The 72,089-nt window shown below is 40.8% G+C and overlaps 3 protein-coding genes across 7 annotated transcripts in view; 2 read left to right on the top strand and 1 right to left on the bottom strand.

The window, feature by feature from the left end:
- iqck (IQ motif containing K) overlaps positions 1-5,922 on the top strand; it is a 12,271-nt gene extending 6,349 nt beyond the window's left edge. For all 4 annotated transcript variants that reach the window (XM_055183133.2, XM_055183135.2, XM_055183134.2 and 1 more), the window contains 2 exons: positions 3,348-3,462; positions 5,245-5,922. In XM_055183133.2, coding sequence (XP_055039108.1) covers positions 3,348-3,462; positions 5,245-5,450 — 321 coding nt within the window. In that variant the 3' untranslated portion in view covers positions 5,451-5,922. The remainder of the gene's footprint in view (positions 1-3,347; positions 3,463-5,244) is intronic.
- A 5,071-nt stretch (positions 5,923-10,993) lies between these two features.
- Positions 10,994-58,527, bottom strand: gprc5ba (G protein-coupled receptor, class C, group 5, member Ba). Of its 2 annotated transcripts, XM_055183061.2 has the most exons (4): positions 58,085-58,526; positions 47,549-47,611; positions 27,933-29,066; positions 10,994-13,136 (listed from the first exon to the last, which is right to left on the bottom strand). In XM_055183061.2, the coding sequence occupies exons 3-4, from the start codon at positions 29,064-29,066 to the stop codon at positions 13,092-13,094; spliced, it is 1,179 nt and encodes a 392-aa protein (XP_055039036.1). In that variant the 5' UTR covers positions 47,549-47,611; positions 58,085-58,526; the 3' UTR covers positions 10,994-13,091. The 2 variants fall into 2 exon arrangements, with proteins under 2 accessions (XP_055039036.1, XP_055039040.1); XM_055183065.2 differs by lacking the exon at positions 47,549-47,611 and having other exon boundaries at positions 58,085-58,527.
- LOC141350948 (zinc finger BED domain-containing protein 4-like) lies at positions 18,608-24,209 on the top strand. The gene is made up of 3 exons (XM_073856784.1): positions 18,608-21,630; positions 22,080-22,396; positions 22,610-24,209. The coding sequence occupies exons 1-3, from the start codon at positions 20,612-20,614 to the stop codon at positions 22,975-22,977; spliced, it is 1,704 nt and encodes a 567-aa protein (XP_073712885.1). The 5' UTR covers positions 18,608-20,611; the 3' UTR covers positions 22,978-24,209.
- Positions 58,528-72,089: the final 13,562 nt, after the last annotated feature.

The following is a 72,089-nucleotide window of genomic DNA, read 5'->3' on the forward strand; positions in this document are numbered from 1 at the left end:
TGTATAGTTTCCTTTCTGACATCACAAGGGGAGCCAAATTTCAATGAGCTATTTTTTTACATGCTTGCTGAGAACGGTTTACCAAAACTAAGTTACTGGCTTGATCTTTTTCACATTTTTTAGGATGATAGAACCACTGGGGACACGATTATAGCACTTAAGTTTATAGTACACTGTGCGATTTTTATATAGTCCTTTAGGATTGTTGCTTGCCACACTGTGCGATCAAGATTGTAGTTTTGTCCATGTCACACTGTATGATCTCAGTTTCAATGAATGTCAGACAGCACGGGTTTAAAGACTTTTAAAAATAGGAGGCACGCAAACAAATGCGTTCGTAGTTTTACGTCAGCGATCGGCAATGGCTGGGTGAACACACGCCGAACCAAGGCTAGCTAAATGAAATGTCATCTAGCGTTCATTTTTATCATGACTTGTCTCAGAATGAGTACCTGGCATTTGTATTTCCAGCGCGTATGTCCACCTGGCTGTTTTCGATATTTGTCTGCGTTGGTTTGTTGTAGTCGCACTATTTGCGTCATCGGGTTTTATGCTTCTATTTGCGCTTGATCTGCTTGTTGTCGTAGGAAGATGTCACACAGCAGCATTGTGTCTCTAAATTCTGACATTTTGTTGGAGTATAATTTTGATCGCAACGGTCATTAATCGGCTGTCTGTGAACATGTCAAACTAGCGATCAAAGACGGCAGATTTTAGCCTAGGATTCCAGGAATTTTTCAAAATTTAGTTCAAAATTTGTCCCAAACAGCTAAATCGTGGCTGAATCTCACAGTGTGCACCGGGCTTTGAACTAGAGGTCTACACAGAAGACCCGAGACCTGAAGACCGTACGGGTTCGGGTCCATATTTTAAATGATCAGCCGGGTCGGGTCTCAATCTATTACTTCGGGTCCCGGGTCTGTTTAACATTGTGGGTAATACCCGAGGTCGATCGGACTCGGAGAAAACACACTCACATTTAAATAAAATATTTCAAAAACAGCAACAAAAACTTAGATAAAATGGCGCAAAAAATTTTCTATGACGCTAAAATTGCGTTAAAAAGTTTATATTTGGTTGCTCCAACCAGGCAGCTAACGCGCATGTACTCTTGTAATGTTTCTCTGGCTACCAGTCAGGAGCTTCTGCAGTGAGACGCAATGGCTTTACCTTTGACAATTGGCTCCTTTATTTAGATGGCGGGACCTATTCCGCCGTACCGCGCATTTTGCACTGACTTCTCTCATTTTTATAATAATATTATAAATTGACCATCTTGCTGTTATATCTAAAGTTTTCGCGATCTGCTCAAAGAGCACAGAGATGATAGCAAAGAAGTAAAGCTAATGAAAGCAGCCATGGCACTGAACGAGCAATCGTTATTATAATCCAAATGGGCAAACATGATTAAGCAAGTTGACCCGATACACAACAAATGACTGTAAAGTGGACTTTTAAAGCTGGAATAAGCATTTCAATCGTCAAGAGAGGAATAACATGGATGGAACTTTCTTGGAAATAAGGATTGTGCATCACGCAGTCAGGTACAAGGAGGGAGAAGACTAACATCTATGGGTAAGACAAAAAGTTAAATTTTCGCTACTTGTTTATTGACTTATTAATAACATTTAGCTAAAGAATATTTGCCGGTCGGGTCTGTGTCTTCCCGGACAGGTTCGGGTCCAGATTTTAAATAATAGACGGGTCCGCGTCGGATCCGGGTCCAGCTTTTAAATAATAGACGGGTCCGGGTCGGTTCCAGGTCCAGCTTTCAAAACAACGGACGGGTCCGGGTCGGTTCAGTGTAGCACATTTACGGGTCTGATCGGGCTTGGGTAGGAATTTTTGAACCCGTGTAGACCTCTACTTTGAACATGGAAAAGTCATGTTATGTCCCCTTTAAGTCACAACCCCCTAACTGCTTTTTTGAATGTTCAAACCCCCATTCTAGAAGGTTCAAGGTTCAGATCTCGCAGCTTAGCAAGTTGTGCCATTCAGTTTAGTTGAAACAAAGTGACATCGGTAAGGTTAACACTCACTTCCCTGGATAAGCTATACACTAGTCAGGTGGATCAAAGTTCAGCCAAGACAAGAACGAATAGTGTTCCAAATTACAAGACAACTTTTATGATCCACTTTAAATGTTGACTAGTGTACATTTGTATGAATTGATCAAACATTTTGGGGTGGGCTGCAATATGAAGTAAATTAAACTAAATGTCAACCAAACTTTAAACCTTTTTTTTAATAATTAAGGTTACAATGAAACTATTATCCTTGGTTTGAAATAATAAAAAGGTTTAAATATTAAAACTGTAACCATCCAACCACCAGAGGGAGCCATCTCACAAACATAACCTTCATGTGGATGTCTTCTCTGCTTGTTTTCTGGTTTACAGAGGGGGCAAACTGGCCCACAAGGCATTTTTTTTTCAAATACTTTAAATGTCATGGCATTCCAGTTGGCTTATTTAATTAATTACAAATACAAATGATGGTATGAGTCTCTATTGCACATTCAATTTCATGCTGCATTACACAAAGCCAAACTTGATTGGTTGCTGTATGTGTCAGTCATATGGTCTCTTGGGTGGTCATGGTCAATTTAAAAAGACCATGGTTGCAAGACCTTCAACATGAAGTTTGTTTTAAAGTGTATTACAGTTTTTCTCAGTCGCTTTGGTACATTTCTCGAATCATACTCGACGTTTGCAAAACAGTAAGTGCATTTCTCAAAACAATTCGTACAAATAGCAAAACAACATGGATAACCTGCAAAAGCCAATCTCTTACTCAAAATTCTTAGTTCATCTCTCAAAAGTAAATATCTGTGTCAATGAAGATGTCAGTGCCATCAGAATGACAAGTCCTTGTGTCGTTGTGTACTGATAAGACAGTCAAATTGCTTAGTCATGTTGTCAATATAACAGTTTACTATGGAGGGATGTTCTGATGTAAACTATGGCTAAAGTTTTCATGACAATTATTGTAAATTATAGGTTACATCTTAGGTTAAGTTATGTGGGAGTTTGATTCCAAGAGATTGGACAATGTTTACATTTACGCTTTTACTGTTTGTACTGTAATTTGTTGACAGACCATGTCATTGCCATACAGAAAGGAAAAGACAGCACTGCATAGCACAAAGAAAGAAAACAAAAGTAGAAATGTGAACATAGGACAAGGACTAAGGGAAACTGTACATGGAGTGCTTTGGGCTGCCAGTGAAGACGTCTAGCTCAAAAATAGATGATGCATATAGTTTTAGAACATATAAAAGAAATGAAAGCAAACACCTTAAACACCTGTTGGAATATCAGTCATTGTGGTACTGTATTTATGTTCAGGTGCGTATACGTCCAGATGTTCAAGAGTTGAGGCAGTGGCAGAGAGAACTGCGGGAGGAGAACTCCAACATCAACAAAACAGTTCAGGAGTTTTGGGCACGTCAGGAAAACCGAGGTCAGAAGCACACACAGTATTATTTCCTTTAAGACAAACTCTAGTGTTTATAAAGACCATCATAACGGCCCAGTCACTTCATCCGATGGAGTGCCAGAAACTTTACTCTTTTCTTGTACTATTAGTACACTGTAAAAACAATTGCCTCCCTAACTCAAAATTTTCTAGTGACTGGTCACATTGACATTTTTCACTTGGGCTAATAGATTTTCTATGAATTGAATTTTATCAATTGTGGCAACAATCTGTAAACATTACCTCAATTGAAAATAACAGGTTGAGCCAATTGAAAATAAGAAACCATGTTTTTTTGCCCAATTAACTTTTTAAAATTGTGGAAGCATTCAGCTTTTTTATTTACCCAATCTGAAAATGTATATTGGTAAAACTATATTGGTAAAGAACCATACTGAAAAGTTTATTTCCCATTGTCCTAATAGAAAAAGAAACACTCAAAGTATTTTGTAACATCTTATTCATTTGTAAACATACAGAAATTGTCTGCATAAAAATATACAGCAGACATTAGAAAAAAATATATTTTTATTAGAAAGTTTTTAACAATAACACAGTCGCAAATATTTTGTGAAAATTTAAATTAAATGTAAGTAATGGAGTGTACCTCTCCTCCAAGGGGTGATTTCCTGGACAGGGTTTATCATAGTTCCAGACTAAAAAGCATGTTTAAGCTGTCTTCATTTAAAATCATATTGCACCTACATATCTTAACCAATATCAGTGCCATTGTTTTGTCTCAAGATGCACAGTAATAATGTTTGAAAAATCTACTTAAATGTCTTAATATAACAAAGGCCTAGTCCTGGATTAAGCTAAACCCTGTCTGGGAAAACGCCCCCAAGTGTTCAGTAAAGCTTCACATAGATTTTAGTACTCAAAGCTCATGGAACTGCCACTTAACAATTCAAACGTTAAACATGTGAAACATTTTATCTTCAAAAACACCAATATAAAAGTGTGTGTGTGTGTGTGGGGGGGGGGTCCTCACCCAATGTTAATCACAATTTCAATTGAATTTGACATTCTTACACTAAGTAAGAGCTTATGAAACTACTTCTTTAAACATCTTACAAATATTTTCAAAATTGTCAAAACACTTTAAAATGTAAGTAACTGACGGAAGGGTTCCTCAATCAGTGTTCAGCAAAATCTCATTTGAATTTTACAATTCTGTAAAACCTCTGGGGTTCGAACGTTTTGACACGCAAAGCGAAGCGCGCACGTGACTGAGCAGAAAGTGAAGCTCCGCTTGTCATTGGTCACGTGATTTCAACGTTAACAATACAGGCTTCGAATCGAGGCTTCATCTGGCACGACCACTTTTGCTCGACACAAGCTCCGGAACTTTGCTTCAAATGTAACATCAATATTGTATATACACACTGGAGAACACTTTGCACATTTGGACTTTGAACACGGTTGGACTTGTTTGAGTTTGGTTTTTTGTATTCCTTTCTTTTAACAGTCTTAAGATTTAATGTGTTGTCTTAAGTTTCATGTGATTTCTTCTAAATACACTTCTTTAATTGATTTAACTTGTTTGTCATCATTTAACATTGTTTTAATTTCACACAATAAATCTGACCTCATTTTTAAACATTTGTAACTCGGATGATAAGGCCAACCGTTACAACATTATTGATCAAATGTTGCCTTGTGGGTTTTTTAAAAGTTTCATTATGATTTCATAGAGTACATCTGTTTTTATCTTTCTGCTGATCTTCAACAGCTTCCTTAAAATGATTTTTTGTTTGTTTGTTTTAGTTTGGTCCGAGCTGGTTGAACTTGGTGATGTTGCTGAGCATCATCCGGAGTCTGCTGTGTCGATCGAGGTGGTTCCCCCCACACCACAGAGCAGAGTGTTGTATACACCTGCTTTACAGAGCACCCTCGAGAGACAAGATCTTCTCACCGCCTCACAGCTCCAGCATCATATTCATGACAGTCCTGTGCATCACACCAGTCTGTAAAGACATCTCTTTATATCAGTTCATGCTCAATTACATTGTGTTTTCTTGAATTCATTCATATTAAGACCATTTTGTTTTCTTCATATTGCACTTTTCCCAATGCACATTATTTGTTTGTCTCCATATACTGTGCACAACAATCGACATAAAACAACACGCTTACTTGAAGAAAGCTGGAAACTTTTTGCACTCGGATGCAAAGCATTAATTAGAAATTCTCACATAAAGTTGACTTTGAAGAGCGAGTGAAATCAAATGTATTTAAATTTCCATTTGTAACCCATAGATAGCAAGCAGCCATTCAGTCAATGCATCGATGTTAATTTCATTTTGGACAAATTATTAATACACAGAATATCAGCTTAGCTTGTTGTAAGATTGTGATAAAATAAATAAATTGTCAAACTTCAAAAATGTATGTCTTGATGAAGCAAGTGTATGTACTTAAATAAATTGAAATATTTGAAATCATTTTTTGAGCTGAAATATTAAAATATTATATAACTGAAAAACGCCCGTTCCTAATGCTTATTGTGGGTTTATATATAGGCAGACACGTGCATGTGTCAGTATATTATTAACATTTTTGCAGAAATCAAACTCTGAGGGAGACTGCTTGAGATTCGTGTTCATCATTAGAGCGAGCGCATCAGAAGGTGCAGAGCTCCAGTCGTCTCTGATCTTAATTTCAAAAAGGCCAATAAGAGTTGGTGAGTGGAATCATCATACTGTACATCAAGTTTTTTTTGTGAGCTTCGGCGGGTATTTCCATAGTTGACCAGCCCTATTTGAAGGCTAAGGAAAGGGATGATTCTCCTTTGATTAGTCAGAGACAAAATAACATCACCTATTTCTCTACACTTTAGGTACATTCCAGAAGGTGAGGTCCTCTGGGATGTAATGTCCAATAAGAATCCTAAAGAGGCGTCAAATTTGAGCAGCAGACTCGGGCAGTGTGTTTTGCTTTAGCACACTATATTGAAGTCTTCCCTATCCTAAATACTGTGCCCAGCATAAATGAGTACACAGATTTTTCTCCATTTGTTAGTAAATATGAGACCAATTTGCTTTCTTTTTTACACACCAGTTTTATTAAACATTTATTTTTATTAACAAAAGAGTTAAAGTCACTGACCATCTTTAGGACACAAAAATTAACTCATTTAAATCAATAAAGTGTATTAAATAAAGTGTAATTAACAGGAATTCACTAGGAAATGATGAATATAATTAATCATCACACAGGTAGCAACAGGATAACTGGCAATTGAGAGTGGTAGTTAAGAGAGAAAATCCACTTTAATGTAATGGTGACAGAATAGCACCACATGGTAAAGAAATATCTCAAGACATGAGAAATAAAATAATTTATTTGCACAAAATGGTCAAGGTTTCAAGATAATTAGTGAACATTGCTAATAAGTTTGAATACTGTCACGACAGGGACTCCAAAAAAGATGGACTTGTGAGAAGCTCTCTGCGATCTCCAGGGGTCTCATTTATAAAGCGTGCGTACGCCCAAACGGGGCTCGAAACGTGCGTATGCCAGTTCCCATGCAAAGGTTGTGATCTATAAAAAAAAAACTTGATGGGAAAATGAGCTTGCAGGGTGGGATCTGAGGATGATTCATGTATGCACACTTGCAGGTGATCTGTGATTTATAAAGGGAACATTTTTTGGTTTATAAGTCTTAATATTTTTGCTGTACGCCCTTTTTGGCTTTTGTGCGTACGTAGACTTTTAATAAGCATCCGACGCACAGTTTTATAAATGAGACCCCAGGACGTTTACTGAAGTTAACACCTCGTCAAGAGCGTTTTGTGATGAGAGATGTTGAAAAAGAATCATCATGCAAGTACAGCACAGTTGGCTTAATCATTAGAAAATCAATCTGGAGTGTTTCCTGTGACAGCACACGATAGACGTACAGTGCAAAGGAGAGGCATGCATGGCTGTCATCCACAGAGAAAGCCACTGGTAAAGCCAATGCACAAAAAGCCTTTTACTAGAGCTCATATTGAGAAAGGTAAAGACTATTGGGTCTCTAACTCTCCATACTTTGAGTAATGAGATGAAGATGAATCTTTGTGGCTCTGAGGTGTTCCAAACTGTATGGCTAAGGTGATGAGTACAATGAAACAGTAAAGCATGGTGGTGGTGTCAGTGTTCTTCTGTGGACTCTCATGAGTGCTGCAGGTGTCGGAGAGTTGAATTTATAGACAGCATCATGAATACACAGATGTACTGTGAAATACAGAGAAGATAATACTATCAATCTTTTAACATGACTGTGACCCAAAACACACATCTAAGATCACTAATTCATTTTAGAAGAAGCACAGGGTCAAAGTGATTCAGACCTCAATCCCAGGTTGAGGTATATGGGGAGTTCTGAAAAGACAAGCAGAACGTCATTTTCCATCTAGGATCTGAAAGAGGTCATTATTCAAGAATGGAGAATTCTTAAGGTGGTCAGTGACTTTTATGTTAAGAAACATAAATGATTTTATAAAACTGATGTATTATAAAATCAGTGTTATATCAGGTCAGTATTTAAAAGTAAATTCTTAATTTTACGCAAAATCCGCCGTGTTATTCCGTCATCTTTTCTCACTTTTTTCCAAAATGCAATAAACGCCACTCCACCTTTTCTACAGAATGCAATAAATCCGCTTAACCAACCACAACGCACCATTCCACACATTGTAAACAATATTGCTGGCGCTATGAATTCACAAAGAATCCTAGTTTTCCTCATCTACTTTGTACCTCGTGATCAACAAACAAACAAAAAGAAAATAATACTTTAATGGCATTGATAAACCTGTGATGGTTTTCTGTGACGGGAAAGAAATGTAAGCCATCAACATCTAATAATTTACGCGAGAGGCACTCAGGACAGCATCAAGCTTATCATGCTAACACATTGACCCCAGGGGATCTTATGAAAAACTTTCCAAAATTTGTTAAAATGGATTTATTGCGTTTGGAACCAAACTCTTCATTTATACCTGGATAGCTTCGGTTAACTGCCTTCCAGAAATGTTGTTACATCAAAGCAGAGGCGCGGGAAGATATTTTTGGTAGGGGGTGCGTTAAAGAATTATAAAGTTGTTCACAAGCTCTGTATTCTGCAGACCACTTATGTCTTCTTTTAAAAACTCACTCGCTTCTCCTATCCATAAAGTACAGCTGAGCTGACGGTGCATACAAACTATAAAGCCTATTGCAACATTCTCTGCCTTGGGCCGGCCGGGCCTGCCCATTGATTAAGCATATTTTTTAATCATTACTTTATTAGCTTTCTCCCCATCCAATAAGGCTATGCCTTTATATATAGACTATATTTAGACCAAAGTAACAAATGTGTCCAAAAAATTACAAAATGATTTGTAAAAGTTACAAAATGCAACGCGAGTCACGTGCAGAGTCTCCTCTGGCACGCATCACACACCAGGCCTGTTGCGCTGTATGTTGTAACTTAAGTGCAACATGGAGATTGAAAATGTAAAGAATTAAAAAAACAGGAGAATTAACTTTAAGCAAGTTTGGAGGAAAGTCAGAGGTATGGAACCAGTTTATGTACACTTATACCATGGTCTGTTTAAATACTCGATTCTGATTGGCTGGAAGGTGTGCATTAAAACCGTTTAATGCACAGGTAGTTCCAGTCAGTTTGATTACAGTTAGAAATTAATCCGCTACTATAAACATTGGTAAACATAGTAACACAGTTACACTTGCGAACTAAGTGAGAGACACATATGAAAACGTTTATTTAGTTAGACTAAATGGATGATTTTTGCATATCGTTTAATTTGTATGGTGAATATGGGAATTTTGAGAATTGGGCCTAGGCACGAGATGAAATAAAGACTTGGAGAGAGAGAGAGAGAGAGAGAGAGAGAGAGAGAGAGAGAGAGAGAGAGAGAGAGAGAGAGAGATGCGTGCTCGATGTGCAGATCTCTCTCTCTCTCTCTCTCTCTCTCTCTCTCTCGCGGGTCCTTCTCTTTCAGTTCTCTGTCTCTCTCTTTTAATAATGAATTTAAATAGATGTGACAAGACATGCATAACAGTGCATGAACTCTTACATGAAAGCTGCTTTCTAACAATTAACTGTAACACTTAGTTTCAACAAGGTTGTATTTGGTAACAAATAGTTAATGCATTAGCTAACATGAACTAACAATAAACAATACGTCTACACTGCATTTAATCTTTGTTCATGTTAACTTTTACTAATACAGTTTATAAAATCAAGCATTGTAACTGTTAACATTAATGCACCATGGACTAACATGAATAACTGTATTGACACTAACTAACATGAACAGTATAGTTTCTCAACATGTATTATTTGAAGAGTTTGGTTCCAAAACTCAACAAATTTTTGAAAAAAGGTGTTTTCTATACCAAGAAAGTGACAAGATGAAAACAACTATTTTCTGTTACAAACTTTCACATAGCATCTTTAGGTTATAAAAACATAAAAAATTCAAATCCATAATTTGATTTTCAAAGATTTATTATAAAAACGGATAATTTTTTCCACAAAATGCAATAAATCCATGAAAAGTTTTTATTCAAAATGCTATAAATCTATTGAATCAATAGCCTATATAAATGTGCATTCATCTTTGCCATGTTACATTCATTTAGTTGACTAGTTGTACAAACTAATAAAAAAAATAAACATTAATGTCATTAATCAAAACACTTACTTTGTCATATTAAGATCACTGTCATTGCTGCGGTTATACTTGACGTTGTCGCTTAACGTCTTTCACAGCGATCAGCTGTAAAATGTTTTTGGTCCTGCTTGATTTTCGTTGACTTTGAGTAAAATAATGTAAAGTTTTTCATAAGATCCGCTGGGGTCACTGTGTTAGCATGAGAAACTTGATGCTGTCGGGAGAACAAGCACCCGTCTCCCGAGTGCCTCTTGCATAAATTATTAAATGTTGATGGCTTACGTTTCTTTCCCGTCACAGAAAACAATCACAGGTTTATTAATGCCATCAAGCTATTATTTTGTTTGTGTTTGTTTGGTGATCACGAAGTACAAAGTAGATGATGAAAACTAGGATTCCGTGTATTTAACGCGCCGCCATGTTTGTTTACATTGCGTGGAATGGTGCGCTGTGATTTGTGGAGCGGATTTATGGCATTCTGTAAAAAAGGAGGAGTGGCGTTTATTGCATTTTGGGAAAAAAGGGAGAAAAGATGACAGAATAACGTGGCGGATATTGGATTTTGCGTAAAATTAAGAATTTACATTTTAATACTGACCTGATATAATACTGATTCTGGCAGTAACTCATTTTTTTCAAAAATGGCGTTTATTGCGCTTTGGAACCAAACTCTTCATTTCTTGTTAATGTATTTACTAATTTATTGTTAAATATACCCAATGAACAAATGTGAAAAGCGTTGTATAAATCAAACTGAATTAAAGTCAGAAATATTTGACCACCATCCACCACTTGGCGATTGGTAAGCAGCTAAATCAGGGATGTTAGAAAAGAATCAGACAATCAGACAATTTTCTAGAATTTCAAGTAGTTTACTATAGAAATACAGCATTTTTAACTTTTAATAGCACCACCTCCATAAAATGATGCATGCAGTGTTTGTGAATTATTGATGAAGTAAGTTCAGATAATAGTACTACACTGGTTAAGTTAAGGTCAATAACCTAGTACAAAAGTGCAGTGTTAATCTTAAATACTCAACAAAGTTTAGCACAGACTTCTGGGGTCAACTGTCGGCTCCAGAGAAATGATTGGATGATAACGACTATGCTGTTTTAAGATTCACTCATTCATGCTTGGACAAAGACACTTTGTGCAGACTAGACTTCCATATTCTCTATATATATTTATTTATATATACTTTCCCAAAGTCAGGTGTACACCAGCCAACTACTTCTGCTTCTTGTATAAGAAATTAAAATGAGGTCTGGCCCAAAAGCAGGTTTAAAAGGAATCCATTGTAACTCCCAGAATCAAAGCTATTAATTATGTATCTGCAATAATGTGTCTTTGTACAGCAGCACGCACAATACAGCCGTGTGTATGGTAAATCTTAAAAGGCATCTTCACTGCTGGATAAATGTATACCATAGATGGACCTTTTAACTTTGTCCTGGACACCATGAATTCTAGCGGTGGCCCTGTTCAACGTATATACGCTTAAAACACAGTGACTCGAACTCCTCTCCTGACCAGTGGTAAGCAGGTGCTATCAGTGAGGACACAAACATATTGTACAATGATTCAGAGTCAATAATACATGATAAAACAGACCAACGTGCAGAAATCAAACTTTGACTCGGATTTTGGGCTGATGTAAGTAATGAAAAAGTTTGGTGGTGTGAAAACTACCATTAAACTGTTTAATACAGTAAGCAGGACACAAGGTCTCTTTCAGAAAGATACAGTGTTAGGAGCAAACAGCAACCACACACATTTTCACTTTATATTTAAAGCTGCAATCTTAACTTCTAGCCTCTCTATCGCCATCTCTGTTTGAAACATAAAATTGCAGATTACTTATGTTTACATGTACGGAAAACAACCGACATTTCCCTCGAAACTTGACCACGCAGCTCAACGTATAAATCATGAACGTGAAAACACATCGTTATCATATTTTATACGTTTTGAACGACGTATAAAAACTCTTTTTATTTTTAACCAAAAAGTTATGGATTGCAGCTTTAAAGAAATCAACTGACTAACAACATCACCACTGTTGAAGAAAACTGTCAGAATTATGAAAACAAAATGACCAGATCACAACAGTAAAGATCTCTGATAATGCAGTGACAGCAGTTAAATACACTTCAGAAAACCATCCGGACACACAGAGATCAGTTATATACAGAGGTGCCTGTCGCATTATATCACCCATTTTCTTTAAATCCATGTATGTTTACAAACATTACTTTCTTTTCAACACAAACAGCTGATCTGAGAACCTAAAGCGGTTTACTACTAAATGGCACAATTCTGGTTAATATTTCTGTTTACCACCAGGGTTCACTTTATTTGATTTTATTTTTGCTGGCGAAAGTGAGTGAATTTAGAAAATTAAATTGCTGGCATATGATTTGAATTATTTCTTTTTTTTAACATGATTTGGTTAATTATTTTAGATGATTAGTTGTTATAAAGCTGTTTTTCTTATATTTGTGCAGGTTATTCAGTGATGTAACAACTGTTAGAAAACACATCTGATAGGTAGTTTGATAGTCAGACTATCAGTCTTTTCTATTCATACCATGTATTATATAACAGTTCCTTATTAAGTTACCATCATGTGATTCAATAAAACTGTGTTTCTTTTAATAGAAAAACACTTGAAACATTTTACCAGTTTACTAACTCACAATCAGTTGAGTTATTGACTGGATCAGGGATTTGTACTGCTATAGCATCCTCCTGTCACACATGTCAAATCACTCAGACACACACACGCACGCACACACACACACGCACACACACACACGCACACACAGCAGTGCTGGTAGCCAGTGGACATTGTGCCAAACTAAACGTCCTTCACTTTAGGGATTTTTTACTGTAGTTCATGATCGTACGTCGTGTTTCCGTTTCCAGTCTTCCTCCAATACTTCTCCTCTACCAGAGTTGTCTTCCTGTGTATGTGGGAGGGGCAGATGGAACCTGTAACAATTTGAAGCATACATTTTACGAAGACATTTAGACAAAAAATAAGTCAACAAAATCATTTTTGTTTTTAGATCAGCTTTTACAAAAAAATCTGTGTTTTTAAGCCCACAGTGAGCAAGTAGAAGGACAAAACAGCAGTCCAGTGTAAATGAATGTGGTGATAAAGAAAAGACAGACTGAGAAAGTTATCAACATATTTCCAGCTCTCACGCCACACATCTTTCTCACACAGGGCTGTGGCCACTATTGAGATCCTTGTGGTGTGTAATGAAAGTCAGGAAAAATGGCCTAATATGCAGTAAACATTGTACAATGGCTATCTCTATCTGGTCTGCCTCAATCAAAGAAGGTGGGGTATTTGTTTACAGATACAGCAGGCAAGCTATAGCGTTTGATGGTAAAAGTGAAGTGAAACTGTTTTCCGTTTCAGGGTACCTTCCCTTCACCTCTTGTGTACCACCACTTTTCATGTTGCTGGTACCTTGCCACACAGTCAAAGGGTGTTTTAGCGGCACTGCTCAGACCCCAGTCACGTATGACAGATGTGTCTGAGACCGGACGACTGCTTTTAGGCACGTGAGGGAAGGGTTGGCCGGTCCCTCCAGGAGGAAGCGATGGCCAGGCACGGCTGCATCAAGACCGCACGCTCCACTGTCGGGATCCCGGTGTAGCCCTTAGTGGCCCCGTTGGTGAGAGAGGTGAGGGTTGAAACGGTCACAGTCAGTTGGAAAACTGAGCTTTCCATGACCAAGTCAACTCCTCATGGACCTCTGGAATGAAAGGTACCGGAGGTGTGGGTTGAGACGCCCAAGCAACTCCCAAGTACCAATCATCCAGGCGTGAAGGTTTGGGAGGAAGGGCTTGAGTCCACTCCAGCCCTATTGTCTCCGCCACCCAAGCAAGCATGGCCACTATCTCCGGATCAAACTCAGACTGCGCTACCCGGCCTGAAGGTAGGAGCAGATCCGAATCAGGATCGGAGACAGACGGCCCCCCTCAGATGCATCGACAGACACTGAAGAGTCCAAAGGAGGACCAACAGATACCAGGGGCACCGTAGAACACGAGCTCACCATCTTCATCGGCACCTTTGCCTGCTGTGGATGCCGTAATGCGGAGTTTGTCCTTCCGGAGCTTAACAGCCGCACCCTGGCGGTGCTCCATGCCAAAAGAAAGGGGGGAGACGTTCCAGAAGAAACGAAACCCGCCTCCGCAGATCTAAGAGGGTCGTACTCTCGCAGTGAGAGCACAAGCCCCCCACGAACGCCACCTCAGCATGCTCAAGGCCCATGCACGAGAGGCAGAGATCGTGACCTTCTTTAGGTCCCATGAAGTTGCCGCATCCAGACCCGCATGGTCGAAATGTCATCTTGAAAAAGATGGTACTCCGTGACATAAGTAAACGGCTGTCTTGTAAATACAAGAAATAATACAAACAAATACAATTTAAGAGAAGGAGAGAGAAAGAGATTAATTTAATAATCTATGAATATAAATATAAGCAAAAAAACTAAATATATATATATATATATATATATATGTTTGTATATTTGTATTTTTAAAGTGCATGTTCTTTGTGATGTATACATGTAAGAAGAATAGACACTTTACAAAGTATTAAGAGCTCTGATAGCCTGCAGGTAAAAGCTGTTCTTCAATCTGTTGGTCCTAGATTGAATGCTCCTATACCGCCTGGCTGATGGCAATTTGTTAAACAGGTTGTGTGCAGGGTGACTGGGGTCAGCAATGATGTTACGGGCCTTCCACAGACACCGTTTATGAAAGATGTCCTGTAAGGTGAGTAGTTTTGGTGCATATACCGATTTCAGCGGTTTTCACAACTCTTTGAAAAGCCTTGCGATCCCCAGGGGCGGATCTACCGGGGTGGCACGGGGTGGCATTTTGCCACCCTAAATAAAAGCATTGCCACCCCAGCGCTGGTATCCTAATATAAATAATATATACCCGAGTAGGCTCTTTTAACCAGAAAGGCAATGTAGTTTTTCTCTGCGTGTGTGGTGGGAAACACATATCTGACGATGATTGGTGTGTGTGTCTTACAGGGGGTGGGACAACTACATAGCTGATGATGATTGGCTTAATTTCCATCGTTAGCCAACCAGAGGCAGCAGAGTTCATACACAAGTACGAACAGTCAGTCCGAGCAGAAAGTCAGCGCAGTCTTGCCAAATTGGTGCCAAACTTTGTCACTAGATTAAGAAACTTTTAGACCCCTTTAGCGACTTTATTAAAAAAGCGACTAGGACAAATCTAGCGATCTTTCCTGGCGTGGTTGGAGACTTTTGGAAACTGCCGTAAAAGGATGCATCACCCCATCCAAGGCACTCACATGCAGCCCGGTTCTCGCGCTGCAGTCCATCCCTTCCGAGTCGCACAAACCCGCAACAACAGAGTGATGGCAAGTACAACGAGCTCAAAACAAAGGTAGTGGACGCAAGCACAAAGTATAAAAAGCACAAACGTTACTTTTCCATCGTAGAGGTGAAAGGCAAGAATGTTTAGGTCAACAGGACAGCCAGCATCTCTAGGCAGTTAACATGCCAATGTAGCCAGAGACCCATCCATTGACCCGACACTGGATGCGTTTTGCAAACTGCACTTCAGGATAAAGTATAGGCTGTAAAACCTGCTGGACTTTTTCCCCACAGGGTTTTTCTCCAAGGAGTTTTTTAATCCCTTGGGAGTCAGCTGACATTAGGTAAACTTAGACCTTTCTTCTATACATAGCTTATGGGTGGCATAAAAAAGTCTCCAGCATTGAATGAATGAGACAGTGGTCAAAAACTCTGCATAGAATCGGAAGAACAACAGATGACAAAAAGGAGGCAAATTATTATTTAAGTGCCACATTAGGATGAACTTAAAGTAATACTCCAGCCAAACATCAAAATTACCCCATGATTACTCCCCCTCGAGCAAACCAAGATGTCCATCATCTTTTAGACCAACACAACCAAAAGTTATTATAAAAAATGTCTTTCCTCTTCTGACCTTACTCTCTTGAACAACTTCTGACTTTAAAGCCCGATAAAGTGCATCCATCTTTCACAGAAGTAATCCACACAGCAGGCTTGTGCACAATTCAGAATTTCAGAATTGGCCTCCATTCAATTCATGAATTGGAATTTGAATTGAATTGACTCCACCCTACATGAAGTTGAATTAGAATTGGAATTGGAATGACAGGAAGTGGAATTAAATTCATGGCAATTCAAAGAAATTCCACAAACAAAACAGAAAGAATCTCTCATACATTCAGTGTTAGGAAAGTTACTTTGGAAAATTGTTTGGAAACCATTTTAAATACTTGGTTAAAGTAAAACATTCTGGGAAATGAAGTCATGTTCCACAAAATTACAATTACAAAAAAATCTAACTTAATTATTTGTTATGTGACTAGAGTTTTGAACATTAATTGCTGGGGGTAAACATTTTCTGTTAATGTAATCTGTACAAGTAGTTCAAACTAATTTAATTTATAAATTATGTAATGCAATCATATCTGACATATACTGAAAGCTTCATTTTTAACACTTTACTTACTGTATAATATGTATATGAATTTTGTTGAATTTCTATTGAATTGCAATTCTGCTTCCTTTAATTCAAATTCGAATTGTAATTCAAGATCCTGTTTTTGACATCAATTCAAATTCAATTCAAATTCAAGAATTGAATTGGAATTTAGAAATCATTCTCAGTTCAATTCTGAATTGTGCACAAGCCTGCCACACAGTGCCAATGGCTTAATAAAGGTCTTCTGAGGGTAATCTATATGATATTGTAAGACAAATATCCGTATTTAAAACTTTATAAACTATAAGAACTAGCTTCCGGTAGAGGCCAATGCGAATTATGCATACCATAAGATCCACTAAATCTCGTGAGAGTCCTTCATTGAGTTGTTTTAACTACAGATAGGGATCACTCAATATCATCTTGTATTAAATCAAAATCCTCTGACATTTTCTTTAAAATCCTCATTTTAACTTTTCACAATATTCTAATTTTCTGAGATACTGAATTTGGGATTTTCCTTAGTTGTCAGTTATAATCATCAAAATTAAAAGAAATAAACATTTGAAATATATCAGTCTGTCATTCTCTCTTTCAGATGGAGTTGCTTGCTTATTAGCAGATGTATTATCAGCGCTAGTCAGTGTTGGGTGTAACTAGTTACTAAGTAATTAGTTACTGTAATTTAATTACTTTTCCCTTGAAAAAGTAAAGTAAGGGATTACTCTTACTTTTCTTGTAATCTAATTACAGTTACTTCTGATGTAACTAAATACTGTGTATGGACTCTAAAACAATTATGTGTATACTATAATACAATAGTGGATTTAACATGGTTTAAGTTAACAATTCTCACTATTAACTGGTTGATTATTAGCATTAATATTAATGAGATGCTGGCTGTTTATTAACACTTAATAGCACATATTAATGCCAGATTCTGCAAAACCTTATTATACGTCCTTAAACCTCCCCATTTCTACCAATACTTACAATTAACAACTTCTTTAGTATTAATAAGCAGTAGTTGGAATATATTGAGGCAAATGTAGTTAATAGTTAATAGAGAGAATTGGACCCTAAAGTGGGACCAGAATAATTGATGTATATTATATATTATTTCTTCGAGCTATTTCAAGCCTATTCTTGTATCATGTACTAAATAGGATTTAGAAAGTAATTAATTAAAGTAATTAAATACTTTTTGGAGAGAGTAATTTGTAAAGTAATCTTATTACATGATTGAAGATGTAATTAGTAACTAGTAATTTATTACTTTTTTTGAGTAACTTACCCAACACTGGCGCTAGTGCATGACGAAAATGATGATCGTTTAAAAAAGTGTGATATTTTCTGGCTTGTATAGTGATTTTCGCTTTACACCTCCATATTTTAGCGCTCTAACTCTGTAAAACTTGCATGTGCAGCTTCTCATTTTATTACATCAACACAACAAATGATGTCATAGGCTACTGCTGCATGCAAAACACACACATTAAGAGTTATAGCATGCAAATTTTAAAGTTGTAATGTGTAAATTGCCATTGTCACCAGTGGTGAAAAAGATCACTATTTTTTGTCGCAAATGCAACCATTTTAGGTGCAGTCTGGAGCCCTGAGATGAAAAATTTGTAAAGTTATGGCCTAGTTATTTTTTAGACTGACCTTATTCCATATGCATTTCTAGGAGTTTCTCATTCAGACGTAAAATTTATGGGAGGATTATATAAATGATTCACGCTCTTTACTAATGTTTGTCCGTGTGATATTACTGGTATTTGCACCATTATTTAACGTTGAGAAGCATGTCTTAAATTACTTTGCGCTTGAAAAGGCTGCAATTGTTGCTGATAGTTGGAGGCATCACAGAGATCAGAGAGTGTGTGATACAAGGGAGAGGATTTTTTAACAGGTAACAGTTTATTTGGAATACAAGAGAAGCATATTATTCAAAATAAATTTGTCAAGCCATGTTAATTTTTATTTGCTAAAGTAAATAAAAGAGGAATCGCTAGAAGTCAGACAATACCAGACATTTCAAAACTTCTTGAAAACTTTTGGTCCTCCAGTTCTTTTCAGTGTACTATGGTTTGGTTAGCTGGAATTAAACATCCTGAATTTTCATTGTGATGAAGATCATCTGCACCTCATTTGCTCTGCTTTTTTGCAACCCTTAATTAATTTGCGCTGCTCCTACTAGATTGTGTTGGTCATTATGAAAATCAGCTGTTGCGCCCGTTTAATTTAACTTTTTAGTAAATAACTTGCAGATATTACCACTCCCATCTGCGTTTTGTTGGAATTGCGCTCTCACCCTAATTTGCCCGTTTAGTAAATCTGGCCCTAGGTTCCCAAGGGCAAACCCTCACCATGGGTTCACACCAGCCACGTTTGAGGCGTCAAATTCACGTTTACTGTGTCTAGTTTGCCGCTTGATCATTTTAAGTTTAATCGCTTCATTTGTGCTGGAAATTCTAGTCATCGAGAAATTTAGTGACTCTGCTTGCTTCCTGTAATCACGTCACTACTACAGCAAGCTCCTGATTGGTTAACGCAGTGCGTTTTTCTGCCAAAGTTGAAAATTTTCAACTTGTGCGTTTCTACACTACACGCCTCATTCGCGTCGCGAGACCTCCACACGCATGTCCACGCTTCTTTACCTTGACTTAACATTGAAATCACTCGTGCTTGACGCTTCTACTGCGGCTGGTCTGAACGCAGCATTACTGTCACATCATAAACACATCATTGAGTGTCTTTCATGTATTCACCTTATAGCACACCATTCACAGTTAGAATAGAGATCTAGGTGTCACGTACGGGCAGTGGTGGACAGTAACGAAGTAAATGTAATTCGTTACTGTACTTAAGTAGTTTTTTCGCGTATCTGTACTTTACTCAAGTACTTTTATTTTGGGAGACTTTTACTTTCACTTTACTACATTTTAAAGTCAAATATCTTACTTTTTACTCTACTACATTTTGAAAATTCGGTCGTTCCTTTTTATTTATCAGTGGATTAAAAACTTTACTGAGCAAAATAAGATGCATGCGTAACGCATCAAGCCACCAATCAGGGTACAGCGCAGCGTTTTGTTTTGAACCTGTTGGTTGCCCCGTTTGGCGGTATACTGTCTTTAGCGTAAATAAGCGTCACACATCAGTGCAGCAGCCAGACGGAGTATAGTTTTGAGTTTTACTGCATTCGTGAACGATGGAAGACACAACTGACTTGCCACAACACCCATGGCCTTATTTACGAGAGTTTTTTGAAGTTGTTAAAAAGAACGAGTCCTTCATTTTTAAGTATCTCCTGTGCCTGCCCCGAGACTGTCTCATTTCTTCTTATAAGAATTCACCTTCTAACCTAAGAAAACACGTAGAGGTAAGCAATTTTCATTCTGTTTTCTTAACCGTAGCTTGCAAAAAACTGTTTCATGTTGTTGTTAAAAATATAAACAACGTTAATGTTACCACGATTGAACTTTTATGCGTGGCGCTAGCTCGTTAAGTTGACTAGGTTGCCTGGTAACACTGTTGAACAAAGCGACAGTAGCTATGCATGCTGGAGCTATTTTTTTAATATGTCAGTTAAGTTAGCTTTTTCACCGAAGTTTATTGTATTTTAAGCTGAAATGACAATCGATTGCTGTTAACACAGTTTTTTGCAGTGATGCTAAAACAGGTGGATTGTAGTGCTCCTTATAAACTGAAATCGCTATTTTAAAAACTTTTGTTCCAAACAACTTGTGATCTAAGCTAATGCTAAAGTAAATATATACACGCTAAAGCACATTAATTGTTTATTAAATTTTGAAATGCTTATTTTATTTGTCAAAGAGGGAGAGACTGATTTTTAGATATACAGTTAATGTTTTAAATGTTTATTTTTGCAGAGAAAGCATGGTAGCCACATTAACAGGTATAATGCCATGACAACAGCAAGAAAAAGAAAACTTGAGACTGAGGAGGCTCCTTCAACCTCCAGACAGTTGAAGTTGGGAGAAACTAGGCTAGTCACACAGAAAAATGTTGATAATGCAGTGTTGAATTTTGTGACCCAGTCTCTCCAACCCTTCAGTGTGGTTGAACAGCCATCATTTAAAGCTTTCCTAAATGAGCTTCAGCCTAATGCCTCTCTCATGTCAAGGACCACTTTGCGACGTAAGATGGATGATGCAGTGCTTGAAATGAAGGCAAAAATAAAAAAAGAAATGTTGCAGATAGATTTCATATCAACAACAACAGATTGCTGGAGTTCAAGGAGAAGAGGTTTCATAGGTGTCACTGCCCACTGGCTTGATCCTACAAATCTGGAGAGATGCTCAGTAGCACTAGCATGCAGGCAGCTTAAAGGCCCACACACATTTGATGTTCTGGCTTGCACACTAAATGACATACATTCTAAATTTGGCATACAGAACAAGGTTGTTCGAACTACCACGGACAACGGGTCAAATTTCTTAAAGGCATTTCGTGTATATGGTGAGCAAGATGAGAACAACAACTCTGCTGAAGATGAGGCTGAAGATGTCACTGATGAGATTTTGGATGAGAAGGATGTGAATGGAGTGGATGTGGACTTTGTAGAGGTATCTACTGTTTTAGATGAGGATGATGGCTTACAATTCCAACTTTCGAAACATCATCGATGTGCCTGCCACCTATTAAACTTGGTTTCGACAGTGGACGCAGCCAAAGCCTGTTCTAATAAAGCCTACAAGAAGCTTTCCCGATCAGCATTCTCAAAGTGCCATGCACTATGGAACAAGAGTGGCGGATCTACTGCTGCTGCAGAGGTGATAGAAGATGTGTGCAAAATTCAGCTCATCCGCCCAAACATAACACGGTGGAATTCCTTATTTCTCGCTGTTGAGAGAATTCTTCGAATCATCAAAGATCAGGGAGAGGGGGCTATCAGAACTGTCTGCACTTCACTCAAGGTGCCAATGTAAGTACAGTTTTTGTATATAAATCTTTTAACATTCAAGTTCCAGTAATATAATGCTAATGATTAAACTTTTTTTTCTAATTAAAAAGAGAGTTCACCCAAAAATGACAATTCTGTCATTTATTTCTGTATACATTTCTTTGTTCTGAAGATATTAGGAAGGAAGATATTTTGATGAATGTTTGTATTCTTTTGTCCTACTATGGAAGTGAACGGGTTTTATGATCGGTTTGGTTAAAAACCATTCCTCAAAATATCTTCCTTTGTGGCCATCAGAACAAAGAAATTTATACAGGTTTGTAACAGCATAAGAGCGAATAAATAATGACAGAATTGCAATTTTTGGGTGAATTATCCCTTAAAAATTATACTCCCCCTCGCACACACAACCACACTTAAAAGGATAATGACATGAAATAATTAATTGTTGTTGTTTGAATGTGTTGTAGGCTGAGTTCAGTTGAAATTGCCTTTCTAGAGGAGTACGCTAGAACAATGAGCCCCATTGCCAAAGCCCTCAACATTCTTCAGGCTGAAGTCAATGTTCAGATGGGATGGCTTCTGCCAACTCTGACCCTCCTCATCTCAAAACTTGACCGACTTCGCATTGCCTCCAGGTACTGCAAACCTCTAGTGGATGCCCTACAAAAAGGCATGCAGCAGCGTTTTGCAAACATGCTGGTAGAGCCAGAGTTTATTGCAGCTGCAATCCTTGTACCCAAATTTAAAACATCCTGGACATCAGATGAAAACATTGTCAAGCTAGGTAAGATTGTGCTAAAGATTTAAAGGAACTGAGAATAAAATTTTAGCTATCTAACTCATATTTTATCTTTACATTCTCAATTTGTTTTGGTTAGTTTCAAATAAACCTTGGTAATAAATGAGATGGTACAGTTCTGTTGATAATGTAATTTAATTGGAAAACTGATCACAGTTAACTTTTTATGCTTAGCATCTGTGTAAATGTACATTTCAGGCCTGGACTATATCAAGGACCATCTAGAGGACAATATTTCAATTCAGTCACCAACCGATGGTTCCAGTGCCTCTGAGGAAGATGATTTCTTTGCGAGCATGAAGCTTCATGGTGGTCAGGAAAGTATCAAGCAGTTAGAAAGCTACCTTGCCTGCAAAGCTGATGACAAAGAAATGATCAAGTCCTTTCCAGCAGTCTGTAAGTTGTCTTTAAAGATCAATACTGCTTTACCCGCTTCTGCAGCCTGTGAACGTCTTTTCAGCACGGCAGGGCTTATTTTCAGTCCGAGGAGGGCAAGAATGGACTCAAACAACTTTGAGAATCAGCTCCTTCTCAAGCTGAATAATAGATATTGCCACTTCAGTTAGATCACCAGTGCCATACAATACTAGCCTGTTAACCAAAAGCATAATGAAAGGCATGCTGTTTAATGTTTACTGCCAAGGCTATTGTTCACTGCAATTTGAGGCTTGTTATGTATGTCACTTATGACACGTTATAATTAATTTTTGAGATTTACATTTTAAGTGAGGTTTTAAGTGAAGCAGTATAGGGTTAATTCACAAACACAAAGCTTGACTAAATTGATGTAACATTGTTTCTGACTTTGTGGGTAACTGAAAGACTTCAAAACTGAATGTACACATACTGAATGCAGTTGTGACAAGTGTATTTTTTACTAACCATAGTTCCTATTACAGTGAATCTGATACAGCCAGTTATATATATATGCACAGAGCATTCAGGGGCAAAATAGTAAAAGAAAGGTCCTGTAAACCTGTTGTGCTTATTAATTCAAGTTTATTTTACATTTAAACTGTTGCAAATAAATACTGAAATGAGACTTACTACTGTCAAATCCTGTTATTTTATTTGGTTCTAAAGGAAAAATTTTTGCTTTAAGGTTTTAGGCTTATGATAATTTTAATAGACATCAGTGTCTGATTAATGTCATTCTATTAATAGATTGGTGAGCCAAGAGAGTCTTTTCACATACAGTAATTAGGATCAGCAAGAGTTCCATGACAAAAATAATTCAGCCATAATAAATCAGTACTTTTTACTTAAGTACATTTTGAGGCAAATACTTTTGTACTTTTACTCAAGTAAAAATTTAAAGCAAGTACTTCTACTTTAACTTGAGTAATATTTTACCCTGGGTAACTCTACTTTTACTCAAGTACATGGTTTGTGTAATTCGTCCACCACTGCGTACGGGTGGATTAGTATTATAACAAATATACAGTATATGATACATAACTGCTTTTCAAGGTGGTATCTATATGGCGTTACTCTACACTATTCTTAACTTTCATATAACTACGATGAGCATTGACTTCCCCCTGAAATAGTGCCCTAAAAGTTCTTGGATACCCTTCACCTGTTTTTGTCAGTTGGTTATTATCCTGTGTGTATATATAGTCTTTCTTTTCCAGTAGTGTTTGTCAGTTGATGTCAACACATGGCATGTTAAGCTGCTATTTTGGTAGTTTACTTTTTGGATTTCTCTTCTGTCCTCTCCATTAAAAGCCTGCAATAAGCTCCTGCTATTTCACATCGTTATTTCTGCAACTCCACCATGTAACTGAAATTGGTTGGACTGGATCTAACCGGAGAAAAATTTAATTGTCCGAACATATTTATTTCATTGCAAAAAAATTTATTTTTGAAGGGACCTCAAACATTTGGACAGTGGTGAATTTTATATAAATTTGTTAACTCCAACAACATCCAACCATATCACATAAGATGCAGAGAAGAACGATGGTTTTAGACGTCACGACCCACAGGCGTCACTTTTAAATTGAATTATCTCGTTTAGTGCCACTTTTTAACGTGCATTCCACTATCAATTTGTTTTTTCTGTTCAGCACCATAAGTGCAGGCAGGGTACTTTCAGTTGTTTGGCTTTTGTTTCAAATAAAGACACCTTTAATTTTTAGCATGTGGACAAGTACAAATCATTTGTAATATATTCTTACTTTAAAATTCAAACTTCTTAAATATTGAATTTTAAATGTTTTTCCCGCTGGAAATGAGGCCTGTGGTTTCCCATTGGCATTCTTAGACATTTAGCATCTTCATAGTGACACTCAAGGCATGTAAAAATGCTTCGTTTTTTGATGCCTTTTCACTTTTTTGTTATTCTGTGTTGTTCATACTATCATATTTGGAAAGGTGGTCTTTGTAATGCGTTTGAACAATCATTGGTGGGCCATTAGTTGCATAAGGTTGGGAACCCGTGCTTTAGAGAAAAAAAATCAAAGATCACATTGTTGATTACCTTACTTTAAAAAACTGCCCTTTCATTTTGACCCAGCATCTTACATTCTTTAGAAAAGGGCTCTAATGATGAGTGTATCGCTCACTTCAGTATCACACCGAGTCCCTCGCTAATGGGAGAGCAAGGATTTAGGGACATGTATCTGCAAAACAGCTTTTACTCAACATCTATCATTTCAAACCGAATGACATCTCAAGCAACACAGAGACAAGCAAACATGAATCATTTTATATTGTTCATGTGAGTAATTACTTATTGAATAGGTTACAGTAGTTTTGTGGATGAAAGAACGTGTCTGTCCTTAAATGAATAAGCCATTATAACCTAAAGTGTTTAGGATGAATATGTACTGATCTGAGAGTTTCTGTTCTCTGTGACTCATCCTCGATGGGCTGAAATATGGGCTTTTATCAGCATTAATGTTAGCTCTGCTTTTAAAGAGGCTCTGGCTGCACAGCTGCATTGTTGACACGGTTTCCTCTATTTATAGTTGTGGTCAAGGCAAAGGAGACCCCCCCCCCCCCTCCAATGTCCTCTGTGTATTACATCACCCATCATCCAAGAAACAAATCACAACATCAAGAATACTCCAGAGATGCACAATAATATTCAACTTCATTTAAGTATCACATTTATAACAACAATCTTTGTTCCGGAACCGTTATGATCCAAACTGAAAATCCACAGCACAGTAAATGTCATCATGGCATAATCTTGTCTTGAGCACTGGCAAATTGTTATTTCCTTTACTTAACCAGAAAAATCCCATTGAGACATTGCAGTTTTTTTCTTCCAGGAAGACAAGGGGCCTGTTTCAGTAAGGAGGTTCAACCACCTATGAGTCAAAACTTGAACTTTTACTCTGAGATGGGAAACTCTGAGTTTTCGGTTTCAGAACAGCTGATCTGAGAGTCAGTTTACTTAGAGTTGATTGAGTTAATCAGGTGCACAACTGCTATTAAAAGCCATCATCAGTGGAGCTCCAATATAACAACTCACCATGGCAAGAGCACGTGACAAAGAGGTCTGGATACTTTTCACTAGTAAAACTGAAAGTGCTGCTGCTGAAGTTTACAGCAACTACGAACATATATTAACAAAAAAATTTGTTGTGTTAAAAATTTCTGCTCGAGTCAATGTGTACATTTAATTTCTCATCGCAGTTAACATATCAGATGCAAATCGTGCTGTATCGTGAATAAGTAACGGCTGAAGGGCGTTGTTAGGCACGACGCGAAGCGGACCTTATTGCTTTTATAAAACGGTTACTACACAATATTAAAGTAAAAAAAAATATTAGTGGAACTTTCATGAAGTTAAATCAATAAAAGCATTCCTTCTGCTAGAAAAAATAGTCCCTGGCTGCGAACAATAACATGAAAATTCAAATAAAAACAACAAACTGTGCTCAGACTTTGTCTCATTATATGTTTATGTGTTGCTAAGGGCGCAGTGATATTACATAGAACCGTTGGGTGAAGCGGTCATAGCAGTGTTTTATTGTGAATAAAGCACACCTATTGACCAATCAGAATCAAGGATTGGAACTAACCGTTTTATAATAGACCTTATATTCATTATATTCATGCAAAAGAGACATGATATTAGGCATAAGACTTGGGCAAAAAATGTTTAACATTAATAAAACCAAAGTACGCCAAGCCGGTATTTGAACTCAGGTCTTCGAAAGTACATCTGCGCTGCCCACTGTGCACAGCACTACCCGCTACACCAGCGGCTCTGATGAATGAACTCGTAGAAACATAAAGGCAACTGTTCGGGTATTGAAATGTATCAAAAAGAAAAGTCACTTAAATAAATGACATAAATGTAACTTCCAACAAATGAATGCAAAATCATCATCTACAGGATCCTCTATAAAAGGACATGACATTTTAGTCACTTAGATTGTCCCTGCAACTAAGTATAGAGGGTATGCACGCACCTTGGACGAAAGTGACTGCGTTTATGCCCACTGAGTGGCAAAAGACAGAGCGGCAGCATTTGTGTACAGTGTGAAGTCAACGAAAATACAGGGAAAACGTGTTGTGTGATAGACTGTACTAACAGATTAACAAGAATTCGGAGCTGTCGTTTTACAGACTGCCAAAAAACACCGAAAGGAGAAGTAAATAGATCGTTCATACCAACGTCCACAGAGCACAGGTGGGTTGATAAGTTGCTAGGGTCACTATCAAGCAGAGGTTTTACTTTCTACTTAAAAGTATTTTCAAGTATTTGTATTTTATCCGTGTTTTTCTTTGGAAAACCAAAGCATATTATCATAATTTTTTACTCTATTTCATTTCATAAATACAAGTTTTTGTTTTACATTTAATATTTAAGTACATTAACATACTTTTACTCAAGTAAAATTACACAATTTTAATGTTATTAGGTATTAAATAAATTTTAATATGCAATATTAAAGAATAAACAGTATGATTCTATGCTTTAGAATGTAGTGAAGTAAAAATTTTCCCAATACAAACATCCTAATAGAGCACAGATGCTTGGAAAATTTAACTAATGTAATGAAGTATTGTCCACCTCTGCTATCAAGACAACTAAATTCAATTTAAGCTGATAATAGTCAGTTTTACTGGCATTGTCGCAGCACCCACTATGAAAACCAGCCATTTAGTTGAACATTTGCCACTCGACAGGGCGTGCTCCGGCGTGGTCACGTGTAAAAGTGACGTCAATGCATACCCTCTATATAAGTATACAATTTTAGTTGAGAGTTTTGTGACTTACACTAATTTGATTAAACTTAGAGACAGCTAACTTTTTTTACAGTGTACATAATAAAAGTGTGGCCAATGAATGAATGTACTGAATCAACTAACAATACATTTAAACACATAAAGGTGGTAAGGACTCCAGTTTAAGTTCACTTTGTAAATGATTTCATGCCCAAGGAGAAATGAATGAAAAGGCACACAAAGAAAAAGCAAATAAATTAAGGAAGTTATGAGGAAATACTTTTTCCATGCATTTCGTTATTTAGGGCAATTAATAAAACATTTATATACTCACTGCTCCTCCATTCAGTATCATGGTCATCTCAGTAGGTTGGTAGACATTACTTCTGAACGGTGCGCTGGGTCTGGCCCCTGTACTGCCATTATGATGGCTGCCGCTCCTTAACCCTACTGCAGTGTTTTCATCAAAAGCATATCCCTGGTTCTCCACAAACTGCCTGTGTGAAAGTGGGATGTCTTCTTCAAGACTGGCCTCCCTCATGCGTGAAGAATTTTGGGATGTGTCAAAATAGTCTGGAGCCAAAGGCTGAGGTGGTGCTTGCAGACAGGCATGAGCTTCAGGAGCAGCGTGGCAGAGCAACAACAGCCAGCCCTGTGCCACCAGCGCCACGGCCAACGACGGGTCGTCCCACTCCGGAGACTTGCCGAGCGTTTCGTTTCCGTAGATGTAGAAGCCGACCCAAGCCACCCACAGGAGAACGGACGACGAGCAGGAGACCAGAAGCCATACGGCATTACACCGCCACTTTCGTGTCTTCCCACACAGTGCCAGCCCAGCGGTTACCAGAGCGGCTAGCAGGAGCGCCAGCACGTAGGAACAGGCAAGGGTAAAGTCCAGGGGCTGGTACTGGCAAGCTGGGTGACCCTCCCTGAGCACTGTTAGGAGAAGCCACTCTGCAGCGATGATACCCTGTACTGCCGTCAGCCCTAGCGCTAATCCGACGAGAGTACAACCACCTGGGGTACGAGACTCACGGGCGAGCCTGCGCAGCCTCACACCCTGTGCTAACATGCAGGAAAAGCATAGGGCGAAAAACATCCCCCACAGGGCACGGCGCACCACACAAAGGCTCTCGTTGGCCTCAATCAGATATCCAAAGCTGAGCCCATACAGACCGATAATGCCAAACAATAGCAGGAGAATCAATCCAATGCCACTCCGCTTCTGTGCCTCGGTGACTGAGCGCAGGCGACACAGCAACACCAGGGCCAGCAAGATAGCAGCTAATACACCAGACGCTGCTACAGCCTCCACCACCACACCCCACATGGCATCCAGGTCACATAAAAGAGTGAAGGGTCGGCTCGGACCAAAAGCGCAGCCCCGTGGGACAGTCGGCTTCTCTTCTTGGGACAAACTCACATCCAGCCCAGTGAGGAGTATAATCATCACAAGAAATAATGCCATCTAAAAAAGAGAGAGAAAAAACCCAAACAAATGAGAATGATGTATACAACGCTCCCAAAAAAATATATGGACCACACAAACAGTGACAATTACAGTCACAGGGTTTATTGTATTTTTTAAGGCGCCATGTTCACCCTGACCTCTAGGACAGTGATTCTCAACCGGTGTGCCATGGCCCAACAGTGGTCCCCACAGTGCCATCTGGTGGGCCGCATAGGAAGTGCTAGACTACTGACAAATGATTTCTAAAAATCTTTATAAAAGTTATATTCGCATCAGATTTTTCTTATGAATTTATATGATTTAAAAACACTCATTCAAGATCAGGGCTCGCAAAATTTCAAAATCCCTGGTAGACCTTTTGGGCAGGAACTCTTTAATTTTGGTAGCCCAAAATGAATATAAGTAGCCCAAATAAAAAATACATAATGTTTAATGTAGAATATTGATAAATCCTCGATTTCCATGCAAGCCAACTGTTCCTGCCCATCCCCAGCTAACAATTTTTGGTTCCCAAAACATTCCACTAACGTTAGTTTTTAGTTTCCAGAACGTTAGTTTACGAGATTTGTTTTTGGTTAGCCAGGAAAGTTTGCTTTAAGAAAATAGAACGTATTTTAGGTCAGTTTAACGTTCTCCTAAAGTTGGAATAATTAAATTATTCTATTACTGAAATATTATATAAATGTATTATAACACATCAACACATCACATTATAACACATCAACAACACATTAAACATTGTATTTAGATAACATTGTATTTTATCAAATATATAAATAACCAGTGACTCCAACACAATATAGATGACTCAAAACATATATCACTAAATATATTTTCGTTCTCACATATTTAAGACTTGAGAATGCGCTTTTTGCTGAGCACAAGAGCAAGCGGGTACTCGTGAAGAGCGGAGCCGGGAGAAGCGCGTGCAGAGGAGCGCACATATCAGACGTGAACACTGAAGGAATAATTAGCAATGCTGACATCACGGGCACGCGCATCAAACTTCTGTGTCGAAAAATCTGTTTCCGCCTGTGTTGGACTGTTACAATAGGCTTGTTTGAGATGAGCAAATTCTGCACAGAATCGATCACCGGTGATCGCCGCAAGATGCATGCCGGCTAAAAAAGTGTCTGAGTTACGTCCGACATGCTCTGATGTCCTGCTGACGTGTGTCAAAAAACTCTCGCGATTGCGAGGTGGGCTCGTTGGATTCTGCAGGCGGGCGCAGTTGCTCTTCACCGACTGCATTGCCGAAAAGTACAATGGGAAAAGACTTGGTGACGACGCAACATAATGCTCATTGGCCCAGGAATGTCAGCTAATGACTTTTTAATTGTAAAAACGCCACTTCCTGTAGTAGTTTTTATATTTTTTCAACTTGTTTTTGACATTTATATTTTATTGAATTCCTTTAAACTTTTGTATTGGTGTTGAATTATTTGTACTGTGAGCTGTTTATATTTAACACAGAAACAAATTTGTATTACCACTAGACTAAGATTACATCCCAGCTTACTATTTACTAAGTAGCCTTTTCCAGTAATAAACAGTTCACCTTTATTGATTCTCCTTATAAAAATCTTAGTTTAAATGCATTTGTTGGTATTTCAGTTACATCTATTTAATCCGCGATAAAATATGCAAACGCAATCTCTTCCATTGCTGAAGTTTGCAGTGCACAACACAGCAAGATTCAGGAAGTGTCCAGCTTGCCTGCAGTTTTTTTACTCCTCCCCGCACTCTGCAGCCGTCTGCTCTCGTCTAAATTCCAGGCAAGGCAAGCTGCATTTCAAACAAACCTAACGTGTGTCATGCAATAACCACTTCTCACCGCATGGTTGTAGTATGTTTTTACTCAATAAGTCTATAAATACGTCAAGAAGAACCACTGGAAGCGTTTGATATTTTGAGCTTTCAGCCCTGAGGTGTTTTAGTTTACAGCAACTGTTTGAAAATTTGTGTCACTTTCAACCCGTCGGTGTGCTTGCGCTAGACTCTGGGCACTAATGAAAGGTAGGTGGACCAAAATATATATTTTTTATCTTGGTACTGACAAAATCTATGGAGGAGAAGCTATTTAAATAAATTGTGAAAATTTGGTAGTCAGTCAGATATTAAAGACTGACAAGACGATTACATACAATATAATTACCTAACTAAATCTAAGAGAAATATTTTTCCTCCCTAAGATAGCCCCACGGGCAGGGCAGATACACATTTTGGTAGCCCGACAGGAATTCGCAATAGCCCCAGGACATCGGGCTAGCGATTTTGCGAGCCCTGAAAAGGCATGATCTAAAAGCCAATTTATGTTTGAATATCGCAACAGCAATCACATCACATCAGATAGAACCCAGAATGTGTTCATTCAGATGCATTAACACTACTGTATGCGAAGGGGGTCGCAAACACCACGTCCACGTTGTGCCACATTTAAAAGTTGAACATGCTGGCGGCATCTACAATTGCTGTCTGGGGTGCTCTGCTGTGACTCCGGTGTGCGCTATATTTTTACGTAAACACATACCTATAAATAGTATATTTATGTAAACTAAAATCGTCTCTTAATTATTTCTGCGGCTGTATATTTTCCCTATAGATGTAATGCCCTATCATACAGCTGGCGCAATGCGTGGCGCAAGTGTATTTGATCATTTTAACTCGGCCCAATTATCATTTTCATGTTTAGCGCCATGTTGTTTAAATAGCAAATGCATTTTTCCCCAATTTTGCACCCATGGGCGTTCTAGTCTGAAAACGAGGTGTGTTCAGGCGCATTGTTGGTGTGTTCCTATTCTGAGGCAACTAAAATAGACTACGCCATTGACCGACAAAAAACCTGGCCTAAAGTCAATGGCCCAATATTGTTTTTGTTATTTAATGAGCGCTTTAGTAAGATAGATTTGTTATTACAGACTGTCATCCAGAACACGCAACTAGCAAAACCTATATACACAACATCCAGCCCCATGGCCTTGCCAATTTTGCACCTACTCATCTACCTCTGTAAAGGGAGGAGATGTTGGTGGATCTGTTTGTCTAGTATTTTAAGGTAAAAGCCAATCCTTACATTGAAATATTTTGTGTTTCAACACGTTTTTGTTTTATCTGTGGGGTAATCCAAGGCCTGGAGTTGGGAAAAGTCTTATAGGTTTTTGTTGGTATGCAGGTACTCATAAAAAACTTTATATAGTCCGTTGTAACTGACAGTCTCTCATCCAAAGTACAGTTAAAAACGGTCCAGTCAGTGCATGCAAGAGAACCTTGCAGACATGCTATTGCATCCGCCGACCACTGTGGAGCGCAGTGGACTTGTGGCTTGATGCGCTTCAGTTCCTGTTTGTAACCAGGAAGAAAGACCAAAACATTATGGTCCGAAGAGCCCAGAGGATATTCCCCTTCCTTGTGGGACAATGCACATACTGCTGGAAGGAAGGCAGTACGCTGTCAAAACTGCAGTTGTTGTAATTGCCTATATAAAACACAGGGGCTTGCGGGTATTTACTTAGCATTGAGTTAGCATTCTCCGCTATTAGATCTGCTGCTGCTTTTATGTTAGCGTCTGATGGACAGGAAACACACCCAGAAACCACCGTAGGGAATTCTCTTGAAAGATAGAAGGGGCGTAATGATAGTGTTAATATCTCTACATCCGGAATGCATATGATGCTGTGTATTTTTATGTTAGTGCACCAGCGCTTGTTTATAAAGACACATAGTCCTCCACCCCTCTCCTTCCCCGACTGACGGGTCCTATCAGCCTGGACTGTCAAGAAGTTGTCCAGGCTGATCTCAGAGTCAGAGATGGATTCATCGAGCCAGGATTCAGTTAATGCGGTGATACAAGCGTCCCTGAAGAGTCTCTCCCTCTGACGCTTGGCATGAAGTTGATCCATCTTGTTCCGAAGGGAACGTTCATTGGCCAATGACAGAGGGTAACGGAGGTCTAAAAGGACGACTTCTTAACCGGGCACAGACACCACCACGGCTGCCCCTTTTCCTCTGTCGGATCTCCGGAGGGATGTCAGACTTTTTTTGTTACAGAGAATAGATGACCGGAGTCGCAGAACCTCATCTCGGCTGTAGGTCAGTAGTGCGCCTCTGGTAACATCTGACTGTAGTGGTGTGAGCTCCGTGACATTCTTGATATTCCACAAAATTGCGAGGGTAATCCACAGCAGTTTCAACATTTTGAAACGATTTTGGCGCTTTCGTGTGTCTTGTGATTTTGGCGCTTTCGTGTGTCTTGTGAATAGTATGCCATACAGACCCATTTGCCACTGAACCTGCATTAACAACGACAGTGGGGCCCCCAGCCTTAGTCAAACGGGTTGGCACGTATGGTCAGGTTGCGATGTTGGCGTTTTCTCATGGTCTTGTGAATAGTATGCAATATAGACCCGTTTGCCACTGAACCTGCATTAACGACGACAGTGGGGCTTCAAGCCTTAGTCAAATGGGTCGATAGGTTTCATTTTCTCTTAAAGATCGGAAGGTGACCCTTAGTTACCATATATACCTTCGCATTGGGCCCCCAATTTGCAAAATCCTCAACTGAGGATAACATAATTATGCTGCAATAGTTAGCCTGTCTGGAACTAAGCTGATTTAAACCACAACACTGTGGGACACTTGCATTACATGTGAACGGCCCCTATTGCTAATATGATTTTGTTTTTCTCTCCCTGTCTCGTCCTCAACCCCGAGGACAATGAGACAAACAGACCCAGTTCCGGTAAATGTGAAAGTCGGCACAACTCTGATCTACTGGCCGTCCTTCAACGTGATGCCCAGCTGATGCCTGACCAATGATCACCGGCAGAACCCGCATAATCTCTGCTTAATCTCCTTATCCGTTTATATGTGTGTATATATATATGCGGCAGTGGCCTAGTGGTTAGATTGTCTACAAACCGGAAGGTTGGTGGTTCACCCCCGGCTCCACCGGACCAAGTGTCGAAGTGTCCTTGAGCAAGACACCTAACCCCAGCTGCTCCCAACGAGCTGGCTGGCGCCTTGCATGGCTGACACCGCCGTCGGTGTATGAATGTGTGAGTGAATGGGTGAATTTGAGGCTAATTGTAAACAGGGATGGGCGATAACTTATCGTCTGCAAATCACAGAGGGTGTGCTAAGGACGTTGGCAATATGGCAAATAGATGGTAAGCTGTTTGAAACCACTTTGCTGAAGAAATGTGGCTGTTAACTTCAGGTGTGCTCGACTGTTAAGCAGCACATGTAAACAGTGGAGGGGTAAACGCGTCATCTATAAAAAAAACGTTCTGATTGGCCCGAAGCCGAAGCTGTCAGCGCGGTCTGACTTCGTCTGTTCTAAATGCCGGTAATCCTATATTTTTCGTTCACACATAGCACTTACTGGTAAATTACTGGTAATCTTACAACCTGTCTTACTGGTAAATTGGGAGTACTGATTTACCTGAAAGGTCCTGTTTACACATTACCTGTTAACTGCAATTTACCAGTAAAGACTGTATGTGTGAAAGTGACTATTGACTTCTTTGCTTTATCAGGTTACTTTAACATGTTTGTTCCTTTATCAGGGTTTATTTGCAGTTGTACTCTGTTGTAAAGACATTGTTACTTTTCCTGTTTGCACTATTTTTGCACCATGAGAGGATAAATAAATACAGAATCTGTGTTTACATTTTAAACTTGTAATTGATTTAAATTATTATTGTGTAATTGTTGTTGTGTGATGTTTTTCAGCACAGTCAAAGTGGAACACAACTTAAACATAACGTAATCTGATATTTTACAGAAGAGAATAATTTATCGTCATATTTATCGTCACCGCAACAAACAGCTGAAATTACTGTGATAAACTTTTTAGGCCATATCGCCCATCCCTAATTGTAAAGCACTTTGGATGGCCATAGGTCTGTTAAAAGCGCTATATAAATGTAGTCCATTTACCATTTACCATCTCCCAAGGGTTTTTTCCTCCTAGGACTTTTTTTATTTCCCCGACTAAAAAGCCTGTTTTTTTTCTCCTAGGGTTTTTTTAACCCGGGGAGGCAGCCTTCTTGGGCTTAACTTAGGGGCTGTCCACACGGAGACGCGTATCACTGCATACGTATAAATTTGTTATCATATTGGCGTTACATCCACACGGATCCGGCGTTTTGGGAGACTGAATCCGCTATTTTTTGAAACCAGGTCCTAAAGTGGATAAATCTGAAACCGACACCCTTGCGGTTTCGTCTGTACAGCCAATCCGTATATTTTCTGAAGCGAAAACGTCATCACATCACGTGTCGGAAGCGTCACACGTAACAGCAGCAACAATAACGGTGGACTACGTGATTGTGTTCGTGCTACAGAAGCTACTAAAGCCTACTAGCTTTATTACAGCAAAATCTATTGCATCTATGCAATTGTGGTGACCAACAATCGATAATAGACAACACCATACGTTGGTTATGCGCATGCTCAAAGTCTTCTTCTCCGTGTATAGTGTATATCTGTGGCCGAATTACAGCGCCCCATACTGGTCCGGCATATATACTACACCGCTTTCAGTCGGTTTCAGTGGTTTCGTGTGTACGGATTATTTTTTTTAGAGCAAGGAAAAAAAATGATCGGATAGGGGATGCACCGGCTTCGTGTGGATATAGCCTTAGCTTCCTCTTCTAGACGTTACATTAGTAATACGCTCGCTTATAGTGTTGAGTCATAGCCGCAGCAAATTTAACTGCTATTCTATCGTGTATTATGTTGTGCCATCTGTCGTTTTTCTGTGCTTTTCACTGCTTCTATTAATGTAAAGCTGCTTTGAAACAATTAACTATTGTGAAAAGCGCTATATAAATAAAATTGAATTGAAACATATTTTGCCTATTTTTGGATAAGAGAAGTTAAAGTGTCATTGTCAAAAATTGTTATGTTACAGTTTCAAAATGACAATACAGAGAACACAGCAAGGTTCTCTGTATTGTCATTTTGAAACTGTAACATAACAAATTTTGACAATGACACTTTAACTTCTCTTATCCAAAAATAGGCAAAATATGTTTGCTGAAGGTTAATCCAGTAACTATAAAGCTACATAAGAAAGAATAACAATTTTGACTTCACTAGCAGAACAATTTCTCACCTGCTTATTAGGGATGCACGATATATCGGCCGACATATCGTTATCGGCCGATAACTGCTTATTTTTAATATTATCGGTTATCGGTCTGATAGCAAAATTAGGCCGATAAATGAAAGCCGATAAATGATGGATTATTTTGGTTTGTTGAACCACTTCACTTGCTCATTGCTGGCAAGGTGGAGTTTTGATTGGTGTTTTCTGTGACATAGCACGAAGATGACACGTGTTGCTGTCTTAAGAAGAGTATGCTAGTCTAGTGCAAAGACAAGATGTCCGCGGTCTGGGAGTTTTTCATTGTGAAAATAATATGAATATTTATCGGCCTATATATATATATATCGGTTATCGGACCCCAAATATAAAGAGTTATCGGCCAAAATTTCCATATCGGTGCATCCCTACTGCTTATGGAAGCTCTCTCTCTCTCTCTCTCCCTGTCTTTGCTCTCTCTCCTCACCCTCCTTTCTCCCTATTTGCAATGACAATGATCACACATAAGGATATTTTCATGTAAGAGATTAAGGATTCACCTTTATAACTGTCAATGTATTTCTGATGTGAATCATTGCGAATTTCAAAGAAATGCATACAGACAAAACATAAGCTGCCTTAGAAGTAACTATTATCACCTTCTCACTTCTGACGTCTTAAAAAAATAAATCGTATATCCATCTATAAAAATGTGCAATAAGCAAGTTTTTTTCAAAGTTTTAATTCACTGTGAGTAAATGTACTTTAAATACAACGTTACCAACGACAGTGTGTGGAGCAGAGCAGGCGGTCTAGTTCAGAACGCAGCGCTAACATTAGCCGTTAGCCATGCAGAAAATATATCCGTTGACGCTATTTAACAGTATTTACATCGCATAACTATAATTATACACTTACAGTAATAACGAAGGCACTGTAATAATAAAGACACTTTGAAAATACTTTACTGTGGGGAGATTCATCATATTAATTTGCCTTCAACACGCTCTCATTCGTTTTCCCTGGAGTGGGGGACCAGAGAGTTTAAAACTGAATGCTGCCACCTAGCATACTGGATGGATTAATTTAACAGATCTGAAAAGATTCGGGGCGTTTGACAAAACATTCGGGGCTTGTACCCCAGAAGCCACACCCACGCTCCACCCATGATTATGTTGTTGCTTAACTTCACCAGACACACTTGACAAAAACTTAATAACAAATAACTCACATAAATGACTAAAAATAGACAAAGCCAGGACAGTACAGTAATAGGACAGTAACACATTGATGTGCAGCAGCACACAAACGAATTTGAACGTTCGGAGAGGACCGATTATGAGACGTTAGAAGGCTTAAAGAGCTGCTTCACCTGGTAAGTAAGTAAATGTTTTGCTTTAAACAAATGCAAATATTGCATTTATTTTATAAAATTTTTTTAATGCAATCCCACAAATTTATTGTATATAATGACTTTGTACATGTGGATATGGTGAGATAAAAACCTTTTTTAAGTAATTTTAAAAACACTCACAACGCTGTCTGAGTGCTGAAACGTCTTCACACGTTTGTAAATGCTCTATCTCCTGTTTGTTACAAATAAAGTATTTTACAGTACAAACCTTTTCTGGCATATTTTGGCAAATAATTCTTAGAGATTACACTTCATGTAGGCTGTCCATACATTTACAGCAAATTAAAAGCCTGCTAATTTTACTTCCATGACTGAAAGAAAATGACTTTTAAAGGTTTTAATACAAAAAACAACAATTTCAATACAAATAAAAACAACAACATTTTTTACATAAATTTTAAACTGGTGGTCTTCTTCCTCAGCTTAGTTCGCCATCTAAATAGGGAATCGGCATGGCGCCAGCACAACTGGCTTTTAAAGGGGATGAGAGCTAAGACTCTCGTTGGTTTATTGCACGTTATGTCCAAAATAGGAACAACCCTTTTAGACTCGGCGCATAAACCATTTTTTCCTGTCGTTAAATTAGCAAAAGTGAATTCGGACACGCCCATTTAGACTATGGGCTGAGCACTTTAGACAATGTGCTTAGATTGTTAAAATAGTGCCCGTAATTTTCATAAGGTAGCCTTCTACCCTTGAGTACTAATAAAGATAAAGTCTAAGCCTAAAAGCCAACCTTTACATTTTTCTTTTTAATTGTTTTTTTTCCTGCTCAGAATTGTCACAAAGAGTCTTAGAGTCAATTGCAAGTTCACAAATTTATTGAGAAAATAGAGAGGGAATGAGGCAGAGCAAAAAGTCAGTTCACAGGAGAGCCACAAACGATGACCACCGCTGACCCACTCTGGATGGTATCACGACAGAGGGTATGACTCACACACGACTGAAGGAGAGAGTGAGCCGGAACCTGAAGACTGATAATCCACTCTGATCTTGACCGGAGAGAAACCCACACACAGCCGATGACAGACAGCACGATCACCCCACACGACAGAGGGTATGATGCACACTCGACTCAAGGTGGGTGTGAGACGGACTTGGAAGATGTAATAATCCACTCTGGTCATGGACTGGGGAGAAATCCACTCACAGCTGATGATGGACGAGTTGATGAAGGTAGCCGCTGAAACCCGGAAGTAACTGGTGTACCGCCTAAAGACGAAGCGAACCAGCTGTACCGGGAAACAGGCAGAGTTCAATCGAAGTCAAGTTCATGTACATCCACAGGCGTGTGAACTCCGGGCAAAGACAAGCCTCCGGATGCGGAGGACCGAACCTGGGATCAGAGATGAGAGAGAAAACACAGACACTCCGACAGGACAAGGCAAAGCAGCAGGACTGTGGCCGAAAACAATGAGCGCGCTATTTAAAGGAAAACATTAACGAGACACCACCGGTGAACAATTACCGAAACGAGCGGGCGGGGCTAGTGAACACATAAGGAACCGTCACCAACAGGTAAATAAACAAACACATACCCACACACAACCACCGATCACCCAGAAGTCATGACAGTAGCATCCCCCCGAAGACCGGCACCAGACAGACCAGGAGACTCACCCTGTCGCTGACGGAGGTCCTCAATCAGACCAGGATCCAGAATATTCTGAGCCGGAACCCAACACCTCTCATCCGGACCGTACCCTTCCCAATCCACTAAATACTGAAAACCTCTGCCCCTGCCACGAGAGTCTAGCAACCTCCTAACTGTATAGACAGGGGCACCATCCACTAGACGAGGGGCGGGGGGGTTAGGGGAAGAGCTGGAGGGATTATTATGGGCAAAAATCACAGGCTTAAAGGGCCATTTCACTGGTAGAAACATTAATCTTTATAGAAAGTGGGTCATATTTGTAGTCAAAATGTAACATAAATTTAGAATTTTGTGCCTATTTGACAGAGAAAAGACAGAACGTGACTTTAGAGCACATTTGTATGAAAAACTACAACTCCCACTATGCACCACAATGCACAGCTCTGCAAGCCACTCCCATTAATCGGAACACGGCTCAGATATGATATTGTGTACATAAATGCCACTTTAGTAAAACAAAGAAAATAGCCACCACCACTGTGTCTGACAGACACCAATCATGACTTACTTTTAAACGTGATGTTACATAGTGGTACACACAATAACACTCTGGCCTGGTGTGTAGCAAAGTCTTATTCAAACAGTAACGTGCGGTTTCAGATCTGCAGTACAAATGTTTTTTCAAGTACTTCAAAAAGGGTATGCATTTTAAATGTTTATTTAGTTTTACCAATTTTCTTTTTGTCTCTTGGTTACTGTAATTACATCCGTGTTATATTGGCCTCACTGCTATCAAAATATAGACATAAAACACTGCTCAGATATCCTATTGTGTACATAAATGCCACCTTAGTTTAACAAAGAAAATAGAAACACTCACTTTAGTCAGACCTCCGTTTATCCCTGCATCCTCCACACAAACGCGTCCCCTGCACAATATCTCTACAGACGCGCTGCCTCAGCTCTGTGCTCGTAAGCCGAAACACGTCTTTGAATTAAGCATGCGCCCAGAAACATTCACAAAACAAACGTTTATATCCTTATCTGATGGAAAAATCGCGAGTCCCTCATATACTCCGCAGCGCGTCTGCTCATAAGCCGAAACACGTCTGTGAAATAAACACGTCCAAACACGCGCAAAGTTGCTCTCTTGCCTAGAAACCTTCACCAAACAAACGTCCATATCCTTATCTGACTCAGAAATGTTATAAAGCAAGCACACAGCGATAGTACAGGCAGTAGTCTGTCCAAGCTTCTCTACGCAGCAGAGGCCGATGGTTGCGGCATCTTCCCCGGGCTCCTCTACTCAACCGAAGCCCAGGCTCCGGCCTACTCCTCAGGCTTCTGTTCCTCCATCTGCCTCAGCTCTTTGCTGTATTGTGGCTCATAAAAGTGCAATGAACAGCGGATTAGAGCATCACGCTTGTGAAATCACCCTCTTCCATATCATATTGATTACCTTCCGCTGTTATTGTAACATGAAGTCTGGCTCGCTCACAACTTCTGTTTAGCTTAGCTTAGCATAAAGATGGCGGCTGATCATTTTTTCCATCTGTGTTCGTATATTTTCGTAAGTCCCACCCACTGATCTGTAATAGGTCTGTAGCGTGAGTGGGTCCCAACCATAGCCCCCACCTTGGAAAAATGAGGAATGAGTGTCTATAGTCTTTCACACTCCATAGAGATACAGGATTTCCTTCTTTCAATGATGCAAAATGACGATTTTTACATAATTGAAAGAAGGAAGTGCCTCACTGAAATCTGTATTTCTCCCGTCTCAGGGGAAACTGAGGGAATGATGCACAACCATTCAAAAACATGACTGGGGTTCTAACGGTACAAAGCTTAATGCAAATGGGTGAAGTTTCCCTTTAACCTTGGATACATGAAAAACAGGGAGAACCCGACCAAGAGGTAACTTAAGCTTCACCGTTACCGGATTAATGACCTTAGAAATACTGTATGTCCCAATGAATCGCGGAGCCAGCTTACAAGAAGGCTCACGGAGAGGCAAATCCTTGGTAGAAAGCCATACCTTTTGTCCACAAACGTAACGAGGTGGAGGTCGCCGGTGACGGTCAGCCGCAGCTTTGGTTCGTCTGGAATTAGATAATAACAATGCCTTAGCTCTCTTCCAATTGCGTTTGCACCTGCGCACAAAAGCTAAAGCAGACGGAATCGCTGCGTCGGGCTCCTTTGATGGAAAAAGGGGAGGTTGATATCCGATGGATAATTCAAATGGGGACATATTAGTAGACGCAACGGGAAGAGAATTATGAGAATACTCGACCCACGGAAGCTGCTCGCACCAAGAATTCGGATATTGTGATGACAGACAGCGAAGCGTTCAACCGAGATCCTGATTAGCCCGTTCACATTGCCCATTGGTCTGCGGGTGATAACCAGAAGACAAGCTGGCAGTAGCACCAATTTGTATACAAAATTCCTGCCAAAACCGAGAGATGAACTGAGGACCCCTATCTGATACTACGTCTGTCGGAATACCGTGCAAACGAAAGACGTGGTTGATCAAAACCTGAGCCATCTCTTTGGCAGAAGGAAGTTTAGGTAAGGGAATAAAATGAACCGCTTTAGAGAAGTGATCCACCACACTCAGTACAACAGTGTTACCATTAGATGCCGGTGACAAAATCAAGGGCTATATGAGACCAGGGGTGGGAGGGCACGGGCAAGGATTTAGGCAGACCAGCGGGAGGTTGATTAGATGCATTATTACGAGCACAGACTGAACAGGCTAATACAAACTGTCTGACGTCCGTAGTCATAGAAGACCACCAAAAGTGTTGACGGATGGCAGCCAACGTTCTCCGAATTCTCGGATGGCCGACAAATTTGGATTCATGACCCCACCGGATGACATCAGAACGTAAATGCTCAGGAACCCATAGACGACCCGCTGGACACCCCTCTGGAACTTCCCCCTTCTCGGCCGGCCTCTCTCACTCGCTGTTCGATTCCTCACACGAGGGCACCGACCACCCTCCCCTCCGGGAGGATGGTTTCGGTCCGCTCCAACTCAGACTTCTCGAACAGACGAGAGAGAGCGTCAGGTTTCGTATTCTTAGAGCCAGGCCGGTACGAGAGGGTGAAGTTAAAACGGTCACAGAAAAGTGCCCAGCGAGCCTGTCTAGATGTTAGTCTTCTGGCCGAACGGATATATTCAAAATTTTTATGATCCGTCCAGACCAGAAAGGGTTCCGAGGTTCCCTCCAACCAGTGACGCTACTCACCCAGTGCGAGTCTAACTGCCAGCAGCTCCCGATTGCCTATGTCGTAATTTCGCTCAGCTGGGTTTAACCGGTGAGAGAAAAAAGTGCACGGATGCACTTTTCCATCAACAGACGATCGCTGAGATAAAACGGCGCCTACTCCGACATCAGATGCATCCACTTCCACTATAAATTGTTTAGCCAGATCGGGAATAGAAAGAACAGGCGCAGAGATGAAACGGGACTTTAAATCATCAAAGGCTTCCTGAGCTTCCTTATTCCAATGGAAACACATGTTAGGGGAAGTGAGAGCGGTAAGAGGTTTAGCGATCTGACCAAAGTTTCTGATGAAACGTGGTGAAATTGGCGAAACCCAGAAATCGCTGAAGCTCTTTATGAGTGTCGGGTACTGGCCAATCTGCAACTGTTTTAACTTTAGCGGGATCGGGACAAATCTCTCCCACGGCAATAACAAAACCCAGAAACGAAACCGACTCCTTGTGGAACTCGCACTTCTCCGCTGATTCTCTTAAAGCCGTTGCAAAACCTGGCGAACATGCTGAGTGTGTATCTGCATGGAGGGAGAAAATATGAGAATATCATCGAGATACACAAAGACAACTTTGGAAATCATGTCACCCAGCACTTCATTGACTATGGTTTGGAAGACAGCCGGTGCATTACAAAGGCCGAACGGTAAAACGGAGTATTCCCAGTGTCCCGAAGGTGTATTAAAGGCTGTCTTCCACTCATCGCCCTCTTTAATACGTACCAAGTGAAAAGCGTTCCGCAGATCTAACTTGGTAAATACGCGCGCTCCCTGTAATAACTTGAACGCTGATGACATTAATGGCAAGGGGTATTTATTCTTAACAGTAATGTCATTCAGATCTCTATAGTCAATGCACGGACAAAGAGACCCGTCTTTCTTTTTAACAAAGAAAAATCCAGCGCCGGCTGGAGACGAGGAGCGGCGAATGAGACCGGCATTTAAAGCTTCATTAATGTACTTATCCATAGCCTCTCTCTCTGGTTTAGATAGGGAAAAAATACGACCCTTAGGTGGAGAAGTGTTTGATCTCCCAATCATACGACCCGGTGAGGGGGCAGAGAAGTGGCCTGAGCTTTACTGAACACCTGGTGCAGATCAGAGTAATCCGCTGGGACCCCCGAGAGATCGGCAGCCGGAACCTGAGAAACAGAACAAATGACAGAAGAAGGAGCTGGACCAAGACAAGAAACATGACACGAAGACTTCCACGACAACACAACATTGTTCTGCCAATCAACGTGAGGATTATGTTTGGATAGCCAGTCATCTCCTAAAATGACTGGCGACTGCGAATGTTCTAACAGATCAAATTCGATCTCCTCACGATGATTGCCAGAACCAAACAAACTCACAGGGGGTGTGCGATGAGTGATCACAGCCATATGCTGACCCTTCAATGTCCAGGCAGAGAGAGGAGAGGAGAGAGAAATGAAAGGAATACCCCAGGCTTTGGGCAAACCAGCATCCAAAAGACTTGCCTCCACACCGGAATCCAACAGCACCTGTGAATGGAAAGACTGCTTATAATTAATAATTACAGGCAGTGTGGTGCTGCTTAAGGGACCTCGTCTTGGATGGCAGGGCTGAGACCCTCGAGAAATTGAGCTCTCAAAGCGGTATCGTTCCAGTTGCAATTGATGGCAAGCAGTTTAAACGTGATAGCATAGTCAGTAACAGAAGAGGTCCGCTGCTGCAATCTCACCAACTCAGCTGCTGCCATGTCTCCCTGAAGGGAACGGTCAAATAAGCTCAACATCTCCTTCTCGAGGGCCTCAAACGAGGTCGTACATGGAGCCTTGGCCCCCCATGCAGCCATTCCCCACTCTCTAGCTCTCCCGGTGAGTAATGTCAGGACATATGCCACCCTGGAGGTAGAAGAAGCAAAGCGACGAGGCTGGAGAGCGAAGACGAGGGAACATTGCTGCAGAAAGGCCCGGCAGGTGTTGGGATCGCCGTCAAAAGAGGGGGGTGTCGCCGTGTGTGGCTCACGCTCTGTCGAAGCGGCTCCTCCAGCGGTAGAAGAGAATAGTTCACCGAGTAGGGAAACGACTCGGTCCAACCGGTTACTGAGTTCCGAAAGTTGTTCAGACAGGAGGCGGAAATCTCTGGCCGCTGCATTCAACAGAGACGAATGCTGCTCAATGATCGCTCCCTGATGGTGAAGAGCATCCTGCACGGGATCCGAACCCTCCGAACTCGCTGACTCCATTTGTGGCGCGCTCATTCTGTCACAAAGAGTCTTAGAGTCAATTGCAAGTTCACAAATTAATTGAGAAAATTGAGAGGGAATGAGGCAGAGCAAAAAGTCAGTTCACAGGAGAGCCACACACACGACGACCACCGCCGACCCACTCTGGATGGTATCACGACAGAGGGTATGACTCACACACGACTGAAGGAGAGAGTGAGCCTGAACCTGAAGACTGATAATCCACTCTGATCTTGACCGGAGAGAAACCCACACACAGCCGATGACAGACAGCACGATCACCCCACACGACAGAGGGTATGATGCACACTCGACTCAAGGTGGGTGTGAGACGGACTTGGAAGATGTAACAATCCACTCTGGTCATGGACCGGGGAGAAATCCACTCACAGCTGATGATGGACGAGTTGATGAAGGTAGCCGCTGAAACCCGGAAGAAACTGGTGTACCGCCTAAAGACGAAGCGAACCAGCTGTACCGGGAAACAGGGTTCAATCGAGGTCAAGTTCATGTACATCCACAGGCGTGTGAACTCCGGGCAAAGACAAGCCTCCGGATGTGGAGGACCGAACCTGGGATCAGAGATGAGAGAGAAAACACAGACACTCCGACAGGACAAGGCAAAGCAGCAGGACTGTGACCGAAAACAATGAGCGCGCGACGAGAGACAGGGCGGCGTGCTATTTAAAGGAAAACATTAACGAGACACCACCGGTGAACAATTACCGAAACAAGCGGGCAGGGCTAGTGAACACATGAGGAACCGTCACCAACAGGTAAATAAACAAACACATACCCACACACAACCACCGATCACCCAGAAGTCATGACAAAAATGACACCTATGTGGTTTGGTTTTTCCATTGGCAGCAATGACATTCCTCTTTGATCTACAGGTGTACCACCAGGTGTACTTTTAGGGACTTTAGTGAGGCGAAAGGCATGTCACAATGCATAGTTTTATTCTGTTATTCTGCGTTGATACTATTACGTTTAGAAAGATGGTCCTCTAAATGTTTTTAACAGTCATTGGTGGGCCGTAAGTTGCAAAAGATTGAGAACCCCTGCTCTAGGAGACACCAGTAGTGTAATCCCATTTTCAATAAAAGAGGAAATAGTAGAATTAGAAGTATAATCAGTCTACAGCTATTTCTTAATATGTATTCTAATGCGATCTTGCCTTCTCGTGTCCTCGCTCTACGTCATAATCAACCATCAAAGTCCGGTTCCAAAACTGAAGAATAGAAAACGCACGGTACCTGAATGTGTTGATATTGAGGATGCATCTAATGCAGACTTGCACATTCCTAACCTGCTTGAAGTCCCATAAGACATTGCCGCAAAACAATGGGAGAGGAAGTTGCTACTCATACCTATATTATTAATGTGTTCTTAATGTCAATAGCCTAAATATGCATCTTTAGAGAAACTGCAACGAAGAAGAAAACCTGTATATTAGTGGAAATATTCATGTTTATGTGTCACAAAATGTAGTCGTTGTATACCATGGTACGTTTATCATGTTATAAATGTTGCTATGTTGAATTTAATTCAAATATGCCAACAGGAAGACTACAGCACAAGCACATCTAAATTCTTACAAAGATCTGTTCTCTGTCCTTACGTCCTTCTGATTTCGCTCTTTTAAGGTTGCCAGGCAAGACCGGTCTTCACGAGAACACCCTTTGCATTCTAGGCTCCAAATGTTTATGTCCTTCCCTCGCTAACTGTTCTCGTTGACTTGGATGTGCCTTATTGATTATGTTGCACGAGTGCCCACTACTGGTGGAACACTTGAAATGGTTTTAAATGCGACAGTTGTGCGACATCACAGTCGAGGTGAATAGTGGATTATGGAGCAGTCTGAAAAGTACATGTGATGCAGACTCTTGATCAAGATCCAGGAATGAGGGTCTGTCCATACAGTATAAGCTTCCCTCATACACTTCACAAAGTGAAAGGCACTTAAAAATGGCATTCCCCAAGGGGAAGTGCATAAGGAAGTTTGAGAGTGTTTGTCTAAAAGTGGAGTGGAACGCACCCATTTCATTTCATGCTCAAACGTAGGTTTGTTGCTTTACTTTGTATGCTTTCCTTTTGTCTATGCTTTAGTGAATCTGTTTCTGGAAAAGACAAGAGTTTATTTAAATGATTTGTATGCTATGTTTGCTTGGTTTTTGAATGAAAGTAAATGTTTTCTTTTGTAGAGGGTTTAACCAAGTATATATGATCAACTGAGTAAAGGAATTTGAAAGCTTAGGAACTTTGGAGTTTATCTGCCCAAGGATAATATTCAAGGAGCCGATGCCTACACCCATAAAGATATCTGCAATTCACCAATCATCCTATCAACAGATAAGGTTGTTTCATTTATTTATATACATCCAAAACAATGCATTACCATTCACCCCATATTCACTCTGGACATTTTTAATGGGTTTATGTGATGTAGGGCTGGGCAATAAAATCTCATCAGTAAAGCCGGCTCCATGATTAGTAGTATATCGCCAGCACCTGTTTTCGGATGGAGCTACATTTACTACACAGAGCCGTATTTTACAGAGATGTATGCATTTTGCCTAGCTTCTCTGTGAAATACGGCTCTGTGTAGTAAATGCCGCTCCATCTAAAAGCAGGTGAATTACTACTAATCATGGAGCCGGCTTTACTGATGAGATACGCATGAGAATCGCAGGTGATTTCTGCCCAGCCTTTATATGATGTGCATTTGTTGTTGTGGAAGCATATAAAAAACTATGCAAATAGTTAAATATATTGTGGAAAATTGATTCTCTGTGCCAAATGTTCATGTGTATCATAAATCAGCTGATGCAATACAAGTGTTATGTATAGTTAACAAACCTGGATTCAAACAGGAGGACAAAAAGTTTACCTTAGTGAGAAAAACTGAATGGCAAGACCGCTGCCTTGATGAATATGGGAAAAGAGATGAAACCTGCAGAACAAAAAAAAGCCTTTAGTTTTTTAATATTACACGTTATATCTAGATAAGGAAATGTATGTCTGTAAACACTGTGATTTGGTACTGGGAAAGTATTTGTATAGGAAACAGAACAGATAGTATTCTCCGTGTGCATGCTATAGAGTCGTGTATCATATCAAAACATTTGTGACCCTGGACAACAACACAACCAGTCATGTCGCATTGTATGGTTCAAAATTATATATAATTATATATAATGGTTCATTATATTACATATAATGCCAAAAATCATTAGAATATTATGTAAAGATCTTGTTCCATGAAGATATTTTGTAAATGTCCTATTGTAAATATACAGTGGGGTGAAAAGTGTTGCCCCACTTCCTGATTTTTTTGCATGTTTGTCACACTTAAAATTTTTATGAAACAATATTTTTTTGCCGTTTTTGCCTTTATTAACAGTGAATGAGAAGAGGACAGGAAATTACAGGGAGAAGAGAGGGGTATGGGATCAGCAAATGACCACAAGCTGGGAATCGAACTTGGGTCGCCGAAAGCAAAAATCCAAACCCGCATGCCCCCCATGAAAACATAACTTGTGGTTTATTACACCTGAGTTCAGTTTCTCTAGCCACAGTCCTGGCCTGATTACTGCCACACCTGTTTACAATCATGAAATCACTTAAATAGGACCTGCCGGACAAAGTGAAGTAGACCAAGCTACACATCATGTTGAGATTCAAAGCAATTCAGAAACAAATGAGAAAGAAAGTAATTGAGATCTATCAGTTTTGCCAGAAAACATCTTGATGATCCCCAAGACTTTTGGGAAAATACTCTGTGGACTGACAAGGCAAACACTGAACTTTTTGGAAGACGTCCATCTCATTACGTCTGCCATAAAAGTAACACCGGATTTCAGGAAAAGAACATGATACCAACAGTAAAATATGGTGGTGGTGGTGGTGGTGGTAGTGTTATGGTCTGGGGTTGTTTTGCTGCTTCAAGACCTGGAAGACTTGCTGATATAAATGGAAACATGAATTCTCCTGTCTACTAAAAAATCCTGAAAGAGAATGTCCGGCCATCTGTTCGTGAAGCAGGACAATGATTCAAAACACACCAGTAAGTCCACCTCTGAATGGCTGAAGAAAACAAAATGAAAACTTTGGAGTGTCCTAGTCCTCCAACGTCCAATCCTATTTGAGATGCTGCAGCATGACCTTAAAAAGGTGTTTCATGCTCGAAAACCCTCCAATGTGGCTGAATGCAAAAATTCTGCAAAGATGAGTCGGCCAAAAGTCCTTCACAGCGCTGTAACAGACTCATTGCAAGTTATTGAAAAAACTTGATTGCAGTTGTTGCTGAGAAGGGTGGCCCAACCAGTTATTAGGTTTAGGGGGCAAACACTTTTTCACACAGGGTCATGTGTGTTTGGATTTTGTTTTCCCTTTATAATAAAAACCTTCATTTAAAATCTGCATGTTGTCTTCACTTGTGTTATCTTAGTTTCATGTTCAAGTGTGACAAACATGCGCAAAAAAAAATCAGGAAGGGGCAAACACCTTTTCACAACACTGTATCAAAACTATTACTACAAACCATACATCCATAGAAAGCTTATTTAATCAGTGTTCAAAAAAAGTATAAATCTCAAATTTCAGAAAATTGACTCTGGTTTTGTGTTCCAGGGTCACATTTATAAATAAGCTGTAACATAAAAATATGTTTAGACTTTAAACTCATTAAGGCCGGGATACACTGCACGATAATTGGCTGTCCCAGACGAAAGATTGCCATCGTGAAACTATCGTCGCGATTTCTGTGATCGTGGCTCTCCATCGGTGGTCCTATGTCGTACAGTGAGAGAGGTTCAAAGACGGCCGTTTTCCCGGTCTTGCGTGCAAAGATAGCCTACGATAGTTTTCTGACAGTGTCAGAAATTCGGCATGATCACCGCCCAGTGTGTTTGCTGCTACGACCTGCGCGCCGGTATTTGTTTACCACGAGCGCATGCTGGTGACGTTGCGCAACCTGTGACGCAGCCGCCGAAGCTTCCGTGTCATCATCGTACAGTCTACACGCCTCTCGTACACGAGTTTAAACGATACACGTCGCACAGTGTGATAAGGTAATGATCTTATAAGAGGACAAAAATCGTGCAGTGTATTCCGGGCTTTAATGATTACAAGGTTCTTCAATATTTTTTACATTTAAAATGGCAAATATTCTTACTGAATGGACACAGTTTTCTAAAGTATTGGAGGTTGTGTGTTTTTTTCTCAATTACTCACATTTCTAAACTTCAATAGTATCCTGGAACAGAGATGTTCACAAGTCTCTGAGCTCGAGTCCGAGTCAAGTCTGAAGTCTTTGAGCTCGAGTCCAAGTCAAGTCTGAAGTCTTTGAGCTTGAGTCCAAGTCAAGTCTGAAGTCTCGTTGTAACAAATAAAACTCTAATAACAAATAAAGAAATTATAAACATTTATAAAAAAGAACAAAGTTGCACATTAAGTAAGGTCTAAAATTAGCATTAGGTACAGAAATTAAATTAAATGGATAATAACACTGTCTTTATTGTACAAATTAAATATTATTATTATATTTTTTAGCAATAGACGTGATTTTCTGTTTGTCTTGGGTTGTTTGATTAACACAAATGACACAGACTTAAGTAGGTTAATTGAGGTTACTGTCTCTTTATTAAGAAAAAATAAGCCCAGATTGGTTTCTGACTGGTTTCTTAAGACATAAACAAAAATGTTTTATTAGAAAAAGAATACTGTGAGATCATTTTGCGTGTATGTGCCTTGTCAAGAAAAGAAAGATTTTATGTTGGCTTAACTTTTGAAACACTTCTCTCTGTATGTGCACTACTGAGGGCACTGAAACGCGTGTTCAAACACCGGTGGAGCGCTTCAGGAAGAAGATGCAGCAGTCGCTTCACATAAAAACGTTACATTGTTTTTCATTGCTCTATTCAGCAAATGTATGTTAATGGACTACAGTATGACACAAAGTAGCGCAACTCTGAACCTGACTGGAGCTGGACCGGACACACTTACTGTAACCGCATGTGCGTACAGAAATCTGCTCAATTTAGCGCCTTTTTGCGGTTAAATTGTTTAACCATTTAAACAATTGCAAGCCTTAGAAACAAGTTAATGATAAACTTACCCTATTTAAATTGCATATTAATCCGTGAATCGCATGCGAGCCGAACCGCGGATCCGTCACAGCACTACCCAAAGCTTCAGATGAGTGGGACAGCAGCAGCCGGTACATTCGATTCGCGGCCACGCGCGCGGAGCAGATACGTCACGTGTCACGTCGTGGGCAGGTTGTAGGTAACGGAGGGAGGGGTATGACAGCGAGCTCATCAGACGTTTTTCTAAAAATGAACATTGTTCACGAGTCGCGCGGCTCGAGTCGAGTCTGAAGTCTTTGAGGCTCGAGTCACAAGTCGAGTCTGAAGTCACTGTGTGTGCGACTTAAGTCGCACTCGAGTCCGAGTCTCAAACTCGAGTCCCCATCTCTGTCCTGGAACCATTTCAGTTGTAGTGGTTTTAGAAGATATCATAATACCGAGACCTTGCTAAGAGTTACAAATTACCTACTGACCGCTGTTGACTTGGGTGAAAATGTGATTCTGATTTTATTCTGTCTTTGATACAGTGGACCATTTCATTGTCTGGAAAACTGGGTGAGCATCAGAGATTCAGCTCATACCTCCAATCAAGTACCTTCTCAGTGTCGATAGGACAGAAAATGTCCTCCAGCTGAACCATGACAAAACAGAGGTCATTATTTTTGGTCCTCGCCATATGTAAAGTCTCATGTAAAAAAATCTGGGGGTTATCTTTGACTCTGAACTCAATTTTGAGAAGCAAATTAGCTCTGCTGTTAAGAACATTTTCCATTAACTACGAATTGCCTTTAAACTTAAACCAATGTTAACTTTTCGGGCCTTAGAAAAGGCCATACATGAATTTACTGTCAGGAACAGAGGTCGAACCCAAGTGCAGACTGCAGACAGTATACAGATAATTTTATTGAACAAGAAACACGAAAACAAAACCCTTGAGGGGGCAAAAGACACAAGGTAAACAAACACTAAACAAACTAGACTTAACAATAAACTTGACAAGAATACACTAGACTAAGACTTAACAATAGCCGCTTTTGCACTATCGGGCCTGTGCGAGCCAGGGCTTCAAACGGGCCTCATGGAGCCAATAGCCTCAGACCTCCAGCTGTGTAGCCAAAATCACGGCGCGTTTGCATTGTCAAACCAATAGCGCCGGAGCACTTCAGAAAACCCCGCCCTTAATACGCCTACCTGGATGTAACGTCACACAACTCCGCCTGTTTTACCGTGAGGAAGTCACTTCAATCTGACAGGAGACGGGAGTGAGATCGCATCATCATACAACAAACATAATGAAAATAACTGAGGCGGCTGTTTGCACGGTGAAAGCCAAGATGAGAAGATAGAGATGTTTGCTCCATCCGCGGTGTTACTCTTGAATTTTATGTTGGCTGCACACGAGCGATCTCACGACGAGACAATATCAGATCAATAAGCAATAGTAAACTTTATGAAGTAGGATAATTACAAATAAAGCGTTCATCTACATAATGTGCCATTATACACAATATTTTAAAGAATATAACGAGTCCTAGTTTTACATTTATGTAAAATAATCTTATTTTAAAATACAGATATGCACGTGTGTCTAAATATGTAACGTTAAGTTTGTAATTATAGTTCTATGGCGATGTAAACATACTTACACATTATAAGAGGTGTGATATCTTTAATCATGAAAACGTTAATAGTTGAGCATCACATGAAACACAAGGTAACTGTCTAATAGCTATTTCAATAATGTGTCAATCAATAAATACTTTTGTTTATAAAGAACTGCCTCGAATAGCTGAATAGGACTGAAAATCACTTTACTTGCATCTCAAAAATCAAAACGTTTGAGAAATCATTAGAAAATTTACTCATTAAGAATCAACTCTGAATATACACAAGTATTTAAAAAGCTATGTTACAGTGGTTAAGTTAATGATGGTTATATTTACCATTTTGTTGCATCTTACCATTTCTGTGTTTCAGATGTGATCCTTATTAAGCAATCATTTTCAATAAACTGACAAGCAGCCGTAGTAATAATAGCGCGGTACTTTATTTTACATATGAAGTTTATATCAGTGCACAAACAGGTGTATTTAAAGACATCTCCTCCAGACGGATTTCAACATCCATGGCTCCTGTCGTCTCATCATCATCATCATCATCTTCGTTTCATCTCCTGCTCTGCTCCATTTGTTGCTGTGTCATCTCTCATATACAAAATAAAAACTCCTGGATGACAAACTGAAAGCTTTACGTTGGCATTTTTTCTGTAAAACGGACACAAAAGAATAAACCTTCACATGTGATGTTTTGTATAAAGGGTTTGTAAATACACATACAGTATACCCACATATAAAGTTTGCTACATTCATATAAGAGTTAAATTAATCTCCAAAATACCAGAAAGCATGGCTATGACTAATATAATAAAACCATGGTTACTTTTTCTAAGGGCTGACTAAAAAAATTCAACAGAGATGACAATATAACACAAAAAACACAATAAACACCCATGTAAGACACTTATATGCAATGGTTATTTGTATTGTATTTTAAGTGTTTTGTATGCAAACGTTATGTAGCATGTTAACTCACCGACTGTAGATACTCGAGTGATCGCTTCTTTAATACATGGACGATGAAATGATGATCCAACACACATCTTTAATTTCTCAGCACTGTTGCACTTTAAACACTTTGTTCTGTGCCCGAAACTTTATAAACTTCTCCCGAACCGGAAGCTGTGTGCGCCGGATCCTTAGCATGGCGAGTTCGGCGTTGTAACGCGTCTTTGTTATTTACATATGCAGATCATTTTCTTCAGTCCGAAGTACAAACATAGCAGGCATCTTCCGTTAAACAGTAAATTACTGGTGATCCCGATTATTTTTAAAGTTTTAAATCTGCAGACAGATGGATGAGCATCTTGCCAGAGACTCAGATAAACTCCGCCTTTGACCTTTACCACTCCCCTAGCCCCGAGAAGCTGCTCTGGCCCAAGGAATTCGGCGGGCCAGAAAAGCCGGGCCTTAAGCCCCAACGAAGCACCAGTGAAGCACGATCATGCCCCGGAAGTGACAATGCAAACGCCACAGGCCTCGGCAGGCACTGGCACGCCCGCTTGAAGCCCGATAGTGCAAACACGGCTAATGGCAACCGCTTTAAACAGGACTGGTACAAAACGAACAAGCACAGGACAGCAAACACAAGGGTATTAAATAAGGGAACAAATTAAGAGGGGAACAGGTGACATGATTCAAACAATGATGGGATAATTAATCAGGAAACAAGGGGGCGGGGTCAGGAGACGAGACAGAAAGCACATGGCAATGAAAAAAACAAAGTCAGTGCTCTCACACAAAACATTGGGCTGCCATGATCCTGTCACTATGACTTAAAAACTGTGACCTGAAGACAGGACCATGACATTTACATCATTACAATTGGACTACTGTAATTCTCTTTGTATTGGTCTCCCCCATTCCTCTCTAACTCATCTATAGTTAGGTTACTTTGATCACATTACTCCAGTTCTAGTTTCCCTACATTGGTCCACAGTTTACTTTAAAATACAGTTTAAAATTATTTTATCTGTTTTTGAAGCTCTAAGAGGTGAAGCACCCATTTAAATTTTTTAAATAAATAACCCTTATTTAGCACCCAGGTTTCTCAGGCCCAATAATCAAGCTCTTCTTCAGGCTACTCGATGACGCCTGAAATCTAACGGTGATAGAGCTTTAGCAACAGTTGCACCTGCTCTCTGGAACCAGCGTCCTCTTAATATAAAGAATGCGTCTTCTGTTTTGGTTTTTAAAAAAACAGCTAAAAAACTTCTGCACCTTCAGGCTTTTCCTGCTGAGTGATAATTGTCTCTCTTTTTTAACATTCATAAATTATTTTTTGTTTTATTGTGTACTTTTTTACTGACTGTGTTATGATTGTTTGGTTATGTCTCTGTACAGCACTTTGGTCAGCAAGAGCTGAATTTAAATGTGCTTATATGAAAATAAATCTTTCTTACACAGTGCTTTCTGTAAAGTACACAAAAATTATCACGTATAACATGTGCAGAACCTAAATGAAATGTACAGAACACAAAGTGGCTGCATTATTTTTATTTCATAGGCCACAGTTTCAACGCAGTTTAAAACTGCAGTTTCAGTGCAGCTTCAAAAGCTGTAAACGATCCCAAACGAGGCAAAATTGTCTTATCTAGAAAAACAATTGTCATTTTTGGCAAGAAAAATAATAAAGTGTCTGATTTTGCATCCTTGAGCAGTTTTGACCAGCACTGACATTTGTTCTTTTTTAGTTGCTTTTAGTTGCCTTTTTTAGTTAATTACATAATAATGGCAATCATAACACTGTGTTCAGGACAAACTGGGCTACAACATTATATGAGCATCACGTATGTACATGTTTGTATTTTTTAGAGAAAAATGATTATGCATGGTTTTTGAAAAAGCAAAATCAGTCCACAAAACCCATACTAAACATCCCAAGACTTTTCAAAACTGGATCTAGTAGTCTAGAGTTTTTTCTTTAAAATGATGTAAAAATCATTATGTGCCTGTATCATAAAATGTTCTGTGGTACCGTCTCCAAGGTAGGAGCTGTGTTTATACAAATTCATTAAATCATTGTCATGTGATTGATTTGATGTTTACATTTAATATACATTTCAAAAATATTATATATTTTTCAAAGCATATTATAATTTAAAGGCTTTATTTTTACATGGCATTTGAAAATAACACATTTTAGTGTTGCAATGGAAATACCGCAACACAGTGAAACCGTGGTATTTTTGCTAAAGGTTATCATACCGCCAGAATCTTATACCGGCCCATGCCTAATGAACACCCTGCTATTATACAAGTTCTCCAACTTAGAAATCATGGAGGGGTCTGAAATAGTCATCGTAGGTGCATGTCCACTATGAGAGACATAATCTAAAAAAAAAAATCCAGAAATCACAATGTATGACCTCTCCTCCTTCTCACGCAGTTTACACCAAATGAGAATATTTGTTTTCGATTTCACTTACATCATTTAAAAGTAGACATTCCAAGCATTTATCTTTTGTTTTTATGACAAGTATCTGTTAAGTTACAGTTCATTTTGTGACGTGTTTCTAAAAGGATTTCACTGAGGTAGAGAACAGATGTATAAATCATATCTGTATGTCCAAAATCAGCTGAATAATCCAAGTCTCTGAAAAAGTTTACGTTTTGGGTTTGTGGCACATGCGCCGCAGTCGACCCCCTGGGAGTTAAACAATAAACTGACACAAAGACATGAATTAGTATTATTCCACATACATCAACGTGTGAACACACTTGTTAACACTGGGACGGTAGTTTCGCATATGTCATGCATGACCTTTCCAAATGCATACGCATTATTTAGGGTCGGACTGGCGCGTCACACGACTGGACACAAGAAGCTGTGGTTTGCGTATATTTTATTTTTCTTGACAAAAATGACAATCGTTTTGCTAGATAAGACCCTTATGCCTCATTTGGGATCGTTTAGAAAAGCTGTGTTGAAACTGTTGAGGTCCATTTAAGTCTATGAAATTGAGAAAAATCCTGGAATGTTTTCTTCAAAAAACGTAAGTTCTTTTCGACTGAACAAAGAAAGACATCAACATTTTGAATGACATGGAGTTGAGTAATTTATTGGGATTTTTTTAAGAAAGTGGAGTATTTCTATAATAATGAATTGTGTTTTATATGCACAGCGTGAAAAGTAATATTGCACTTGGCTAGGCTGAGATTTTTTATTATTAAGTCTATTAAGCGCACTGAAGTCTACAAGCAAACAGAAATCTCAAAGCTATTGAGTAAAGATTAACAGCCACAAAACTACTTTTTTGATTTGCTTGCAAGACTTACGAGTTGTACTGTGCGATTGTGACATATGAGGATTTTGCAAGAGTTTTTAATCAAGTTCTTCCAACTCTTTTGTTGTGGTGTTTTCCACACCTTGCCACTGTGTGAAAGAGGGAAAAGCTGATGCCATGGTCTTCATTATGCAGTGATTACCATGGTAACGTCACTAAAAAGCCAAAAGACAGAAAGAGGTTGGGGGTGGGGGGTTTTGTCCACCCTGCCTGTGCACATCAACAACAAGCTTCTAGCATCAACACATGGCATCTGAACACAAATATTGTGAATGCATCTTATGCGTCTTTCAGAAACGGTGATTATTTTAGGATATGATTTGCTCTCTCCTGCACCCCCATCCACTATTAGTCTGTTCCCAGTCTTTTGTGCTGTTTGAGTCTCCTCCTCTTACATAACAAGGATCCAGCTCTTACCAGTTCTGCTGTATAGCTGAGACAGAGGCTTTGTCACGTGAGCCTTTACAAACTATTGCTAGAAAGAGCCTGACAGACAATATAACAAATCAGCTACTCATCATAAATTCTATTTTGTAAGATGTTAAGATCTTTATTAGATATAATTATATATATATATATATATTTCTCCGTGTCTCTTTCAAGGACCACTCAAAGGGAATTGCTCTGATTCAAAGACAGCAGTTTACAATTTACATTCTTGTGCATAATCTATAAATATTGTAAATATAAATAAAGTTTATATATAAGTCACTTCACACACCCTAAAAAACGACAAGCCTGGTCTTTACCCATTCAGTTGTGCTGCTTAGTTGCTATATTTGCTTTAGGCAGCATAATATGCTAATATCTACATCCCTAATAACTGCAAGTGTGTAGCTTTCTAAACATGTCAGTCACAAGACATTTATAGATTATTATGTCCAGACAACAGAGAACCTCGGCCTTGTTTCTGGAGGCAAAATCCACCTGTGTCAAACACATATAAAGCTATTGTAAATACTGGAGCTGAACTCCACATGACGGCAATAAATGCACTGAGAAACAAACCAAAACTCTTTCCGTGCTTCACATTTCTGCATCATTACATCTCTGATTCACTGCACTGCTGTATGCTAATGAACTTGACACTGGAAAATATTCAACTCCTCCTTCAATCGACTTTAACACGAAATACACGAATATGTGAATGATCGCACGTGTTTAATGGAAAATAAAGATTTATTTTCATTTTTAATGCCCCTATATCAATGATGGTTTAAAAAAAGCCTGTAACTATTATGTCAAATCGGTTTTAAAAAATTATATTAAAATGACATGTGTAGTGAAACGTGTAGTGTTTGACATTAATAGTACAGTTTGTTATGTAAGATATGTTCTGTTAATACCTTAATACGCATTTTCACAGCGAATAAAGAATAAGCAAATGAAAGATCAGAGATAGCATGAAATTTGTGTGATGTTTTTGTGCACGTACCGTGAGAGATTCAAGCGTCTGTTGTGATCGATCTTTCAATGCGCGTGTCTGAGATGTCACATTTCGTCTCGTGCAGCCGCAATATTTAATGTCGTCCTGGGTTTTTTCTTTTTGTCTCCGCAATCTTCGGCTCAGTCGAGGAGGCTTTGCTGCATTTTCTCATCATCTGAGCAATAAATGTGATCATCGTTGAAAACAGACCGTTATAAAGAAAATCTCTCAGTGTCGTTGTGCGCGCGCATCATTATCGTTATTTTTTAAACACACATCGTGCGCGCACACGTGCCTGTTGTGAGATTTCTTCTGTTATGCGCTCGATTATTTCATGTTTTACTCGTTTCTTCTTTTAGTCAATCCGCTGCGTTATATTCCCTTAGCTCGCTCTCAGCTGTTCGTTTCAATCCATCAGCGAGCAAGCCCCGCCCATCACTGTCACTCACGGTCAAGCCCCGCCCCTTGCTGTCACTCAACATCTCTGCTGCTTTTTAGCGCGCGTGCTCTGTCTATACCGTGTTTACTGCAACGTCATACAGCACTGGGGGTGTATTTATTGATACCACATTCATATAACTGTGGGTCAATGACATGTACCTTGTTAAATGTTTATTGTATGTAATGTAATGGGTAGACTGGTACACTTTCTACGTTCTGTTAAACTAAATAAACGTTTATTATAGATACTGACATTGTTTATAAGAAAAAAACGCAATTATTAAAATGAAAGATTTATCTCTAATTTGAAAATGTATTAATTGGTTATTGTATATTTTAGAATATTAAATGAAGATGCTTTATGAATAAAGTAAAAAAATCTAGACTGGGCTTATGGTATTGGCAAATGTTCTAAATAAGCTTGATGATAGATTGTCAAAAAAATTTCATTTTAAAGAGTTACTAAACCCTAAACCAAATTTTTTTAGTTAATTATCTGTAAGAATGATGCTTTATTAGTGCTGTTCATTGATTTTAGTAAGTTTTTTGACATTTGGGTATAAAGTTTTTCAATACTACAATGTATGATGTAAAAATGTCTGAGTGCTGCCCTCTTCAGGTTGAACGGTGGCTACTGCAGTTTAATTTTCCTATTGGATGTTGGGTCCAAAAAGTAACTCGTGACGTAAGCAGGTTCAAGCTCACCACGCCCTTTTTATGATCTCACTGTACGAGCTCAGTTCTTCCCCTCTATCTCCGTTGGGATCTGCCCACTTTTCTTGCATTTTTCAAATATTGCCAGTGGGTGGAGTCAGGCTCTGACCAGGGGTTTAGTTACGCTTTAAATGTTGCACCTTTTATGTAGTTTTCAGCAGGATTCCTCGAGGGGGTATGGCTAAGTTTGGAGGATTGAGGTGTGATCCGGGAGGTGCAGGAAGTGAGGTGGACGAAGGAAGTGAGATTGAGGTAGACACGGGTAACGAGGGAAATTCAACTAAATGAACTAAATGATATGAAATGATATATGATAAGTTAATCACAAGTTGGTGGGTGAAGTATGGTTTGTTAAAACCTTACGAGATGGGAATCTACTAATTATATGTAGAGATAAAGTACAGCAGCAAGGATTGATGAAATGTAAATCATTGCTTGGGAAAGAGGTTAAGCCACAAGTATGGGAAGATAGATGAAAGGTTATGGGTGTAATATCTGGAGTGTCTACTGAGATAACTGAAGAAGAAATCAAGGTTAATGTCAGAAGAGTGCAAGTAACGAGAGTTAAACGTTTACCTTTCACAAGAGATGGTGTTAAGGGGCCTAGCCTATCTGTATTGTTGACTTTAGAGGAAGATAAAATCCCTGAAAGAATCAGATTTGGGTATGTCAGCTATATAGTAAGGCCATATATCCCTCCCCCAATGAGATGCTTTAAATGCCAACGGTTTGGGCATATTGCAGCAGCCTGTAAGAGTAAACTTTGTTGCGCTAAATGCGGAGGGGAACATGAATACGGGAAGTGTGAGAGGGGAGTTAAAATCAAATGCTGTAATTGTGGAGGAGAGCATAGTGCGGCCTTTAAAGGATGTGATGCACATAAAAAAGCGGTCCAAATTCAGAATGTAAAGGTTAAAGAAAAGCTTACTTACGTTGAGGAAATCAGAAAGGTCAAATCTAATGATAATAGTAGTAGATTAGCACCCGAGTAGTTGTAGAAGGCGCTTATTGTCAAAATTTGATTGATTTATGCGTGTCTCACAGCGGGGTTCGGTGTTCAGCGGACCTGTGTGTTTCTTTAGACGAAAACCTGTTTATTTTAAACTAAATAAAATTTTAACTGCATCACGAGGTCCGTGAGTCTTTTCACCACCCACTCTATATGTTCCTGCACATTAAAACTCGCTCACCGGTGGTGGCTGAGAACGCGCCGGGTGTGTGGTCATATCTGCAGTTTTAAAATAAACTTAAAAAATGTAATGCTGTCCACTCTGACAAAATAAAGGTTCATTCTAGATATAGGGTTTTCTTGAATCAAGTCTCTGATTAAAACTTTTGATTGTAACATCACATTTTATTTAATTAAATATTCCGTATACGTGTATAGTTTAACCAGTGCCCTATGCCATAACCTTCGGCGTCGTCAATACGACAATCTTTAGACTAAAGTCTAAACTAAATAAAATTTTAACCGGTTCACGAGATGAGTCAAACCCCGCTCTCTATGTTCATGCGCATTAAAGATCGCTCATCGACGGTGACAGAGAATGCGCCGGCGTGCCGTTCATATGCCGTTAAGAAACTTTTAAACGATTAAAGACGTTTTCATCTCATCTTCGGGGTTTGTTTTTTATTATTGACTACTTAAAACCATGTGTGAATATGTGTATATTATTATACAACCAATATTATATTGTCTGCTCTGACAAAAGTATGATTTTAGATTTTAGGGGAAGTGGCAGCGTGTATTTTTATGAAAAATACAGTTTGATATAAATGGTTGTTTTGTCAAAAGTTTTCTTTATAGTCAATCAAGAATCATATATATTAGTTGTTGCTGGTTAAACTTAAATCTGATATTTTCTATCGATCCATTTCTTTAGTTTTTCTGATCAGACACAAACTTCCACAAGCTGGTCTGTGGGAGTGAGAGAATTCACAGCAGGGGACGGATTGTAAAGTAGTTAGAGTCTTTTAAAACCATGTTGGTAAAATTCAATTTAATTCAATTTTAATTATATAGCGCTTTTCACAATACTTAATTGTTTCAAAGCAGCTTTACATTAATAGAAGCAGTAAAAGCACAGAAAAACGACAGATAGCACAACATAATACACGATAGCATAAGCAGTCAAATTTGCTGCGGCTATGACTCGACATTATAAGCGAGCGTATTACTAATGTAACGTCTAGAAGAGGAAGCTAAGTTAAACCCAAAAAGGCTGCCTCCCCGGGGTAAAAAAAAACCTAGGAGAAAAAACCCTGGGCTGTTTAGACGAGGAAATAAAAAAAGTCCTAGGAGGGAAAAACCCTTGGGAGATATATATGTATATACACACATATAAACGGATAAGGAGATTAAGCGGAGATTCAGCTGGTTCTGTCGGTGATCGTTGGTCAGGCATCAGCTGGGCATCACATTGAAGGACGACCAGTAGATCAGAGGTGTGCCGACTTTCACATCTACCGGAACTGGGTCTGTTTGTCCCATTGTCCTCAGGGTCGAGGACGAGACAGGGAGAGAAAAACAAAATCATATTAGCGTAGGGGCCGTTCACATGCAATGCAAGTTTCACACAGTGATGTGGTTTAATCAGCTTAGTTTCAGACAGACTAACTATTGCGGCATAATTATATTATCCACAGTTGAGAATTTTGCAAATTGGGGGCCCACTGCGACGGTATATATGGTAACTAAGGGTCACCTTCCGATCTTTAAGAGAAAATGAAACCTGTCGACCCGTTTGACTAAGGCCTGTAACCCCACTGTCGTCGTTAATGCAGGTTCAGTGGCAAACGGGTCTATATTGCATACTATTTACAAGACCACAAGAAAACCCCAACATCGCAACCTGACCATAGGTGTCAACCCGTTTGACTAAGGCTGGAGGCCCCACTGTCGTCGTTAATGCAGGTTCAGCGGCAAACGAGTCTGTATGGAATACTATTCAGAAGACACATGAAAGTGCCAAATCGCAACCCGACCATATGTGCCAACCCGTTTGACTAAGGCCAGAAGCCCCACTGTCGTCGTTAATGCAGGTTCAGTGGCAAACGGGTCTGTATGGAATACTATTCAGAAAACACATGAAAGTGCCAAATCGCAACCCGACCATACGTGCCAACCCATTTGACTAAGGCTGGAGGCCCCACTGTCATCGTTAATGCAGGTTCAGTGGCAAACGGGTCTGTATGGCATACTATTCGCAAGACAAAGAAAGCGCCAAAATCACAACCCAACCATACGTGCCAACCCGTTTGACTAAGGCTGGAGGCCCCACTGTCGTCGTTAATGCAGGTTCAGTGGCAAACGGGTTTGTATGGCATACTATTCACAAGACACACGAAACGCCAAAATCCCAACCCGACCATACGTGCCAACCCGTTTGACTAAGTCCGGGAGCCCCACTGTCGTCGTTAATGCAGGTTCAGTGGCAAACGGGTCTGTATGGCACACTATTCACAAGAACACGAAAGTTCCAAAATCGCAACCCGACCATACGTTAAGATAAGGTTTTTATTTATTTATTTGGTTGGTCTGTGTTATGACCGCGAGTTCTTTGTTCCGTACAGATAACTATTTCGAGTTAAGTACTTTTACTAGACAAATTATGCGAATGCTTTGTTGAAGAGAAAAGTTTTAAGTCTAGATTTAAAATGATCGACTGTGTCTGATTCTCGGACATCGGTTGGTAAATCATTCCAGAGCTTAGGGGCTAAGTAGGAAAATGACCTTCCACTTTTAGACACTTTTGATAGTCTAGGGATAATCAAGAGACCAGAATTTTGCGACCATAGTGTGCGTGATGGATTGTATTCTGATAGTAATTCTCTAAGATATGAGGGTGCTAGGCCATTTAAAGCTTTGTAGGTGATTAGTGATATTTTAAATTGTATGCGATATTTAACTGGTAGCCAGTGTAAAGATGCCAGAATTGGGCTTATGTGGTCATACTTTTTAGATCGAGTAAGTACCCTTGCAGAAGCGTTTTGAACTAGCTGAAGCTTGTTTACTTGATTTGCATGGCATCCCCCGAGTAGCGAGTTACAATAGTCTATTCTAGAGGTCATAAAAGTATGGATAAGCTTCTCTGCGTCAGATGTAGACAGTATGTCACACCCAGGGGCTGGCTGCTAATAGGCTAAAGCCACACCCCTTCTCAACTTCCACCTCGAGGAGGTCCCCAAAGGCAACCCAATGACCAGACAACACGAGAACAGGTAAGAAATAAAACAATCTTTATTGAATTTAAATATCTAAAATGTCTTGGGAAATGGGGAAAGGGGAATTAAAACTAAAATCTAGCTCTGCCCTCCAGGTGGGCCTCAGCCGGGGGATGACGGGAAGCAAGGGGGGGCCGGGGACGTGGGACTCAGGCTCTGGCCTGGCCTTAGTAATCCGTGGCGCGCTCCTTCTTCCTCCTGGAGGCAGAATCAAAACCAATATGAGTGTGGGGGGGGTTATTATTCTGGTCGTGTACCTGAATCTCCCTCGTGGAGGCTTTTCCTTGTAGTTGCACAGCTTTTGTCGGGTTGCTCACTACTCCTTTTCTATCTTTCCACAGGTGGCAGCTGGGGCAGAGAGACACAGTTTATTTGATGTGGAAATAGTCCTCACCTCTTGGCTGGGCCCGGCGTACCGCAAGTACAGGCTTCCTTGTTCTCTCCTCAAATCATTCACTCTCTCTCCTCTTCTCTCCACAGGTATCGAATTGGACACAGAAGCACAGTTACTTTGCTTTAAATGGCTCTCACCTCTCGGCTGGACTCAGCGTACCGTAAGTACAGGTTTTGCCCGATTTCTCCTCAGATTATTCACTCTCTCTCCTCTTCTCTCCACAGGTATCGACTTGGACACAGAAGCACAGTTAGTTTGCTTTAAATGGCTCTCACCTCTCGGCTGGACTCAGCGTACCGTAAGTACAGGTTTTGCTCGATTTCTCCTCAGGGTGCTCCTCACAGGTCTACCGGATACAGTGCATGCTCAGTCTCTATAAATCGACAGCTTAAGAGGTTGATATGCACAACAGGCAGCCATGGCGGACTTACAGCAGTTTGCGTGGCGTCCGATTGGGGTAAGTAGTTCCTAGGTTGCGTCGGGGGCGAACCCTCACGACCGCTAGATGGTGGCAGAGGGGTGGAATATCACAACGTCTCACCGGGCCGAGCGCTGCCCTTTCCTCGCTACCGTCAGGCGTTCGAACTCTGGACAAGGGCGCCCCTTTGTAGAGGCCACGGGACGATGGAATTGCGTCACCTCTCTCTCTGCAACAACAATGTTTATGCAATTGGAAACATCAACGATAATAGCCCCAAATCGAACATACAACTCCTGTGGCCCTACCGCAGCCTCTCAGGCACATATGGCTCGCTCGGCGCCATTATGGTTTGTCATGGGTTTGTAACATCTCCATATGATCGGTGGTGCACACACCTATGTTTAGCAGCAGGCTTGTTCCACAGCTGACACCATATACTGTAATAAGCACCCACATGTGTGATCGGAGCCATTGCAAACATGTCAATATGGAGCTATTACATCCCGATTGCTCGGCAATGTTTAGCTCATTACCTTACCCTGTGCAGCACTCAATTTGCTGCAAAATTAGGCAGATTAATATGCAGGCGCACCTAAGCGTTGTTGTAGAACTCGTGACGCTGCCTCTCGCTGCAAGCAGATCGCTCCCGTGTGTGTGCAGCTGTGCCTTGTTCACAAACAGCTTTAGTAAACGATGGCAGGATCGCGCGATTAAGCAGCCAGTACAACAGCGCGACGGGCTTGTCTCGCGATGCACTGTCCGTGCAAAGATTAGGCTCATTTCATGTGATTAATGAGTGATGATGATCTTTGTTTGCGTATTAGAGAGCAGAGCCGCGCGTGCACGCTTTGTCTTTAAACTGTCTCCCTGCTTTTATTACTCAAAACAAAACTGACTCGATGGCGAAAGGTCGGAAGACCAAATCATATCCACCGAGGAAATGTTTTTCATGTTGTTACAGTAACACTTTTGCCACGAGTGACTATCGGGGCGGAACCAAAAGTTGGGAGAATAGTTCCGCCCGGACCGATTTATTCAAACACCGGCACTTCCGGGTTACCCCGGGCGATGAAATCAGCGGAAACCAGCAACAGGTGAGAGTGTCGGCGTGGTGAACGCTGATTGGAGGATTTGGAGGAAGAGGAGGTATATATAAGGAGCATGTGAAACACCAGTTGTTGTGCATTGTTTGTCCCATTATTGACAGTGGTTGAAGCGGGCATTGTGGCAAGTGGCATTGAGGTGGTGAAGTGGAGGAAGAGGAATTGGAGAGAGAGAGGACCTGTTGGAGAAAACAAAGACGGAGGAACTGGTTATGGAAACAGGTTTAAAATACCATACATCTGATTAAAGTGATATGTGTTCACTAGAATGTGCTTATCTGCATTGAAGGCCGATACAAAGTCCGATCTTTGAAGAAGAGTGTGTACAGTTTGGCAACTTCTTGGGAGATCGCTGGAGGAGAGGACAACCCTAAAGGGGAGAGATAACTGTCACAATGTGACTTTATAGGGCGGAACTAAAAGCGGCGAAGATTGGTTCCGCCCGAAGATGGTTTCCGCCCAGACCAAATTTTTCAAACACCATTACTTCCTGGTCTCCTATGACAACCTAAATCACGGCTTTACGAGCAACAGGTGCGGACAGTTAATGTGGCAACTCGTGATTGGAAGAGGTGAGGAAGATGGGACATATAAATAGATCCGTAAAAACACAAGAGGGTGCGGTTGATTTCGGGGCAAGCTCCTTTCTGCCAAGGGCGGACCGAAAACACACATACCTTTCGAAGAACCTGAAGGCTCCGTTGATCCGGCGATCGCTGGGAAGCAAGCAGAAAGAGTGCGGGGCCGCAGGAGGTCAAAGAAAGGCTTTGCTGTTGTTTCATTAAAGGAGCACCACGGAAAAAGTCGTAGCAGTTCGTTGGTGTTGTTGGTGGTGTGTTGACAAACCTTTTCGGTGTGCATAGTGAAGGTCTGGGCGAAGTCATGTCTGGTAGCGGCAGAGGTCGATGTTTGCTGGAAGAAGGAGAGAAGGATATAAATCACCGGGCTGAGTATATTGTTCACTTTGGATGTTTCTAAACGAGATGACCTACATGCATCATTGATGTGTTTGAGTGCCTGTTGAGGAACGACTCACCGGAAGTGTTGTCGGGGGCGACTTCCAACAGTGGATTACGTGCAGGGTGAAGAGGATTTCATCATTTATTGTGAGTACATGGGACATTATACAGAGTGTTATTGTGGAAAGTGCGCTGTTCAACGTGTGTTGTGAGTCCTTCAGTAGACAGGTTAGCGGCCCTATCACGGAGCAGAGTGGTGGGTGAGCCGGAAAGTACGGTGTGAAGAGGAATTCGATAGCTAAAAGAAGGAAACAAGGAAAGAAGCACAAGTACAGGGAGAGGCAAGCAGCCGCGGCAGCGACGTCCATCCTTCTGGCTTCCACTTTTTACAACCCCCAACCGGTCCCAGGACAAGTTCTAGGAAAACGTGGCTTCGACCATATTTTCACGTAGAGTGTGAGGAGTGCAGTGGGTAAGTTCGTGCCTTTGCTGTGAGTGTGTACACTTAAATTAGTGCAGTGTGATGCTGTGTTTATGCTGTCAGTAGCCCCCTTACTGAACTAATCGTGGGAAACGAGAGGCTGTGGAGGCCGGCGAAGCATCTTCTAATATATGCTGTTTCGCGACTCTTGCATTGAAGACCCAGGTGTAACGCCTTTTGTAGATCCTTTGGATTTGCCTTGGCTCTGTGGAGGCGGTGGTGAATTATACCGGCGAACCAGACTGTCTGTGAGTAGAAACCAAAAAGTGATTGTGTACGGAGAATACTGTACTGTTGTAAAAGAGTTGCGTGGATTAATCTTACATGTTGCGGAGCCTCTTCAAAGGTGCGCCCTTGTCTAGCTCTCTGTGCCTGCAAGTGGAAGAGAGGAGAGGGCAGCGTTTGGCTCGGCGGGACAGCGTTCACCCCCTCTGAAGAGCAAGAGGCCTCCGGGAAGGCCCGGGCCAAGACGTTCTACTACACAAAGGTCTGAGAGTACACCTACCTACTGGTTGCAGCGGAGTTACCGTAAGCCCACCGCCCACGAGCAGTATTTGTTGCTAAAACGCCTGTTGTCAAAGCTATTACAAGGTAAAAGAGCGACTATAGAGACTCAGTTACCTGAAAATTACTTACTATGAGCCGTCAGAGTGACCAGCAAAGTCCCAGTTACCTGTAAAAGTAATCCTCTGTGTTACAGCTACATGCCTGCAGAAGGAGAGAGTATGAGTCCAGTGACCTGTGAAATACTTACCTTGTCCACCTCTACGAGTTACCTAGGTGAGAGAAAAGTCCCAGTTACCTGTAAGAGTAATCCTCTGTGTTACAGCTGCAAGCCGGCCGAAGGAGAGAGTACGAGTCCAGTTACCTAGGAGTACCTACCTTGTCCACCGCTACGATTGACCTGAGGATCTGACAGCTTTACAAAAATTCAGAGTCAGGTAGTCACTTCCCTGAACCCAACACTAATTGTACCTTTTTAATTCTGCCTCCAGGAGAAGAGGAGGGCGCCACGGGTTCAAGAGACAAGGCATAGGAGCCTCGTTCCCCTGTCTCCTCCTCCTCGTGCATCAGTGCCCTGGGCCCCTGGCACTTGCCGCACCCTCTCTTCTCCCCCCTCCTGTACGGTCCAGCTGGAGGACAGAAGAAGATTATTTTAATTTCCCCTTCCCAAGAGAATTTTTAAGTAATTTAAAAAAAGTTTCATTTTAATTATACTTACGCTCTGTGTGTCTGGTCATTGGGACCTCCTCGAGGTGGAAACTAGGGAGGGGCATGACTACCAACATCTGTGGTCCGCTCCGACCTGTGACATAACCATAACCGAACTGTGAGTACCAATGCCTCATGTATTACGTTGAAAACTTGAAGTTACGGACAGTCATTGTCATGTGAAGAGTGTGTAGTTACATAGTGGCCCTACTGTGGAATCCGAAGCCGGTGGGTGAGCCAGTGGATCAGAGGATATCCAGAGCGTAGTGCAGGGACATGTGTCATCCGTCCAGAGCGCCTGCGGCCGCGGGTGTAGACATCAATTCCCCAGTGAAGTGTAATGACCCAGTGTGGAGGTATGAGCGTTATTTTTCACTACTAGAAGTGTGAAGTGCCGTGTGTGAGTGCATTATTGATGTGTGTGCACCTGAAGCAATTGCAGTGTTGTGCCGTGTCCCTGTTGCTCATACCGCCCCTAGGGAATACCAGTTTTGCTGTGAGGCACACCGTGGAGCTGCTGGGACGCGACTATCATCGTGGATGTACCTGTTATCTCCCCCGCCTGCCTGTCTTGAGCCTGCATGCTGTGGGAAGGACCATAGTGGAAATTACAGGAAGTAGAAGCATTGTGGAGATACCTACTATCTGTTGTGTGCAACCTTGTGCAGAGCAAGAAAGTCCAGCCGCCGGTCTCACCAGTGTAAGCATTGGGTGTTGTCCCCGAGGGAGAGCAAAGCGCCAGATCCGTTACGGACATTACTTCCCCGTCCTACCCGTTTCCCACCGTGGACCAAGGTCAGGTGATGTACATCCTTTCTTTCACCTATACTATAATACCCGCTGTGTTGTGTCTAGAGCGAGGGAGGAAAGAGTAAAGCTAAGAGGCATACCTACCTGAAGAACCTGTGGAATTCGAACCTAAAGTAAAAGTATACGTACCTGAACCCTACCTGTCGGGCACTTACCGAAGTGTATGCCATTGGCCTGAAGAGTCACGCCAGCATTCGAGCTGGGAGCTACCAGCAACAAATCGGCCATTCAGCCGTCGAGTCATCCCAGGGGGAGTAGGAGTAAAACTTACCTGAGGAATTGTATCCATTCCGTTGACTGCCAAGCCATCCTAGAGTGAACCAAAGCTAACCTTACCTGAGTAAACCGTAGGTCTAGTCTTGCATGCCGAGCAAAGTCCCCATCCACCTGGCACGCCCTCCGGCTCAGACGAGTGACGCCCTCGAGGTAACCTACAGGGTAAAGTAGAGTGGTGGTCACTACAACAGCCTGCCCTCCAAACCCTTCAGGCCAACGAGAGGCCTTGACACACAGTGAGTCTCCCTCTAACCTGTTTCTTATGTGCCTGTGACCATAGTTGATACCTGGTAAAGGAGTGGACTTCAGCCGGCTGCGGACGGAAAGGAGTGGCCTTGGCGCCTTGCGGAAAAAGGAGCCGAAGAAAAGGAGAGTTAGTTCACAGACACGGAGCAAGCCCTTATACTTACCTGATTCCCCGACGGGAAGTCGCGGGAACAAGTCGTGAGACAACCGAAGGAAAACCGAGCAGGTACTTCTCACAAAAACCCTGTTAAATTCTCTAACCACTGTCTGATCTGCCTCCAGGAGAAAAGGAGCGCGCCACGGGTAGAAGGACCAAGGAGAGGAACTCCGCCCCCTCGGCCCCCCACCCTTCCCTGGCTTAGTAGTGCCTGGCCCGGCACTCGGCCCCTATCCCCAACGAATCTGTGGAGGACAGAAGGAGAGACCCTTTTTAATATATTCCCCTGGCCCTTTTTCCCCTGCTCAGAAGCATTTTAAATAATTTAAATAAAATTAGTTTTAAACTTTACTTACCCGTGTTCGTCTGATTGGTCATTGGGGTGCTTTTGGGGACCTCCTCGAGGTGGAACGCGCCGGAGGGGCATTTAGTAGCCCGCTCTGGCTGGTAACCGATTTTGGCCTTGTCAGCAGGGTTTCCACCTCGAGTGGAGCAACCAAAGCTCCCCAATGGCCGATAACGAGCTCCCTGAGGCCCCACCCCGAGTCATGCCAGTTTTCATGGGAAACCCCTGGATCCAAAAGTACAGCGGCGCAGAGTCTGAGGTGAGACTGTCAGAATGGAGAGCCCAGATAGAGTATCTGGCCGGGATCCAGGGGTTGACCGCAGCCCAACAACTCCAGTTTGTGCTGAACTCCCTGGAGGGAGAAGCACGGAGGGAAGTACAGGCCGCCCCAGAAGCGGTACGAGCCACAGCACCGTCTATTTTCAACTTTCTGTCCGAGCAATATGGAGACACCACTCCTGTAGCCGTCTTGAGGGCCCAGTTCTTTGGCTGTAAGCAGGGGCCCCGACAAACTATCCGAGCATATGCCCTACGACTTTGAGAACATCTAACCAGATTGCAGAAATGTCCAGACCATGGTCTAGAAGATGGAGAAACCCTCTTAAGAGATCAGTTTCTGCTCGGGCAAGAGAAGGCCCCATAACGGCAGGCACAGAGGCTTGAAGAGCTGCTGACCCTCTGGCAGCACATATTCGCCACACACAAAGAGGACTATGGGTGCACGGATGTGGTGAAGCACCAGGTCCCGACAGGTGAGGCTGGTCCCAGCAGAGAAAGGTACCGTCCCATTCCACCAACACTATACTCGGAAGTACGTACCTTGCTGCAGGGGCATGTTGGAGCGTGGGGTTGTACGAGAGAGCAGTAGTCCCTGGGCCGCGCCTATTGTGTTAGTCCAGAAGAAGAACGGAGCCTGGAGGTTCTGCGTAGACTACCGCAAGCTAAATCAGGTAACAAAGAAGGACGCATTCCCACTGCCCCGTATTGAAGACTCTCTGGCCAGTTTAACCCGGTCAGCTTGGTGCTCGACCCTGGATTTAGCCAGTGGATACTGGCAGGTGCGAGTCGAAGAGGCAGACCGCAAGAAGACCGCTTCACTACCCCGTTTGGACTGTTCGAATGGGACCGGATGCCTTTCGGGCTTTGCAACGCTCCCGCCACATTTCAACGGCTAATGCAACGGTGCTTGGGAGGCAGATTGATGGAGTCCACGCTGTTATACCTGGATGGCGTGATCGTCTACTCCCCAGACTTCAACATGCACCTACAGCACCTGGAGGAAGTGTTTCAGGCGATGAAGAGGTACGGCCTTAAGTTACAGCCAGACAAATGCCACCTGTTACAGCACAAGGTGAAGTTCCTGGGCCACTGGTGTGTCCGTGGACCCTGAGAAAGTGGCCGCGGTGAAGGAATGCAGCGCCCCTACAACAGTGAGACAGGTTAGATCCTTTCTAGGTGTAGGAGCCAGCCATATGATATTTATGTTTAAGTTAATTTAGTGACCCCTGCTGGTGAATTGTGATATTGTGGCCTTGAAATGCCTTGGAACAGAATGAGTTAAATTGCACACCTGTGCCAATTAGTGGAATATAGGAAGACAAAGGAGTTTGAACTTGATGTTGGAAATGAAAGGACGCCAGCAGGCATATGGTTTTCAATTTATTTACTTGTTGATTATTTATCAGGTAAAACACATTTTATTTTTTACTGGAATAAACCAAGAATCTATTGAAACCCCTGAGGCGTCTGAAGTGACTTACTGGAAGGCACTACATAGTTGAAAACCTCTGCTATTGGAAAGTTTGATTCAAGGACTTCTAGGATACTTGAAAGACTGGGAGCAGTGTTCTCTAAAGTTTGCGAGTAAACCGCTGAATAGGACTGGGCCGCTGAGCTCTTACAATGACTTTGAACATGAGCCAACGTGTTTACACCATAAACATAAATTGATCTCATTGATGTGTTGAACTTTGGAGTTAATCCTTGAAAAATGTCTGACGAAGAGACTGTAGAGCAGGATTCGTCCGAAGAAAAACAACTGTTTAAGTTAATTGCAACACGTAGGGGAAAGCTTGGTGTTTTAACACGCAAACAAAATGAAATTAACAGTCTTATTGAAGCAGGACAGGACAAAAAAACTGTCAGGAGACAAGTTAACTCGTTTGATGGATTTTTGCTGAGTTTATTAGTTTACAAGCAACTGTACAACAATTAATAAAAGATGAATATG

This window comes from Misgurnus anguillicaudatus, chromosome 19, assembly GCF_027580225.2.
Source record: "Misgurnus anguillicaudatus chromosome 19, ASM2758022v2, whole genome shotgun sequence".
Lineage (NCBI taxonomy): Eukaryota > Metazoa > Chordata > Actinopteri > Cypriniformes > Cobitidae > Misgurnus > Misgurnus anguillicaudatus.

What these genes read in the sequence shown, in the direction of transcription:
- LOC141350948 (XM_073856784.1), top strand. Translation starts at nt 20,612, where the DNA reads ATGACAACAGCAAGAAAAAGAAAACTTGAGACTGAGGAGGCTCCTTCA. An exon ending in ACTTCACTCAAGGTGCCAAT is followed by an intron (nt 21,631 to 22,079) that starts GTAAGTACAGTT and finishes AATGTGTTGTAG; the next exon opens with GCTGAGTTCAGTTGAAATTG. An exon ending in TGAAAACATTGTCAAGCTAG is followed by an intron (nt 22,397 to 22,609) that starts GTAAGATTGTGC and finishes TGTACATTTCAG; the next exon opens with GCCTGGACTATATCAAGGAC.
- gprc5ba (XM_055183065.2), bottom strand. Translation starts at nt 29,066, where the DNA reads ATGGCATTATTTCTTGTGATGATTATACTCCTCACTGGGCTGGATGTG. An exon ending in TGATACTGAATGGAGGAGCA is followed by an intron (nt 13,137 to 27,932) that starts GTGAGTATATAA and finishes AAATTGTTACAG; the next exon opens with GTTCCATCTGCCCCTCCCAC.